We start from the raw sequence: 69,230 nt of genomic DNA on the forward strand, positions 1-69,230 counted from the left end.
GCCCACTCCTGTTCCTGTTATGAGAGTGTCACAGAGCCAGGAGTGTCCTGCTGGGGACAGGGAGCAACACTGCTGCTGGGAGCCATGGGTGGGGTGGCTCTGCAGGACTAGCTGTGGGGCTGCTGGCACATGGCTTCTAAGGGCTTTTGTCTTTGCAGAGCTTCCTGAGAGCTGGGCTGATATGCAGGAGCCACTGCTTGAGGGGATGTGCTTCACCCTCAAGTATCTGGGCATGACTCTGGTGGAAAAGCCAAAAGGAGAAGACATGGCTGCTGCTGCCATCCGCAGGATCGTGGCCACGGTGAGAGGCAGTCCTGGGGCCCTCGGGTGCTGGGGTCAGAGCCCAGCCCCTGCCCTCCAGGAAGTGCCTGTGTCCTAGCCCTGAGTTCCAGTGGGGCACTGTGCCCTTTCCAAGAGGAGGGTGGTGTGCAGGAGGCTACTGGTGTCTACCTGTGTGCTGTCTTCCTGCTGGACAGCCCCAGCCCCCTGCTCCCACACCTGAACCTGGCTGGGAGCAGAGCTGTGCCTGCCATAGCACGGAGAGGAGGGTGAAGTACTGGGAGGGGTGGGCTCTGCCCCTTCCTGTCTGTGGGACAGGAGTGTGAACAGATTTGAAGAGTGTTCTGTGCAGGGCATGCCTGATGGCCAGGCTTTGCTGTCCCATCCTCACAGCAGGAGCCTTTGCAGCAAGTATCCAAGTGGGTGATGCTGTACAGAGTCTGCAGGGCTCCTTCCAGCAGGGCGGTGAGGTGAAGACCCTTGCCAGGTTTGCAGAGAGATTGCTGGTGTTTTTCCACTGCCAGGCACGGGTTGGAGCTCGCAAGTTTCAGAAGGTGATTCTGACAGTGTCTCCAAGGGGCATCTCACTGCAGGATGCAGACACTAAGGAGATGGTGGAGAACATCTCCATCTACAGGTGGGCATGTTGTGGGTGTGGGCTGGGTGTTCCCCAGCAGCCAGCTGGACTGATGGGAATTTGAGCAGCCAGGGAGGGCGAGCCTTCTGTCAGCAGTACCTTCAAGCTTAGGTCTTTCCTGGGCTCCCTGAGGCCTGTGCCCTCTCTGCTGTGCTCCCAGCACTGCCTGAGGCTGAGTGTAGGCAGGGTCCTGGATGGCCTTAAGTTCATCAGCCCATCCATCACCTCCCTGTTCCCTGCTTGTCTCGTCTGACATTCAGCAGGATTTTGAGGCTCTGGAAAGCCCCAGAGTTAGGGCAGGAGTGCATGCCTGTCTCCACTGCCATGGGAACACCCTTCTGGCTGCAGGGTGCCAGAAACTGCAGCTTACTTGAGTGGGCTAAAGGCAGTTAGTGTGAGAGTTGATGTTGATTTCTCTTCCTGCCCCTTGTCCTTTGGTTGGATGTCTGTGGGTGCTGGGTATGAGGGCACTTAAGTGTGCAGTCTGGTGGCTGGATGGGAAGCAGAGAGAGGACATCTCTTTGCTGCAAAATGTAAGTCTAAGCACCAGAGCTGATGTGCCAGGTCACACTATCCCTCTGGCTGACCTCCAGCTGTGTCCTTGGAGGCAATCACCCACCCTTCTGTGCTCCTCTTGTCCCAGTGCTTGAGTTCACACACTGGGTTGAGCTGGCCATCAGAAAACTACAAGACTCTCTGGATGGCACAGGAGGGAGTGCCTATGGATGCAGTGATCTCTTAGTTACTGCAGGTACCAGGCAGCCTCTGGCCCTCGCTGGGGGTTTGGGCTGCCTGGTCAGCTCAGGCAGGTGAAAGCCTCAGGTTGTCAGCAGTGCTTGCTGATGTGCTGGGAGTCCAGCAGAAGTCCCATGCCGATATCCTGGATTGTGCTGACAGCTCCTCTCTGCCCACAGGATCTCCTACTGCACAACAGACAAGCTGCAGAACAAAGTCTTTGCTTACGTTGCCCAGAGCCAGGAGAGCGGGGCACTGGAGTGCCACGCCTTCCTCTCACCCAAGAAGAAGATTGTAAGCACTTGCCTTCTGCTCTTGGCTCTGCAAGGTATGGGTGGGAGCAAGGGCCTGCTTTCTTTCCCTTCAGTGAGAGAAGGCCATTACCTCTGTGAACCTCAGCTGGATTTGGAGCTGGGGAGCAAGTGTGCTGCACAGGCAGGGAGTGAGCAAAGGGGGGTTCCTCCCAGCTCCTGAGGATCTGCTCTTTGGGGTGGCTGGCCCCCAGAGGCAGACAGACACAGAACTCAGCTCTGGCCTTCCATCTGTGTGTTCTGCAGAGAAAGGCAGCAAGGGGTGCTGGGGAGGTCTCAGATTTCATGGCAGTGGGGTTATCCTGGATTGAGGGCTCAGGTAGAAGCAGACATTCCCTTTCTTTCATGTGCACAGGCCCAGGCTGTTACTCTGACTGTGGCCCAGGCCTTTCAGATGGCACTGGATCTCTGGGAAGCAGCACATGCAGGTAGGAGGAATTTTTTAGATGTATCTCTCTGCATAGCTCTGGAATCAGTGTCTCTGGAGTGGGACCCTGTCCTGGGCTGTGTGGAATCCCCTCTTGGGGGACTCATGGCTTGCTGCCTGGCTGGTGAAACACACCAGGCAGGGAGAGTGTTGTCCTCATGGTTGTGTTCTTTGCCACTCCCCCATCTCTGGCTGGGGCGGGAGGTGTACCTGCTTTCTCTGCTGAACTGCTGTGCATTGCCTGAGCTGTAGCCCAGCTCAGGGCCTGGTGGTACCTGCCCATGAGCACTGACCCCTCTCCCGTGTTTGCACCTTCCTGTCAGCATAGCAGAGATTCCCTGCTCCTCTCCCACAATCTTGCCTGTGCATTCCCAGCTGGGCTTTCTGCAGGTTGCAGGCACTAACTCTGCTGCTTTTGCCCTGTCCCAGGCTCTAGGCAGGATCAGCCCCTTCACCCTTCATGTGTCTTGGAGAGCAGTGAGCCCGGCAGAGCCCGTGAGCCAGCCCCCCCAGGGAGTGCTCCCTTCACACAGCAGTTTGGGGTACAGTATGAGCGAGTCAGGCCCATGCCCAGGGCTGTCTGGAATTAGGGCAGGGACAGAGTGACCTCTGCAGCTCCCTGCTGCTGTCCTCCCAGAGCCCAGCTAACCCTGCACAGCCCCATGGCAGCCTGGTGTGAGGAGATGCACCGTGCTGTGTGGCTCACACAGCGGGTGCAGTCCTTGGTGTCTGTGCTCCAGGAGCTCTGCTGTCAGGCCCAGCACTGCTGCAGCCTCAGCCCTGCTCTGCTGGCCCCGTCACTGAGGGACCTGGGCTGCACACCTGGTTTCATGCTGGGGTGAGAGCTGCCTCTGAAGGAGAGGACCTTGGGCCATCATCCTGCCAGCCAGCACTGAGGCTCAGCTCAGCCCATCTGCACTGCACCTCCTGCATGGCCACAGCACTCGGAGCATTGTCACACTGCTCTCACTGTGTCCCTGTCTGGGACACCTTCTGGGTGCTTGGTCCTTGGCCTCATGCTTCCAGTGTGAGTCCAGCCTGGCAGTGCTTGGGGTTGTACCTGTGTGCAGCGTGCTCCTGGTAGTCTCTGCCTCCCCTCCAGCTGCAGGGTGTGCCCACCCACCACTGTCCCAGGGCAGAGGTGCACTGGGTCATTATCTCTCTAAGTGTGCTCCATGCTCACAGCTTATGTTTGGGGCTTTGCACCTGCAGGGGACATGGGTCGAGCTGTGGCCTGTGTGCCAAGCTCAGAGGGATCTGGCAGCCCAGCACTCTAAATTTCCCCAATGCTTGTTGGAAACCTTTGTAAATGTCTTGTGAAGCCTTGCTCCTGGCAGAGGCCTGCCCACACGATTAGATGTCATGGTGGGTTTTTGTTTGTTTGCTTGCCAGGAGGAGGAGGAGGAGGAGGAGGAGGAAGATGATAATGTCAGTCAGACCTTATCTGGGTAGGTGGTGAGCTGCTGCTTGTACTCAGGGATCTCTCTGATGAACCCTGTCTTGTTTCCTTCTCTGTGCCCCATGCAAGGGAGTTGCTTGGGCCATGGGCATGGTGGGATCATGGAGGAGAGCTGCATGGAACCAAGGGGGAAACTTCCTGGTGTTTGTCTGCTTCCATCAGCTGAGAGCTCAAGTGGACAAAAGGTCAAGTGCTCAAGGAGCAGAGCATGCAGTCCAGCTTTTGCAGCAGAGATATGGGGGACAGATGCTGACTCCCAGGATGCACCTAGAAATGTTTCTTACTCTGTTTCTGCCAGTCTTTGCTGAGGCCAGCCTGTCCAGACATGCCTCTCACGTGGGACTCAGTTGTCTTGGATGGAGTGCCTGGTCATGCTGGTTTCTGCGTGGACTAGGGCTGTGGACTGAGCTTGATGGTGACTGTCACCACTTGTGTGCTGGGGAGGAGCTGATGGAACAGTTCAGCAGCAGAGGATCAACCTGCAGGTGTGCAGAAGTGCAGGTGGTGCAGTGGTTGCATCATGGCTGTTCTCCCTGGCATTGGGCACCCAGCTTGGGTTGAGCCTGTGTCACCTGGGAACCAGTGTGTGCTCAGGCTGGAGCCCAGTGAAGCACCCCCCTTTGGACATGGGGCTCCTGATAGGAAGGAGATGCAGCTTTGCAATCTGGGGACAGGCTGGCTTGGGAAGAGGATTTGGTAGCAAGGGAGCTTAGGGCCTTCTGCACTGCTGCTGCTGTGCCATTCCTGCACGACAGGGTCATGAGCATGCCGTGGCTCTCAGGAGGCCGTGCTTGGGGTGTGATGGATGCTGTGTTCTCTTCTAAAGCAGCATGGAGGAGCTGGGGAGGGGAGCCCACAGCCCAGCAGGTAAGTTTCTTCAGTGCTGCATTGGCTCATTCCCCAACATGTCCTCTGTAAGGCAAGGGGGGGCTGATGCACACCCGGGAACATCTGCTTCCCCTCAGAGGCTGTGCTGGGCTCCCAGCCATACACCTTATGGTCCATGTCTTCCCTTCTCTCACTTTTCAGAACTAATACCTCTTGTGCCCCCATCAAGCTCTCCTACAGCACAGCTACTGTGCTACCGCCTGGGGCCACCCCCGGACAGCTGGATGGTGCTGGGAGGGGCTGGGGACTCCCCCAGCACTGGCCCCAAGACTGCCCTGGGCTAAGCCAAATCTCTGCAACAATGGACCAGCCACTCAGGATTCACCCTGTGCCTGCACCTGGGCCAGCCAGTGCCCGCCGCTGCCCTGGCACTGCCACCCGGCACGGGGCTCAGGCTGCAGCACTGCTCCTGTGCTGCGCCCCTGCATGAGCCACCTGCAGCTGCAGCTGCTCCCAGCCCGGGCCGGGGTCCCGCGCTGCTCGCTCTGCTCCTGCCAGGCCGTGCAGGACCACCCTGCCTGCTCTGAGCCTGCCTGACACAGGCACTGTGACCCTCAGGGAGCAACAGCTCTTGGCCTGGAGCAGTGCCTGATGAAGGCCTTGCCCCTGCTCTTCAGCCCCATACCCTCTCACAAGTGGAATGGCCTGGTTTTTAAAGGAAAGCTCTGCCTTTATAGAGAAATAAACTGAGTTTTTTACTGTTGTCATTTGGGTTTGAGTGCTGCACGGGCACCATGCATAAGCGTGCAGGGTGCTGTGTCTCCTACACTGCCTGTTGTGCCCCAAGCTCATGGAGCCTGGAACTCCCGCTCTTCCTTGGCTGTGAGCCCCGAGGGAGCAGTTCCTCCTTGTGCTGGGGGCTGCCAGGGCCCAGGCTGCCTCTGTGGCTTGGGAGGAGCAGGTTCAGGCTGTGCTGTGCTGGTGTCTTGAGCACCTGTGGATGTCACCTGCACTGGCAGGAGCTGATGCTGACCACACTGGGGCCAGGGCAGGCACAAGCCCTTGTGTGCCAGCTGCTCTGAAGTGTCTGTATCCTGCTGCACCCCAGCTGTGCCCTACAGAGGCAAGCCATGCACTTGGTTTCCTTCCCTAGATGGACCAGGGGAGGCTGCAGCATGTCTGGTTTCTTTGGCAAGTTTCTGGCTGTGCTCTGGCCAATCCTCTCACTGCTGGGCTCCTGCCACATCTGTGCACAGCTGCCCTTCTCAGGCTGGTGGCACTGACTGCCCAGCTGAGCACTGCAGCTGAGGTGGCAGGGCCAGTCTCAGCAAGAGCCATAGGCACTGGGAGGCCTTGGGTGCCATGGATCAGTCAGGAGCTGGGCACGGTTGTTTTCACTTCAGGTTTTGCACATGGAATGTAGTGTCACACCTTTTCTCCCTCAGCTGGGAGTGCAGAATGACTGAGGGTGAGCAGGTCACTGTCAGGCCCTCAGCTTCAGCACTAATCTCTGCACTTCCCTGCCCTCCTGCACTGCCATAGTCTGAGAAGTGGTGACTTTGGGTTTGGTTTGGTTTGGTTTTTGTTCAGTTTTGGTTTGGTTTTTTGTTTGTTTGTTTGGTTTGGTTTAGTTTTTTTGGTTCTTTTTTTGTTTGGTTTTGGTTTCGGTTTGTGTGTGTGTGTTTCTTTGGTTTTGTTTTTTTTGGTTGCTTGGTTTTTGGTTTTGTTTTTTTTTTTTTTTTTTTCAGAAAGAGTTTTTTTCTCAACAACACAACCTGATTTTGCATTTACTGTCAGACTTGTGTTCCTTTTTTATATTTGGTCAAAACCTCTGTATTTTGACTTTTTCTTGTGTCTTCCCTAGTTCCTCACCTCTGCTACACAGTCTGATCGAGTCTTTGTGTGTGCCTCTGGTCTAGCTAAAAATCTCATGATAGCAGGCATGTCTGCTATGACATTCAAGACAGAACTTCTAAATATTTTCCAGGGCACTAGAACATCCTTAAAACTTTTGTATTTCCCTGACAGTCCTAGTTTTTCTAACGTACCTCGTTAAAAAGAGCTAGCAGGCAGAACAAGGTGTTTGTGTCTCTGGAGCGGTGGCCGTGCTCCTGCAGCCCAGGTGACAGCCCAGCAGCAGTTGCATCCTCTGCCGTGGGGCTGTTGCCCCTCAGGTGCCCCCTCCCCACCTGAGCAGGGCGGCACAGGCCCTCTGGCCAGCAGCCTGTCAGGGTCAGACCTGTCCCCCCTGCTGGCGCTGCTGCTGGGGTGTCAGTGCCATGGGGCCATCCCGAGTGGGACAGCCTGCAGCAGCAGCAGGTCTCCCTCAGCGGCCAGAGGGCTGTGAGGTGACCATGGGGGACCTGAAGCTCTGCACAGCACATCTCCTGTGGGCCAGGACACATTCAAGCACTGGACACATATGCAGGCATGGACACACAGAGACCTGCAGCTCTGATGCTGCCTTTGAGCCAGGATGCTTTTATTGAAAAGACCCTGCCACAGGAGTTGCTTATCCTGTCCCTCCCCCGCCTAGTCCTGCAGCAGGAGCTGAGCAGCACCTGGAAGGAAAAGTCCTGAAAGTGCTTTAACTGGGTGATGTATTCCTGGAAGACACTGGATCCTGTGGTGCTTGAGTCCAGGGCTGCAGAGCCTGTCCGTGGCAGGCTGCAGAGCAGAGATGGAGGAAGAGCAGCAGCCAGGGCAGCAGGGAGCCTCCCTGTGTCACCCCATTCCCTCCAGCTGAGACCCTGCAGGCCTCACCGCATTGTCTCCTCCAGGCACTGCACTCAAAAAGTGCTGGGCAGCTTCCCTCAGCCAGCCTGAATGTGCCAGCACTGAGCCCTGCTGGGGACACAGCACGGCCACAACCATGCCCTGACACTGCCCGCTGCCTGCTGCCCACTGCCCACTGCCCGCTGCCAGCTGCCCCCTGCCCTATGCCAGCTGCCCGCTGCCCACTGCCAGCTGCCCCCTGCCCTATGCCAGCTGCCCGCTGCCCACTGCCCACTGCCCACTGCCAGCTGCTCACTGCCTGCTGCCCCCTGCCCTCTGCCAGCTGCTCACTGCCTGCTGCCCCCTGCCCGCTGCCAGCTGCCCCCTGCCCACAGCCCTCTGCCCGCTGCCCACTGCCAGCTGCTCACTGCCTGCTGCCCCCTTCCCACAGCCCTCTGCCAGCTGCCCCCTGCCTGCTGCCCTCTGCCCAATGCCAGCTGCCCACTGCCTGCTGCTTACTGCCTGCTCTCCCCTGCCCTCTGCCCACTGCCTGCTGCCCACTGCCCTCTGCCCGCTGCCCCCTGCCAGCTGCCCTCTGTCTGCTGCCCACTGCCTGCTCTCCCCTGCCCACTGCCCTCTGCCCACTGCCTGCTGCCCCCTGCCAGCTGCCCTCTGTCTGCTGCCCACTGCCCGCTGTCCTCTGCCCACTGCCCTCTGTCTGCTACCCACTACCCACTGCCTGCTGCCCCCTGCCCTCTGCCTGCTGCCCCTGCCCACTTCTCAGCCCTATGGGGGTCCCACCAGCCCTCCCTGGCCCAGCTGCAGGCTCTGCAGGCTGGCCAGGCACTGTGACAGCACCAGCTCCTCATCATCCCTCATGTCTTTGTCCTCTGCTCTAGACAGAATTTGAAGCCCGTGCATGACCATGACAGGGTGCAGTGGAGCCCTGTTCTCCAGCAGCAATCCACTCATCCCCTGTGCTGGCTGGGGACAAGCCCTCCAACCACCTGGCCACATCTGTCCCGGCAGACCCGGGCAATGCCTGCACTGCCTTGTTCCCCCAGCCCTGGGACCCTGAGGGGAGCAGCTCCTGCTCTCTGCAAGCAACCCCAAGGCCAAACAGGCAGCTGAGAGCAAGGTCAGCCTCCCATGCTGGGCAGGCACAGTGGCACAGCTCACCAGGGCTTTGGCTGAGCTGGGCACAGGGACATGGCCTCCCCTCTGGCCCATTGGGACATGGCATCCCCACAGGGACAAGGCCCCCTCAGGCCCGGGGCTCCCGGCTCCCTCCCTGCCAGCCCCGCTGCAGCCCCAGGCCGTCCCCGGCTCCGTGCCCCGCGGGCAGGGCGGCGGCCGCGCTGGGGACGGGCAGGGCCCCGCTCCGCAGGCAGGGCTCGGGGGCTGGGCTGGCTCCGCGCTCATCCCGGCAGGGGCGCTCAGGAGAGCGGCAGTTCTGGTAACGTGGATCCTTGCATGCTGAGTTGCAGGCTGTGCGCCTGGTGCTGCCTCTTCTTCCAAGGCCTGCTTTGGCTCTGGCAGGACACCCAAGATCCCAGATGGCAGAGCCGGTGTTGCACTTACACCTCGATGATATTGACTGAGGGCGATTTCTTCTATGAGAGAAAAATCTGCTTTAAGGCCCTGCTTTGCTGCACCCCTGGGATCAGACCCGATGTCAGAGCCCCTCAGCCTGCGGCAGGCATCAAGAGCAGCAGAGCTCAGTGCAGCAGGGTCAGTTTGGAGCAGGGATCCAAGAGGAGGGATCTCTTTGGCAAGGAGTAATCAGCAAGCTGAAAAATCTGGAGGAGAACTGGGGACTTGAGGTCCAAACAAGAAGTTTTTGCTCCTGACATCTGCTGGAAATCAAGATGTGGAATCAGTGGGGCAGTCAGGCAGCAGAGTGAGGGGAGTTCCCAACCTTGACAGAGGCAGCAGATGAGACACAAGTAAAGCCCTAACATATGGCCCCATTAGAGCATCAGGACTATAAATCCCTGTCTTTGGCAGGTAACAAAGGGAGAAGTGTCAGGTGCTCAGGGAACAGCCAAATGAAGGTACTGCTCCCTCCCCATCCACAGCCTGACATAACACTTCCATCAGGCTGAGGAGGGGGCTCTGGAGTAACTTGCGTGGTGATGACCCAGAGCCAGCTGCAGTGAAGGCAGAAAGTGAGCAGTGACAGACCAGTGCAGGAACCATGAGAACAGTGCCTAGCATGTCCACTCCGGCCTGAACAGGCAGGAGCCAGACCTGTCCAGCAGTGCAGGAGAGGCACAGCCTTGGAGGGGCATGATGAAGGGTCTGTTGAAGTCAGAGGTCAGGTACCACCCTGCAATGCAAGGGCTATCCCAGCTGTTGTACCTCGTTGTCTCTTCCAGTGTTTCTCCTTAAATCACCCATGGGGCACATACACTGCCCCATGCTCACTGACCCCCAAAAGCCCTCAGAGAAGGCACAAAGCAGGGTGCTTCCATTCCTGAGCAAGCCAGGCGGTGTCCAGGCTGCGAGCCCCAGACAGCCATGCCATGCCATGCCTCCTGCGCCCTCCCCACTCACCTTGCTCCGCAGCAGCCCTCCACTGGGTCGTTCTGGTGTGCTATGCTCTGAGGACGGCTTTGTCTTCTCCTTGTTGTTGTTGGAGTCGTTATCCTTGATGATATCATATTGTCTGCAGAACAGGGCGATCACCGCTGCCCAAAGACAGACTGGATGAAGGACTCCCCCGCAGTGGCTGCCTCAGCATCCCAGCTGCAGGGCCCTTGTGCCCAGGGCTCCTTGGCGTGCTGCAAACCCACCTGCTGCACCACCCCAGCTACCTCTGCACGTGTGGCCAGTTTCCTTGGGCAGACAGGCATGGATCTGGCTAAGGCCACTGGACCACACTTGACGTGCTCAGCACTCACCAAAGGCAGAAGCTGAGGCACTCAAACAGGAACAGTGAGGTCAGTGAGCAGCTGTGTGGGTTTTGGAGTGGCCCTGGCAAGGCATTAAAGTTACTGAGCTGGTGCTTGTGACCCTCAGACAAGCCAGCCTTTGCCTAAGTCTGTACAAACTGGCTGTGGGATCAGTCACTCTGTCATGCTTTCACAGCATGCCTCTCATGAAGCATGTCCCACACCTGGGAACCCTGGACACAGGAGTCTGGAGCGATGCCCCCAGCTGTGACCACGCTGGACTCACTCAAGCCCCAGTATGTGTGAGATAACACACAGGCAGGCACACACAGACTGGGCCTGACTCCTCCCAGCTGACATCCTGACACATCAGCCTGTGCCAGGTGTAAACTACCAGCAGTCATCTTGTATTTTTTTTCCAGTGTCCTAGGGAAGTGTCAAGGTCAGGGCAAGGAGAAATTTCTGCAAGATGCCACTACAGAATCCACACTGACTGGGAAGGGAGCAAGGGATCAATGACTTCCCATTCACAGCAGCCGCATGTGCCACAGTCAGGAGCTGATTTTACCTCCTAGGCTCTCAAGCTCCCAGGGCAGCCTGCTGCCTGCATTAGCTTTAATTGCGCCGTACAGGAGCAAATCACCCACTTCACAGCTTTAGCAGACTGAGGCACAGCCTCTACCAGCCAGTGCAGTAGTGTTACCAGTCACAACATCTAAGGGCCAAGCAACACAATCACCACTGCCAGTTGCGATGCTCCCAGCCTGTAATTCCAGGTCCCATTCTGTCTCCTGCTTTCCAGCATACTCCAGACAATTACTGCTAAGCAGTGGCTGCTCCTTTTACCCCACTGGCTCCAGGACCTACAGAGACTCAATGGACTTACTAGAAAGGGTGCCAGACCCTCACCAGTGTGCCTCTGCACTGTCTTGAGCCACATACTCTTTGTGAAGCATGGACTGTACCTGTGCCTCAGAACACTGCTTGTGGCACTCACCTGCCCACATGAGCAGCACAGCCACAATGATAATAATCTCGCCTGTCTGCAGCTGCCGGTCTTTGTCCAGCCCTTCCATGGTGATGTCACCTGCAGAGAAGAGACCCCAAGCAGGGCTGACAGCAGACACCCTCTCGCTACAGCAACCCTGGAGGATTTGACAAACTCCAAAGAGAAGCCCACCTCCCCCAGACAAGGAAGGGTGTGGGGTGACATCCTATCTGTGGCTTTCCTGTGTCAGATAAATCATCCTTGCTAGAAAGGTAGTCAGGGATTCCAACAGCTTGTCTGGGTTTATGTAGGGACTGCACAATGCATGCAAGTAATCGCTAAGGTCTCTCTCTACACAGTGACCAGGGCAGGGCAGGTCAGTTTAACACAGAAGTTCTGAGGGAAGTCAGCCATCTGCTTGCCCTGCCACACTCAAGACCCTTCTCATGGTTAGTGCTGAAGACAGACTCCCGTGCCCTCTATGGGCATCATCTCTCTTGGGTTCCTGGATTCTCTCTCACAGACCAGCATGTAGGAAACTCAAGGCAACACAGAAATGAGCAGTAAGGGAGACCATGGCGCTCTGTCACTTGTCCTTTGGTAGCCTGCAGACTGGGAGATCTGAGAGTCTGTCCAGTACTGGCTTCCTACAGGCAGCAGCTGGGCAGGCCCCAGTGGCTGTCCTGGCCAGTCTACCTAGCTGAACAGGTGCCAAGACGTGGGATAGCAGGGCTGCAAACAATGGCTTGGGGACATTATTGTGGACACATAGTGGACACAACAGCAGCCTGTACAATCCTGTGTGTCCCCAGCAACGTGTTGCTCAGTGCAGCACCTTCCTCGCTGGTTGCTGAATCCCTGCCTGTCTGCTGTACAGGCCTTCAGGTGTGGCCCCACCAGCAGCACCTGGGCAAGCTGTCAGGAGGTGCCTCACCTTGGTTGGAGCTGTTGGAAGGCAGGCGGTCGGTCTCCTTCAGGGTGCGGAAGTGGACACGCTTGCTAGCCTGGCTCTCCCCATACAGGCCAATGCTCTGCACCTGGATGATGTAGTCAGCATCCTCTGCCAGGTCCCACAGCACACAGGCACGGTTGGTGGTGTTCACCTCACGGATGAAGCGCTGCATCTGCCCGTCCTGCCTCTGCCAGAGGAAAGAGCTGTCAGCCCCGGGAGGCTGCTTCCAGCTGCACCAGGCACAGGCCCCAGCTGCAGGGCTGTGCCTTCACTGCTCCCTTCCCAGGCAGCCACCCACCCCAGGGAGAGCCAGATTGGCCAGCACTCTCCACTCAGCATGCCTGCATGGCCTGAGAGCCAGACACCCCTCTGGAGAAGCTACCCTCATCCAGGGCTGCATAGGTGGAGCAAAGCAAGCAAAGAAGGGAGATATCATGGCTGACACACCATCCTTACTCAGAGAAATCCCAGGGAAGCGACTGGAGAGACTACCCCCAATGCACCCACAGCACCAGGATGGACAGCTCAGGTGGGGCACCCTGGCAAGGGCTGCTCAGCAGCAGAGATGTCCTTGGGCAGATGCCAGAGGAGCACCGGGACTGACAGAGCAGCATGCAGGTAATCAGTGTCCCCAGCCCCTGGGGACAGATCCGGGTACCTGCTGTAGAATGGCATAGCCGATGACCACGTCTCCTTCTGGTACATCCCAGGAGACCGTGGCAGAGTTTGCCTTCAGCTGCGTCACAGTCACGTTGACAGGGGACGGTGGCCTGTCTGGTGAGTCAGGCACGGACCGCAGGCAGGCACAGGAAAGAGGCAAAAGAAGGTGTCTCAGACAGGCACTCAGCCCTGCACATCACCATGGGGCCTCTCCAACACCTGCCAATGGCAGCACGTTGGCTAGGGCTACAGGGAGCACCTTCCCTGGTGAACCCGTCCCCAGGAGATGAGTGGCACGGCAGATGGAGAAGCCTGAGCCCTGCCAGCAGCAGGGTGCATAGCACGGTGCTTCCTGGGCTGGCAGGCAGCTGCCCACTCTGTGCACGAGGAGAGAGCAGGTGCAGAGTTTGGGGTTGCCCAATGGGTGGGCACGCCACAAACTGCACACCCAGAACTGCGTAGGAAGCAGCTTGGACACAGCAATGATATATTGATTGTGGCAGAAAAATAGGGCACCTTGGAATAAACACTCTACGACTCAATCTGGCCATCTCCTCTGCCTGGAATTACTCCTTGCTCCAGGGTATGGGGAAAGGCCAATGCCAAAGGCAGAGCTGGCTGTCCCAGTAACGCCTGGAAAATGGAATAGATCTCCCCTACAACATTAAGAGTGAATATATAAGCAAATATTTACTTGAAAGTTTTCAGGTACACAATATGGCAAAAATCGTATGTGGTGTAGAAATGCTACCACTTTTATAAGGCTAGTGGATTAGTATACTTATCTTATACAGTCCAGTTAAAAGGTTGGTTGGTTAAGTAATAATTCCTGGGGTCCTGCCCCACTGGGAGCAGTCCAGAAGTTTCTCTTGCCCCACTTTTGTTATGCCTGGTCCAGATTCTGATTGGAAAACAGAGTGTCCTTGTAGCTGGTTCTCTTTTGGAATAAGACTGAGCAATACTTTTAGAAATGTGTTTATAAAATTAGCTTATTGTTCCTAAATGTAGGGAAGAAAGGAAAAGTACTAGAAGCTATATCCATGAATTAACAATCTACATAGCTACAAATATATGAAAAATAAAAAAAGTTAAAAATCTTGGGCATCACCAGCAGTGCAGTGTCATTGGTTGCAAAGTTGTTAGCAATTAATTTATTATTAATATATAATTAATTAATTTATAAGAGGGAGGTAATCTGAGCCTTGTCTGCATACATACCCTGCTTACCTACAAGCCAACAGCAAAACAGGCTGAACAAAGCTGCAGACCCAGCCTTGTCCATTGCCTGGGGTGTATGTACTGTCAGCACAGGAGCTGAGCTTCCTGTAGATTAAATTATAGAATCATTGTGGTTGGAAAAAACCTGCAAAATCATCAACTCCAACCTTTGACCGTATAACCCCATGCCCTCCAAACCATATTGCAAAGTGTCATGTCCAGCCATTTCTTGAACACTCCCAAGGGTGGTGAATCCACCATGGTCCTGGGCAGCCTGTCCAATGCTTAACCACTCTTTCAGTGAAGAAATTGTTCCTAATACCCAACCAGAACCTCCACTGGCACAACTTGAGGCCACTTCCCCTCATCCTGTCCCCTGTTATCTGGAAGCAGAGACCAACCCTCACCTGGTTCCACCATCCCGTCAAGGTGTTGTGGAGAGTGAGAAGGTCCCCCCCGAGCCTCCCTTTATCCAGTCTGGATTCCTCCAGCTCTATCAGCCACCCACCAGACTTGTGCTCCAGTCCCTTCCCCAGCTCCATTCTCTTCCCTGGACATCTCCAGCCCCTCGATGTCTCTCTTGCTGTGAGCTCGAGGTGCCTCAGCAGTGTACATACAGCACAGAGGGAAATCTCTGCCCTGGTCCTGCTGCCACACTACTGCCAACACAAGCCAGGATGCTCTTAGCTTTCTTGGCCAGTTCATGTTTAATTACAGTCAGCCAGCACCCCCAGGTTCTTTTCCACAGGGCCATTTTCAATCCTGGTCTGGTTTTGTGCCCCAGCCATGGCTGGTGTCAGGTCAGCTGCTCAGCTAACAGCTGAGCTCAGGCAACACCCTCAGCCAGCAAACAACTGCTCCCTTGAGCTGTCCCAGACACAGGCATTTCAAAGCCTGGGTGTATGGGGGGCTGCACGTTTCTGCACAAGAACAAAGGTCCTAGGTGGTTACCCCTGCTTAGGCAGTTAGCTAGGCTTGTGCTAGCAGATATAACGGGGTCAGAACAGCCCAAGAATCCAGCGGTGGACATTGGTCCAACATCTGTTTTGGTCTGCACCAGCCAATATGTGCCCAAAGCGTGGGCATGGCTGGGAAGCTAGGACAAGGCCAGAAAACCATTGCTCACAGGCAGCCCTGATGTGCCTCCCTCTTTGGAACTCATGAGTTCAATACCATGGATATGACCAGACCCTGAGAGCTGGCCTCGGGACAAGAACAGGACACGGTGCTTCACAGGATACATCTGACAGAATTTAAAAAGTCCTCAATATGCGTGATAGGGGCAGTATGACTACCAACCTTTAAGGGTACATGAGGAAATTAAAGACAGGGTCTGACATCTCTGTGACACAGAAGTTTGTTGATGGAGTTTGTAGCAGCTGTCTAGCTCTGCTCAGGAATTTTTTAGGCTTCTGCAAGGCACCCAGCCTGTCCCAGCTCAGGTTTTCAGGCTGGGGATGCTGAGACACTGCCTTGGTACTGAGTTAGATGGGTTAGATAGTACAGGGCTAGATGGGATATTGTCAAGAAATTGTTTCCTGTGAGGCCCTGGCACAGGGTGCCCGGAGAAGCTGTGGCTGCCCCATCCCTGGAAGTGCTCAAGGCCAGGCTTGCACAGGGCTTAGAGCAATGTGGGATAGTGGAAGGTGTCATTGTCCGTACCAGGGGAGTGGAATGAGATGGGCTTTAAGGTCCTTTCCAAACCACACCATTCCAGGATTCTATGAAATTCAAGATGAGATCTCAGAGTTGTTACCAGACCTCCCAAGGACAAAGCTTGGTGTATAAACCCCACATTTCATCTAATACTGTCCAGCCTGCTCTGCACCTGAAATCAGAGCGGCTTTGTGCCAGAGCTGTTGCCATAAAGGTCTGTTGCCATAAAGGTCTGTGAATGCAAGGGCTCCAAAAAGCATGCTCTCTGAAGCCAACACATTCTGGCTATAAAGTCAAAATGCTGCTGGGCTCTCTGGGAAAAGTGTGCCACTGTTTAGCTCAATGCATTAACTGCTAATGATTCTACATCACTTAAAAACGATCCAGCTTCACTTTTTGTTAAACCCATATTACAAAAGGGGCACCCTTGCAGAAAGCACAGTCACTTACTTAGGGCCTGGCACAGGTTTTGTCCTGTCTGTACAGAAGCATGGTCCTTTTGGGTCTGATTAAGGGGTGGGAAGAGCTAGCAGCACTGCAGCCTGTGCCTGGACACTGGGAGGGTGGCCAGTGGGCAGCTGAAGGGATGGTCAGAGGGCAGTAGGAGGGATGGCTGGTGGGCAGCTGGACATGGGACCAGATATGCCATGCATCCTGGCTCCATGGCTCAGCAAGGGGGCCAGACACACACCCTTCACAAGGGATCATGCTGGCAACAGCACGTGTGGTGCTGCAGAGGGATGAGGGACGGGGCACGGCTTCACCGGTGCCCTCCCCATCGTGCTGTGATCCGGAGAGTGGACCACCCCTGCCCCCCGGCCCATGCCCTTGGGGCTACTGCTCAAGGGCACCCAGATGTTTGCCCAGCTTACTGCTGCAGCAGGGAGTAAGCACCAGACTGCACATCTAAAAATAAGTGGCCCCTTTCTAACACCCCTGACTGCATCTCTTCCTGAATCCGTCGGTACGTGTTTTGCAATACGGCAGAATGTAGCAGAACACGTCTGGTACTCGCAATTCGACTCGATATCGCAGTCGAGGGGCAAAGAGCGGGAAGCGGCTGCCGACTGTGGGCCATCCCGGCGAGTCAAAGGACACAAGGACAGCGGTGCCCCGGCCGCACTGAGCTCCCCGCTCCAGCGAACACCGGCAGGAAGGGGCAGGACCCCGACCCCGGAGTGTCCCTGCCCGGGGCAGCAGCTCCCTGGGGCAGACGGAGCCGCGCTCCGAGCAGCGCCCGCGCCCCGCCGCTCCCCGCCGCGCCCCGCAGCGCCGGCAGCCCGGCAGGGCGGCTCCGTGCCCCGGGCAAAGGCACGGGGGGCTCGGAGGCCGCGGCACCCCGGGGGTGCCCGAGCAGTCCTCGGGGATCGCGGCGAAGGCCACGCCGGGGACGCAGCGAGTATCGGGGGCACGCGGCCAGGACCGCAGCCCGCAGCAGGGAGAGCGCCCGGCCCGGCCGCACTTACTGGCTCGCACGAAACACAGGTCGCAGCCGAAGAGCACCAGGACCGGGCTGATCATCGCCGAGACTCGGGCCATGGCGGCGCGGGCTGCGGCCCGGCCGGGCGGCGGCCCTGGCACCGGCCCGGCTCCCTGCACCGCGGGACGGAGCGGGGCCGAGCCCCGGCCGCAGCGCGGGGGGGCGGAACGGCCGCCGGGCCCGGCCCGCCCCCGAGCGGCACCGCAGCGGCTCCGGCACCGCGGCGGCTCCGGCGCCGCCTCTCAGCCGTGCCCCGGAGCGCCCGGCGCCGCCCCCGGCCCCGAGCCTGTCCCCGGAGCCCACCCTTACCGGAGCCCCGGAGCCGCCGCGCCGCTCCCGGTAGAGTTCTCCAGTCGCCCCTAAGGCCCCGCCGCAGCTGCCCCCCGGGCAGGGTACCCTGACCCGCTGCGCCCCCAGCAGCTCCCAGCGCCGTTTCCCTCTGTACCCCCGGTAACGCCGGCGCCCCCTCCCCGCGCGGGAGGCTCGGCACGCGTCCCGTGCGCCCCCGGCCGCGCACACGGCAGCGAGCAGGAGCAGGAGCAGGAGCAGCGCTGGTGTCACGACTGGTCACCCACAGATGCCGGTATCCGGGCTGGAGCCCCCGGTACGGCCCCACAGCTCCTCTGCACCTGGGGGTTCTCTGACCCTCCAGCCTGCTCCTCCACGTGTGCCTGAAGACACAGCCATGGGGTCTACCCCATCCCCAGGAAAGGCAGCCCCGTGGGTATGCCTAATGAAGCGGTAGAGAAATAAGAAAAGGAACCCAAATCATCCTCCATTACATTACGGCAGTAACCTACTCCTTTCTGTGAGCGACGCCGACTGAAAGGAGGAGTCAAGCCAAGATGGAATGTATGGTTCTAAGGGGCTGCTAAGGTGGCTCAGCCTAGCTGTGGTTTTGGGCAGACTTGGGAACTCCTGAGACTTCTCTCCGTCCAGCTGATGTCCTTGGCTGCGGCTGTGTTTTCCTGCTGTGTGGCAGAGTGGGACCCAAATGGCAGCTTAGACCGTGCCCTTGGATGAGGTCAGCCCACAGCAGAAGTACATCAGTGCGTGCATGTGTGCAGACGTGGGCACAGACATCCATAGGGCCCCTAAAAGTCTTTACTTGGTCCCTTCAGAAGGCTTTTCCTGGTTATTGGGGAATTGGTCTGTGCTTTAGGAAGAGCTGTGGAAGACCAGGGTAGTCACGTTGCCATGTGAAGGATTTAACCTGCAGTGCCTGGATGTAAAAGGCAAGTTCCAGCTAAGTGCAAGCTGAGGCTTGTCAGAATTTGTGTTCACTCTTCAGCTGCATGGCAGGTGAGGTGATCAAAATGGTCCCATCTGGGTTGTTCAGTGCTGCTTTTCAGATGCTCTTGGCAGATCAGAACTGCCTCTTTCCTGTGCTGAGCTTCATTGCTGCTGCAGTCCGCAGGAGTGAGGGGGAGGGTGAGCCTGATACTGCTTTCCCAGCAGAGTCCTGTCTCAAAGCTCCTTCTCTATCTGCTTTATGGGGAAGGAACTCAGGAAAGCCAAGGGTAGAGCTGGCAACTGTAAAACTGTGACTGCAAGCGGTTTTGCAGGAACAGCTTGCCAGTTATATCTTCTCTGCAAGGTCCATTCTCACTTGGTTGCTGTGAAAACTGCTTGGTAATTGCAGAGCTAGCTGTTGGTGTCGATGTTGACTGCTCCACAACCTGTCTTTGCTGCCAGGCAAGGCTCCCTGGCTTGCCCTGCACTGCTTTGGCCTGCACAGGAGTGCTCAGACACATTCTTTGAAAAGCTCAGTGCTGTCAGTGTTAGGTATCAGTGAGTAATGCCTTTTTTTTATAGCAGAAACAGGTAACCATTAGCACTGTGGGACTGTTTATTCTGCATCCTTCCCCCAAACTACTTAAAAGTGGTTCAGGCTCTATGTCCTTGCCCTGTGCTCCAGAGTGCAGCCCTATTGCTTGTGCAGGATGTGAATTATGCTGTGACTGGGGAGTTTTGTGTCTGATCACCCTAGGCATCACTGTTGGCTGGCTGGCAGTCCCAGGCTTCACACACCTTCCAGATCAGTGCTGGACATGGGAAAGGACATGCTGTTCCACTTAGGACAATCCTGGGAATCCAGTGACTGTGCACAGGATGCACGGTGTGCTTTAGGAGCAGGTGATGGCATTTGCATTTATGGGTTCAGTCTATAAATAATAAATTCTGAGAGTGCAAACTCTCCACACACATTTCATTATCATTTGAGTATTTGGGATTTCGGCCAGGCAAAATTCAGTTTGCAATCACAAATCAGGAACTAATGCATCCAAATTGTATTATATGCCTTGCAGTGCCTTGTACTTAGAATTCAGTCGGGAGATCCAGTAGCAGCCTTGAGATCCCAGCCTCACCTCTACAGCCTGGCCTGAAGGCTCCAAAGTCTCAGCCTGCCCCTAGCAAATGTGAGTGGTGTTGGCAGCAAGAGAGTGTCCTGCCCATGATGCAGGAGTCTCCTGTACCTGCACCACATCACCCGGCAGTCATCTTCCTCTGCCCATCACAGGAAGACACCAGCAAGGACTCCCAGCACATCAGGAATTCACCTCTGTGACTGGAAAAGGTTTGGACTGATGACATGCCTGTGCAGAACCTTTATACAATACTTCATAGTGTATAAATGTGTATAACCTGCAATAGCTGAGTCCTGCCCTGGGGGTCCTGGACCTCTGTGACTGTTCTCCTCCTGGGACACAACACTCATCAGATTATTTCCCCCTTATTCTGGCTGCTCCCTTTCCTGCTCCAGAGCCTCCCATGGCCAGCTGTGACCCAGCTGTGCCTATGGAAGCAGCTGCAGCTGTGGCTCAGATGGCCTTTTGCTGGTGAGCACAGCCCTTCAGACAGTGGCTGGCTGGCCCAGAGGAGGGCTGGGCAGGCTGTGCATGCCAGAGCTGCCCCCCCAGACCCTGTCTGCCAACCAGCCCTATGCCTGCCCACCATGCCCCCTCCCCAGGGCTTCCTGCCTGTGATTCACATTAGCTGTCTCCATGTCCACTCAAGGAAATGTCCAAAGTTGTTGTGAGGGTTCATTTCCAGATACTTTGCCATGTCTTTGTGCTGGCTGCTGTATCCTCCATTTCTCTCCCATAGAAGTGGGAATTAACACACCGACTGTCTGTGGTAATAATAGTAATGGAGGGCAAAGGTACAGCAAACCACAGGTATTTTCTATGAAGCTGCTACAGGGAAGTCCCCTATTGTCCTCAGCCAAGGATCAGACTCAGACCTGTCACCAGTCTACGGATATCAGCACTTTATCAACACTTCATGAACTTTATTAAATGTGGAAAGTCAATCTGCTAATCGTTAATACACACTAATAATTAATAACTCCTCATTCTCCTTTTGTATTTGTTTATTTATTTTGTCATGGCATCTTTTTACCATCTGCTGCATAATTGGATTTGGGGAATTCAGTTGCCCAAGAACAGACATTTATACTTTCTATTATCACAGCGTATTGTGAAGTCAAGAGTTTTGCCATGTAATTATGTGCTTTGTGAAAAGTAATTTATTCTGTTGCATTTAGACCAGATGCCCAATTACTTCTGGCACTTCCTAGCTTCTATTGTAAGAAACAAGTAATAGCAGTTTGCTATCTATCTGCACTGCACCATCTGCAACACAGCAGGCCCTGCTCATCTTTCACAGCTGATCATTTCTTTTTTACCCTTTTAATAGGGGACAACTAGACAGCATATGGTGTTTGAGATGTGAGTTTCCTGTGTGTCAATATACTGATAACAGTGTTACCACTCAGCCCTTTCCAGATCGTTTACACAGAGCCACCAAAGCCAAGAGCCTGTAAAGCTGCTGTGATCTGGCAGGTCTGTCAACAGGGAAAGTATCCAGCACTGTCCTGGCCAGTGAACACACAACTGATGAGCGTTGATGAGCAGCTCCATCAAAACCCACCCCGGGAAAGAAGTTTATTTGTTACTGCTCAGATAAAAGCACAAAGCACTGGATGGGAGGCAGGAAAGCTTAACCCCCTTCATCAAGAGCAGGGGAGCACTGGGCAAACACTGCAATGGGGCTGTCATGGCCCTCTAATGGACCTACAGCCTGCCAGAAACCTGCTCTGGCTCTGATGCCCCAACTCCTGCCTGCTAGTACTGGAATCTCTTCTGGGTTCAGTGTCCCTTTTAGGGGCTTGGACTACAGGGAAGGACAAAACTCACCTGGGATGAGCTGGAAAACTCACTGGGATGACCCTGGCTGGATACCAGGTGCCCAGTATGATGAAACACTCATGGATTGGGATAAGAACAGGGAGAGCTCATTCACCAGTTACTGTCATGGGCAAAACAGACTCAATTTTTGGAAATTAGTTTCATTTATTACCAATCAAGTCAAAGTAGGGTAATGAGAAATAAAACTAAATCATACAACCATCTTCTCACCACCCCTCCTTTCTTCCCCACTTATTTTCACTCCCCAGTTCTCTCCCTCCTGCCCCTCAGCAGTGCAGTGGGACAGGGAATGGGATCAAGTCATCACAGCATGTCTCTGCCACCTCTTCCTTCTCAGGGGTGGGTCCTCACACTCTTCCTCTGTTCTCACATGGGCTACAGGTGGCTGTCTGTTCCTGTGTGGATCTGTTTTGGGCTATAGATGCTCCTGGCTATGCCTGGACCCCACAGGCTGCAGAAGAATCCCTGCTCCTACATTTGGAGCACCTCCTCTCATTCCTTCTGCATTGGGCTGGGGGACTGCAGGGATGTTGCTCTCACAAACCTCACTCCTCTCTCTGGCTGATGCTGCACAGTTTTTTTTCCTTCTGAAATCCCAGAGGCACTGTCACTGATGGGCATTGCTGATGGGCTCTGCCTTGGCCAGCAGCAGGTCTGTCGTGGGGTCAGCTGGCTTTGGCTCTGCTGGGCATGGGGGAAGCTTCTAGAAGCTTCTCACAGAAGTTATCCCTGTAGCCCCTTCCCCTGCCAAAGCCCTGTCATGCAAACCAAATACAATTCCCTTAAGAGGGAGTTTTGGGCAAAGCAGACTATGGCGAAAGCCTAAATTAGCCCGAGTTGTTTAGCCTAGAAAGTATGAAACTGAGGGGGATGTGCTGACAGCTTCTCTTTAGATGCCTGACAGCTGCCAAGCACATACATGGCTGCTGCAGAGTCTGGAATGGCCTGTTCTGTGTCTGGGATAGAGCTTCAGTCCATGCTGGCTTGGCCCACACGGAGACCAGGGCTGATTGTCCTCTCACTGTGAGACTCTGGAATGTTGATTTCGCTTCCAGCCACTCCTCCACCTCAAGGGCTGTCTTAGTGCCATTCTCCTGACACCCTCTCCCTGGCATTGCTTCTGACAGGGCTAGAGCCATTTGCCAGCTGCGTCACTGGGATCTGCTCCTTGTGTTTGCTTGTGCTGACTGTGTGACTGTTCCCATAGTGTGGGAGCAGAGATGAAGCTCCTGGAGGAAGGGGAGAGTCTGTGCCTGCCAGGCAGCCTGTCTGTGCTCAGGGCAGTGCTGAGCCCACCAGCACTGCTGTGGGAAGGAGGGAACCCGTGCGGTGCCTGTGTCCCCACGGCACGGGACAGTGAGACAGGGCTCTGGCTGGGCAGTGGGGTGACAGCCACGTGTGCAGCAGGCCTGGCAGGTGCCACACAACCTCCCTCTGCTGCTCAGGGGCTGCTCTGCCTCAGTCCTTGCATCCAAGTGGCTGGTGAGGAGAGGTGGCCAGGGACAGGAGACACCAGACTTTGGTGGAATGGGTGGCATTTGGGTGGCGTTTGGGTGGCATGGACCCAGCAGCCCCATCTGGAGGGACTCTGCAGGTTGGCCCCAGGCTCTGAGCCAGTGCTGTGTCAGGGCTGTGAGCTGTCCCTTCAGCAGCACCTGGAGCCAGTGCACGAGGGCTGGAAGGGCCCTGAGCTGCCTGAGCTCTGCACAGCAGCTGGGGCAGGGCCAGGGCCAGGGCGGTCGGAGTCTGTCTGAAAGAGGGTATTTGATGTAGCATGGCGAGGTGTTTTGGTGAGGAAAGAGTTCACCACTAAGATGTTATAAAGTAATTCTGTAGGCTTTCAGGAGATCCCCATTTTGAACACCAATGCAAATCATCTTTGAGGGGCTGCAAGGGCAATTTATAGATATTATTGGGGCCCTTTCATTTTATAATACTGAATTTTATCTCCCAACCACTCAGTATTCTAAGATGCTCTTTGTGGTTACCTTTTAATTTTCACTGCTCCATGTAATCCTCAGACCCAACCTTAGTCCCTGCCCGTTTACTTCCTGTATCATGAGGGAAACATTTTGAACAGTCCAATGTTAATGTGGATCCCTGCAGGATTCCCCCAGTGGCCTTACTCCCCTGAAAACGCCAAATGTCTCCTCCAATGCTTCCTCTAGCCCTCAACAAAACAATCACCTGGTTTGATGCACGGCACTCTTGCTTTTTAAAGAGGTCCAGGGCTTTGTCTTTTTTTTTGGAAATTCCAATTGCAGCGGAACCAAAATCTAATTGAAGATATTCAGCTCTGAGGTTCTCAGCACAGGAACTACATGGAGCTGCTGGGGTGAGACAGGAGGAGGCCACGAAGATGCTGCAGGGCTGGAGCCCCTCTGCTCTGGAGCTGGGGTGCTCAGTGGAGAGAAGGGTCCAGGGAGAGCTCAGAGCCTTAAGGAAGCCTACAAGAATGATGGGGATGGGCTATTTAGTGGGGCCTGGTGTGGTAGAACAAGGAGTGATGGTTTAGAACTGAAGGAGAGTCAGATTAGATGTAAGGAAGAAGTTTTTCACAATGAGTGGCCAGACACACGTACAGGCTGCCCTGAGAGGTGGGGAGTGTCCCTCCCTTAGAAGGATTCAAGACCAGCTTGGATGGGGCTCTGAGCAACCCGATCAAGTAGGAGACAACCTTGCTCCTGGCAGGGCCTTGGCCTCGTTGGTGTTTAGAGGTCCTTTCCAACCCATGATTCTACGTGTGGAAAAGTCTTCTTTTGAGGCTTAGGTCTTTCCCAAGTACTTGTATCAGATGAAGTTTGTCTCCTGTTCACATCTTTTCTCTGCATATGAGCCCTCCTCCTTCCTGTCACCCTTATTCCTGCATGGGCTGGTCTCTGGTTCCCATGAGAAGCATGGATGGAGCTGTCCATAAAAACAGCACTACAGGAACGACCTGTCCTGTCCTGGCAGCAGCCACTGCCTGTGGCAGTGCTGGGCTGTGGCCCAGGGGCAGCAGGGCCAGCCAAGGACCAGCCCACGCTGCAGTGGCAGAGGGCCAAGAGCCTCCCTGGCCACGAGGAAGAACTGGAAAAAAAGCTGAGAGTAGTGGCTGTGATTTTCCTAACCTTTAATATGGCTCTGTCTCCCCAGGCAGCCACTGGGCCATCCTATGGTTTAGTGCAGGTTATGTTTGAACAGCTACCTGGCTTTTGCTTCTAAAGACACAGGCTTGCTTCTGAAATGCAACTGCACTTTTTGAAAACAAAAGCCTGATTTAGAAGACCTTTGAGCATAATTCAGATGGGTTTTTGGACTTGATACAGCATGTATAAAAGAGGACACTACACTAATTAGTGTCTCTGCAGAGCTGTCCAATATAATCACCACCCCCTCCAATCTCACTCTCATTCCACTATATTTTAATGATAAAATTGACCTACTTAATTTTGAAGGCAGCTGGTTTTCACAGTCAAGCAACACTTCAATCAAGAAATAATGTCCTGCTTAGTGCTGGTTTCATTACTACCATCAGACTCACACAGAATCCCAGGATGACATTAACCCTCCACTTGCCATGGTCACCTAGGACCAGACTGCTCCAGAAGCTGGTCCCAAGCCATGGCTCTGCTCCCAAATACCTGTGGTGGCACAGGGAAACATTTGATTTACAGGTGATGTCACTCAAAGAGCTTGCCTGGCACAGGTGTGGTGTTTTCACCAACAGAGATATGATAAACTAATGGGATGTACCCCAGCCTGACACAGTGTCAGAGTTAAGTGTATAACTGCAATGATTTCATTTGCACATGGCACCAGACTGTTCCATGCAGGCAGGAATGACAAACTGCAGTGGATGTCTCTGTGTGAAGTGCACCCCGTGGCACAGTTTCCTCTCAACAGAACAGCTCCTTTTCTTTGGACAGTTTGGCATTATTAAAAGAGCTTGAACTTGAAAGTTACTGCATTGCATAACTTGCAAGGAGGAAGGATGGTAAGTGACCTCATGAAAATTACTGAATTATTAATGACTTTTAATAAATCTTGGAACAATGGAGAAATCCTTGAGGATTAAAAAAGAACAAAACAACTGAACAACTCCCAACCCAAAATATATTTTTTCTCCTTCTCCAAAAAAAACCTCTCCAGGCCCCCAAAACAAAACTCTAATGTGCCAGTACTTAAAAAAAGACAAGCTGCGTGATGAGTTTAAGCACAGCTTAGTCTGAAATCTCCCAGACACATCAACAATTGACATTAAAGGGCACCATAAGTAAAACCCAGCCAACATGGTTTCACAGAGCAGAGTTTTCTGTAAATGTTATTCTTTAATTAATTACAAGTTTCTTTTGGTAAGTGTGGCTGCATCTCCACCAGTGTGGATAGCAGGTGAGGGAGGTGATTCTGCCTCCCTGCTGAATCCTTGCCCTCAGAGCAGTGAAGCATGGCTGCCTTAGCTCCAGTACAGCAGGATGCAGGTGCTCCAGGACACATCTCTCCCACACAGGCAGTGGACTGGCAGCAGTGCCACCATCTCATACCAGCTTGAGCCAATCCAGCAAACAGTCTGCTGAAATGCTGATGGACAGGGATGGATTGTTGGAGAAGGCTTTTTTTCCAGGTGTCACATTATGTGGAGGAGGTAACTACAAAACCCAAGTGGTCACAAAATATCCATCTCTAGAGAGCAGGTCTAGTTAATAACTCATAAATGACAGGAAACAGGACTCTAGACTGAAAACCACTATGAAAAACCTTCTTTAATTCCCAGGTTTATTGTGGGGCGTGGGACAGTGAATGTTTGCTGCACGTGCAGCGCCGAGGAGAAGCCGCGCGCACGGAGCAGCACCGGCGAGCAGGAGGAGCCTGCAGGCAGGCTGTGCAGGAGGGTGCTGCCACAACCTCACACACAACACACATGGAAACACATTCCTGCACTGGTCACAGGTGGCTGTCTTTCCATCTTGCCCATCTCTCTGCAGGCTCTACACACTCTGCTCAGTGCACGTCTGCTTCCAGCACAGCACTTGCAAATGCAGCAGCACCAGGTTCCAAAGGCAGATCCTGACACCACCCTGGCCCTGCAGTATTCCTCACTGTCAAGAACGTGATCATGCTGGTACTAACACAAATGTACAAACCTGTCTGTTCCCCAGGCACTGCAATGGCTTCCCTGTGAATTTCAGCACCAGCAATTTTGTCAGACAGTGAAAATTCTGCAATTTTCTGGTACAGTGGGTCTTTGGATAACAGAGATTCTGGAAAACTCATTCTCTGAAAAATAGGACTGCCCGTGCTGCTGCTTCCTGCTAGCTTCTATGATACCAATGTAGCTGTTTTTAAGTTGTGTGCTTTCCAACCCCGGGGTCTGCAGCCCTGAGTCCAGATATCTCTGAACTCTGGACACAGACCCTCAGCTACTCACTAGCGAAGTGTAAAGGCTTGAGACCGTGCAGCAAAGGCTCCAAAGAGAACTTAACTGTCCTCAAAGGGAGATGCTAGCAATGGTCTAATTATATCAGATAACAAAGACTTTATATAGTTTCCAGAGGATTGAGTTTCTAACCAATAAAAACTACAACTTACAAACTAACCAATTATCTTAAAACTCTAAGTAAGAAAAGAACCAATTAACTTGTGACTTTAGAGCCAACAGAAATCCTAAGAGATAATGGGGTTTTCGATAAGGGAGGGGGGGGTTTGTTTGAAGGAATTTCTTTGTTTCATGGGATGGCATCCCAAGGGTATACTTTAGGGAAGGTAACATCTTCTACAATCTGCAGCATGTAAACACTGGAACAGGTTGCCCAGGAAGACTGTGAATGCCCCAACCCTGGCAGTGTTCAAAGCCAGGTTGGAAAAGGCCTTGAGCAACTTGGTCTAGTGGGATGCATCCCTACCTGTGGCAGCGGAGGGTGAGACTACATGATCTTTCAGGTCCATTCCAATTCCTTAACATTCTGTGATTTATGGAGCACAGGAAGATATTGTTCCTTATGATCCAGAGACAATGCCAACACGTGACTTAAAATAATGACCCCTCTTCCAACCTTTTCTGCACAGGAAGCCACTACTAATGCACCTGATTTGCACGGAGGTGATACTGAAAAGAAACAGGGTGAAGGTGGTATCTGCCAAGCAGGGAAAAAGGACACTGTGGGAGTGGCAAGGCAGCTTCATGAACGTGGTCCCAGCACTAGCAGGCTGCTCATGTAGGTATGCACTGTCTTGCAGCGTTTCCCAGGTGAGCATGAAACAATTGGGCTTCAGAGTGCACACAAAGGCCACCCCATACATCCTTTACTGGGGGCTCTCAAAGGCTGGTCAATCAACAAAGGGCTTGAGAGAACTCAGTCCTTGCAGCACTGGAAGACTTTCTACAAATCTTTAATGTCCAGCATTACAGGAGACAGGTGCCAGGGGAACAGTGGGTTCCTGACAAGGATAATAATGACCTTCTATCCCTTCCAAGTAGATGTGCTGCTGTCTGGTGCTGAGCCTAAACACTGGTGTATGAAAAAAAGCCTTGTGCAATACGATGCAGCAAACACTGAAGGTCTCTTTTGTGGCAGCCTTGCTGACAATAGACAGGAGAGTGACAGGGCAAGCTGGAATCTTTGCATTCTGCACAGAACTGTTTTCATGCTTAGTTTGTGTGCATTCTGTGCAAGAAAGGATTTCCCCCTTGAAGAGACCTAAACATTGCGCTAGTCAGTCCCTTATGAGAAGAACTGTAAAAAAAGGACCCTGATCTCACACATCAGAGGAAGATGACAAAACAGACACTTGCTGTACTGGAAACCACTAAACAAGCAACTAGTATGACCAAACTGAGACTGCAACCAGAGCAGGAATCACACTGTGTACACTGTCAGTGCCATTGTCCAATGGAACTACACCAGCAGAAGCAGCCTCTGCACCACAGCTTTGGTTTGTATTCCTCACAATTGACCAGACGCAGAAGTTTCAGTATCAAAGTCACCTGCAGAACTGAGTCACAGTCCCAAAGACATTCAACTGCTTAGATTAGTGCTGTGGGTCATGAGCCTGACAGAAGTGAGACTTGTAACTGAAAAGCTTTCAAATTACTCCTTCTCATCTTCTAGGGATTTACTTCGGCCTCGCTTGCGGCTGGTTTTTGGAACTTCAGCTCTCTGTGCAACTTGGGGTGCCCCTTCCTCACTGCTTGCACTCTCGTTGTCCACTCGTCGTGGACGACCTCTCTTATTTTTCCTCATTTTTTCAACTCCAGCAGTGGAGGGCTTCTTGGCAGCCAAGGTGCCAGCTCTCTTCTTTTTGCCTCTGGTCAAAGGACGTTTCTTCCGTTGCTTCTTCTGCTCTTCCCTTTGGCGAATTTTCATTAGCTTCTCAAAGCTTTTGGTGGTCGTTGTATTCACATCAAACCAGTCCTGCAGATTTAGAAGGCAATAGGTTGATACTAATGGTGGTGGAAATACCAAATAAAGCCTATCAGGACTATAATATGGCTGCCTTGTGGGACAAGGTTTCCTTGAAATGTAAGATCTGGAAAGGCAACTACCTAATAATGCTCTGATCTTTGATGTGTCTCCTCAGGTGTCACTCTGTCTCAGAGGATTCACATTTGATTTGATATTTGTCCAGTTAAAGGTACAGGAAATGCTGCAGAGCTGAACAGAGCAGCAGCAGCTTGGGACAAGGCATATGACATGACACAATACTTGCTCCCCAGACTAACACTTAAGACCAACTAAGTTTAAGGATCCTGTTACCAGCAGTGAGCAAGGAAGAAGTAAAACATGGCACACATCCAGCATTTTCTTCTTAAGACATTCTCTCCACCTCCCACAGCCTGGGATTTGTGGTTCCACTCTGCCTGCCTTACCTCAGCGTGCACAGAGTTGATGTGATACTTGACTCCACTCTCTGAGATGAACTCCTTCTCACATAAGAGACACTTGTATTTACCAGCCACAAAGTCTCCCTGGCATCAAAACAAACAAACAAAAAGTATTCCGTCAAGAGTTGCTGGAACAGGAGGCTGATATTTACCTACATATATAAAACCTATATATTTCATTTGAACATTTCTCAGATAGAACCCAGCAATAAAAACTAGAAACTCTCATCCATACCAGGCATATTTAGCTACAGGTGACGCCTTAAGTTTTAGCTTTCATATTTTCCAGATTCTGTACCGCATTAGTATGTAACTCTGAACTTCATATAAAGTGTTAGCAACCTCTCTTCATGGTTTAGTTAGACAAAAAACCCTTTTGCACCTGAGAACCAAGGACACTGCTGAAGCTTCAGGCCCAAAAAGTGCAAACACCAGTGAACTGAGGAGTGCAATCTGGGAGGATGGGACTGCAGAACCTGGAGCTGGAATTGGACAATTAACCCCAATATGGAAATGAACCAAAACTTATAAAGTGTGCAAACTCCTACCTCGGAGTCCATCCTGGGTGGAGCCACAGCCAGGCTCTTGCACTGCCCAAGGTGAATCTTTTAAAGGCCTTTTAATAAATGCCTACTTTATTCCTTTGACACTGTCTAGCCTCTTCTCTAGGTAGCCTCTGAGGCATCTCAGGAGCACTGACTTGAGTGATCAGTTGTGCCCACAAAGCATAGGACTGCTCTCTGAGATGCCATTAGATCTCCAGCAGTGCACCTGGAAAAACTGCTCTTGTAGCTCTGAATATACAGTAGAACTGCTGTGTCAATAAAAGGAATGCCATTAAGGTGCTTCCTCCTGGTCTCAAGTATTGTTTGTAATGGCAACCTCCTTAGCATGTAGGGGAACACCTAAATTGGGGGTTAGAATGAGATGATCTTTAAGACCTCCTTCAACCCAAACCACTATATGAATCCATGAACTTGTGAGAATCTCAGATTTGCAAATGGCAGGACAAGAGCTTGAACAAAGGGTTATCAGAGGGACAGGGACAGTGAGGCTATTAAGAGGAAGGCTACCAACCAAGGTACATGTGCCAAGGTGAGACTTGAGTCCTGAGACACTGCCATACACAGATTCACAACCCTGAAACAGTAAAAAAAAACCAAACAAATATGTGAACAACATGCTAGCAAGAAATCACCTCTTCCTGGACAATAGAGCATTATTATGTCTGGAGGGCAATCCCAAAAGCACAAAAGAGAAACAGAGGGAGGCAGATACCAATCCTCCAAAGCCAGAAAACTTCTGGTAAAAAGACCATTAGAAGACTTTAAGTTTTCATTAAGCTTAATATTTACATTTCCAGTTTCTGAGCACACTTGGACATCATAAAGAGACTCCTGTGACAATTGCACTCAGACTCTATCAACAACCTGACTAAAATGATAGTTTGCTTTCTGCCTGAAGTGCAACAGAGAAGAATTTCAAAGACAGCACACTGGGCAGGTACAAGACTTCTCCCTCCTGCACTGCTCATGTCCCTAGTGGCACAGAGCAGGAGCACAGTACCCAACATCCCAGGTCTCTGTTAAAGGGCAAGACACAGTTGGTGACACAGGACAGCTGTTCTCTGGAGACAGCTCCACATACAGCACGGTGCTGCATTTCTGATTATTAAGATGATGCTAGCCTGAACACTGGGGAGAGTGCTGGGGGTGGGGTGGGCCGAGGCAGGGGAAGACAATCTCTGCACCAAACCCAGAGGGCAGCTGCCCTGACCCTTGGCTCTCTGACAGCATGCATCACACAGAGATGTCCACCACCCTCACCAATGGGGCTGTTTGCTCTCACTGGACCTGACTGGTGATTGCTGCAAGGCATTGTAAGAAACTAAGATTTCCAGTGCCTAAAGGGGTCCAAGAGAGCTGGAGGGGGACTTTGGACAAGGACCTGGAATGACAGGACAAGGGGGAAAGGCCTCCCACTGCCAGAGGGCAGGACTATACAGGATACTGGGAAGGAATTCTTCCTTGTCAAGAGTGGTGAGGCCCTGGTAGAGGCTGCCCAGAGAAGCCGTGGCTGCCCCATCCCTCAAAATGCTCAAGGTCAGGTTGAAAAGGACCTAAAGCTGATCAAGTGCAATGAAGAAAACTTAAGTGCTGTTCCAGACAAAGTGTCTTTACTCTTGTATTTCAACCTCTATGATTAGATTTAGATAGAAAGGCAGGGGCCTGTCATTTTTCCACTATTTAACCTCCAAATGGATCAACTGCCCACCTGGATGAGAAAACTGTACCAGCCTGACACCAAGTTACTGGCTCTCAAGTGTTCACACACATTCCCAAAGGATCATCCCCAGGGCATTTTCATGCAAAGGACTAAGGGAGCATCCCCAGACATCCCCAAGACTAAACAGGGTCTTGATTACACTAAACAACCATACTGAGATGGAGCAGGGTTTGTCTCTCACAGAGAGACCAGCTGCACTTTCAAGGTTGTGGGAAACTGTTGGCTCACACAGACCTGAAACCTGTCCCCTCTGGGGCTTCAGAAACAGTTAAGGATTACCTGATTTGGGCAGTGGACTCTTCGGTACATCTTAATCTCTGTTTTCCATTTGCACAGCACATCTTGACTGAATGTGGGCAGTCCAGGACGAGTGTATTTCAGCTGAGACAAAGATGGAATCGAGAGCTGGAAGTAATGCTAGCTATGTACAATTTCCTCTTCTAGGCTGAGACAGAAGTGCTATCTCTTCTCCTACTCTAACAGGCAAACTCCCAATAATCAATGTTTTCCTGTCTCATCAACTCTCTAGAAACATAACTGAACCTGGAAAACCCCCACAGTATCAGAATCTGAAAATTCCTATTGCCTTGACTACAACAATTCCTCTAAATCTACCTACCCCACTGAAATCATAAAGCACCATTTTCCCTTGGGTTTCACTCACAGCCTAAAAGATGCCACTGGAAACTCTTGAAGTCTAAACCACAGTGAAATACCATAGCATGTATGAGAGACTGGAAGGATTGCTGGGACCTTGCAGCATGGCAGGAGTCATCTTGAGAGCAACATCATGCCCATAACTGCCATGTTCCTTGTGCCCACTGAGAACTACAGGAATAGTAATTTACAGTCACTACAGCTTGCCTGAACAAAACACTTGCACAGCAACTGCTGCTGCAGAAATAGTGCAATCTAAATGAGAGAGAGCAGAACCCAATTCCCCACGCAACAAACTGTATTCTATGTGCCATAAACACGAGGTAGGAGCCACTACAGGAGCCACCAGGTGCCGAGGTATAAACTTGAACCCTATAAAGCATTTTTAAGGCCTTGTACCTTCCGGTCATCTGGAATCAAGTCCTGCAGAACTTTTCTTTTGGGCCACTCTTTGGCCAGCTCTTCTCCTGCCAGCTCATGGAGATAGTAGATTGCCACCTTTGCAGATTTCCTTTGAACTCTGCCTGTGTTGTTTTGCTCCTGTTTAATTTCTTTCAGGTTCTCTGTTCTTCTCTCCTCATGGAGGAAAGTGACCTGCAATGAAGGCCCAAAAAGGTGAGCCTCTTCCACTACTTCCTATATCAGTTATACTAAATACTGGGAATAAATGTTTTGCCAAATCCCTCACAAACAGGCTGCAGCAGCTACGGTTTCCTGTCACAGACACAGGACAGGAGCGCATCCCGCCAGTCAGAAAGACCCCCAGATCTGCTCACAGGGATCACAGCAGTGAGGCTCAAGCAGAGAGCTTCATGCAGTTGCTAGTCTTGAAAGGTATTCCAAGGTATTCACTGTATCCAAAGGTATTCACTGTAAAACCCTCATGGACAATAAGACTGTCTGTTCTGCTCCAATGGTGAGTCTTTTAAGAAAGAATGAAAGCATCTCATGAGCTACGTTAGCATCACTCTTCCATAGAGCAAAAGTCAGGTCCTTTACTGCTGCCATGCTGATTTACTATTAAAAACTTCATTCTAGTCACAGAAAAGCAACAGCTGCTGCAAGAAGCAAACTAACAAGGACAAAATAATCCAGGTGCAGGAAAAATGCAAATATTTGTGATCTGTAATTAACCAACAAAGTAGCAGACAAAGCCTACAGGTGCCTCAAGTGTGAGTGGCTGAAGTCTCATCACAGCCCCGACAGTCACTGCAGGGTGCACTCACCGGCCCGTGCTTAGATCGGAGGTGGTAGACAAGTCCTGCCTTTGATCTGTATGCCTTCCCACAGTGATGGCACTTCATTGCCATTTTCTCCAGCTCAGAAGCAGCCTTCCCACATTTTTTAACATGATATAGGTATCCCATTATGCTGGTGAAGCTGCCTGTGCAGCCCTGTCAACACAGAAGAAAAATACATGGAAGAAAACTGTTCTTCAAGGGATTACACAACCAGTGTGAAGAGGATCCACACTTTGCTGACCAAAGTACTATTGGTTATCCTGACAGAGTAGAGACAGACAGGTAGAAAACTTTAATGTTAGCCTATTCAGACAGACAAAATCTCCAACAAAGAACTGGCACTGAAATGACTATTAAAGGTATTTTTAACCCAAACTATTCTATGACTCTATGCAACTCTGTCTTAAAAGCATAGGTGGGATCTTGAAATAAATCTTGCTTTGGCCAGCATCAGAACATACTCAGCAGCATTCTCATGTGTTATATTTATGCATCCACTGCTGTTTAATTCACACTTTGCACAATGCAGCTTACCTCCCTTGTACACTTTAGTTTTCCCATTCTCTTTAAAACCTTCCGAAGGCGGTCTCGCTCAAGCTGCTCATCCAATTCTTCTCCCTCCTTCACAACTGGCTAAAACACAGCAGAAAGATGAATGTAAAACACAGGATGCTCAGCCCTTACATTTCTTCTCACAGGGAATTTACTACTCAATACACTGGGGCAGGAAAGCTTCTAAAATAATTAAATCTCTCCAACTTATGATTTTACAGACATATACTTACTATAATGACCACTCTCTCTATCTGTGCTGGTTTTGGCTGGGGCAACAATTGGTACAGGACTGTGTTGGATCTGTGCTGAGACCTGGGTTGATAGAAGGGAGATGGTTTTGCTGTCACTGAGCAGCCCCTGCACAGCACTAAGGGCTTTTCTCGTACTGCTCCGCCCAGGAGTGGCCTGGGGGTGCACAAGCAGCTGGGAGGGGACACATCTGGGCCAGCCCACCCCCACTGATCACAAGGGTATTCCAGACCATCCAGTATCATGCTCAGCATATAAAGCAGGGGGAAGAAGGAGGAAAGAGGTAGACATTCAAAGTGATGGCATTTGCCAAGTCCCAAGCCACTATTATGCATGATGGAGTCCTGTGGTCCTGGAGATGCCTGGACCTTCCTGCCAAAGTGGTGAATTAATTTCTTGTTTTGCTTTGCTTGTGTGCTTTATCTTTTGAACTGTCTTTATCTCAACCCATGAGTTTTCTCACTTTGATTCCCTCCCCAGTCCTGTGGGTAGGGGAGAGAGTGAATGGCTGCATGGGGCTTGGCAACTGTCTGGGGTTAAACGAAAAAGTAATTATCTTTAAAAGGAGTAAACTGACAGAAAATGATGCATATTAAACATTTACTGGTCCTACTGTTTCCACTTAGCCTGACTAAAGTGAAGCAGACTGCTTGTAACAGTTATTCATCTGTGCTAAACTACAGCTCAAGTTCCTTATTCTCTCTCTGATGGCTATTGTCTATTATTTCCTACTTTACCTAATATTGCACCTAGACTGAGTAAAAACATAGAAGTCAGTGACAGACCTAATCCTCAGGGCCAGAACATGATCCCTGACCTGCATAATTTACTAATACAGTAGTTCAGGAACTGCTCTGGGAATTGTGGAAAAAAAAAAAGGGTGAATTATCTGAACTTTACGCAAACTTCCGAATTACCTTTTCAAAAGTTCTCAACTACAACAGAAGACATGGCCTTCTTTAAAGAAAGAGTGAAGAGGAAAAGCAGACTGTAATCTAATGTTAAATTAGTATTTTTACAGTAAAGAGATGATAGCTAATTGCTGCTTTTGCCATTTTATCTCAAATTGAGTCTACTCTGAATGTAGAAAAACCTCCTCCTTTCTAACAAAGAACTGAAAACTGCAGCCTAATCTTTTTCCTTCTGATTGGGAATGCCTTTTATATGTAACTTATTACCAGCCTAAACAGAAAGTCATCCCTCTTTCTATGATGTTGCATGTCTACCATCTCTGGTAACATTCTACTGTTTTTCAGATGTCAAATCTCACTGGAAAATAATAGTTAGACTAGACTTGAACAGCTACAACACCTGAAAAAAAACACCCCATCTTCTGTTTCTGTGTGTACGAGGAAAGGACCAAAGCCTTTTCTGCCTGTAGAAGTTTTAGATGCACAGCAGTTGTGTTACCTGATTGTTATGGTCTGCCATGACATGGTATTTCATCCCTGCTAAAGACTTCAGCTGCTTCCCGCAGTGATGACATGTGAACATTTCCTAGGAATAAACAAGGACATAGTGCATTTAACTGTAAATTTACCAAAGCAGTGGAAAACTCTTTGGGGAAAGGAGCAGAAGAGCAGAACAATTTATTTGGACTTGGTAACTGTCTTTTAAGAACAGATTTTATGGAGTCTAAAATTTAGTGGAACAATGAGCTAACTACATCCTTGTTTACTACCCCAAACCTTCAGCAAAAGGCTGGGCAAGAAGCACCAAGCACTATTCTCACATAAAGGACTCTTGCTTAGAGACATGACGATGAGCTGAAACTGATTTCAAACACAACACAAAACAGGCAGGCATTTCCATCAGTGAGCTGAAGAGCAGTAAAGAAACCATTGCTCTCTCTGGTGCTCTTACCTTCCGGCAATTCACCATATGTTTCTTCAGCCCTTCCACAGTCTTCCTCACCACAGCCCGGCATGTCGGACAGGTAACTCGGCCTTTGTCCTGAATCTCCAAAGACCACTGCTCTTCAATACTACCTGTCAAAACACAGTGTTTAGAATACAACTGCTAACATAACATCTCCTTTTTTTTTCTCCTTTGATGTCCACAGTGAACCCTGAAAAGAAACAGGTCATGTGCTACCAAACTTGTGTCCAGCTGCACCTCAACAGATGTAGCTCATTTACAGCCTTAGGTGTGTAATGTCACAAGGCACACATCACTCCTTTCCAAACAGCACTTTACAAACACCCTTCCATCTACCATTCCCTTGTAAGGAATGCTCTTCTACTTCACCAGTGGACATTTTGCCTTTATTCATTTCTGTTGCACAATTACTTTAACATGCTGAGCAGACTTTTCTTTTGGCAAAAGTGTTTTCATAGTAAATGCAGTCACAGACCATCAGGTCAAATTACTCAACAGACAGGGAAAAGCAACCTGGCATGGTTTCCAGTTTCTAGCCTCTTTGTGAAATCCCAAGCAAAAGTTTGGCATAATCCACAAGGATTATGAATTACTGGGTTCTGGGAAGAAAGTGATTTAGCAGCCAACTGCCTGAATTCTTACCATAACAAGGTCCAAAGCCTTTCCTCTTCTCCCAACAATAACAGGCCCAGGCTGTCCCTCTCCAGTAGGCTGGGAGGAAAGTCTGTGAATCAAACAGCACTTGGCAGAAAACTGGGGTGTTTAATGAGTGCTGTGATCTACAAATATCAAGTCATTCCACTCACTGAATCAAGGCTTATTTTATTTTTCTAGGACAGATTGCTTGGGTCTCCAACTCCCAGAAAAGATGATCTGGCAGCAACAGCTATCACAGTTTTCCTGCAAACATATTCTGCTGAGTAAAAACTACAAATATTTTTATGAATTTAGTAATGCAACTATTTTAACGGGCTTTTGTTCATTCAAAAAGTGATCTCCCCTTCACTATTACATTATGCAATGGGAAGAGCAGGCAGTGTGCAGTCCTTTCAGTCTTGCTCTGCAGTACTGACACAGTGCCAGGACAGCAGTCAGCTCCTTTTTGTGAACAGTAAAACGAACTGAATGGAAACACCAGAAACACAGCTGCTGCTCAGATTCAAATCCTAGAATCACATTTATCTTTTATCTGTTTCATAAACACTCCTTAGTTACTGCCTCTTCTTACCTGTGTCATAGGTTTCGGGCTCTTTCTGAACACGGCGGCCTTTCCTCCTGGAGTTTTGTTTTGTTTCAGTTTGCTGTTTTTTGCCTGTTATAACACAAACAAGACAAACCAGAAGACTCAGTTCTGCTAGCTTTTTAACAATAAAAAGCAGATTTTTTTGCTAGAAGGCAGCTGCTATTTAGTCTCCTGTCTCAAAGTTACTCAGAAATGTTCAATGTTGTTTGCTCTATCTCCCTGTCCTCTTCAGCTGTCCCACACATGTCCTGAACAGCAGTGCCTACTGGAAACAGTACTGCATGGAGACCCTGCATTACAGCAAAAGAATTACTTCACATGGCAATTTACTTCACAAAGTCTACATTCCTGCTCAAATCTCTCAGTCTAACACCTGCCTTCTTAAAAACAGCTATGACATTGCTGGTCTCTAGTCAGCTTTTGATCTGTCAGAGATCTTGAATCTTCTTCTGAAGCACTGACTCATGGAGGTTGTTCTTTGTTTTTCAGCTGTGACAGTATTTCTTTCCAAACTATTATCATCTTTAATTTTACAATGTTCTCTGCTCTATTTTTAAATTATTTCTCTGTTGTCAAGACCACTTTCACTTTTAGCCTTTTTTCCAATACACTTGCTGTCACTTTCAGCTCTGTGCTGTCTACATACTTCCAAGTCCTTGGTGACAAAAACAACAGAATTGAATACAGGGACAGACAGTGAACCATCTTTCTGTACTCCTATTTCACCAACCCAGTGACCTCATTGTAGAAGGCTATCAGGTTGATTTAAGCATGATTTGCCCTGTATGAATCCATGCTGACTACTCCAAAACCCCATCTTGACCTTCATGTGTTTGGAATGACACTTTCCATCAGCTTCCCAGGGACTGAGGTGAGGTTGACTGTAGTTCCCCAGATCTTTCTTTTTTCTGTCCTTTAAGATACAAGTGATATTTTCTCTTTTCCAGCCTCCAGGAACCTCGCAAGTCACCATGACCTTTCAAAGATAATCAAGAGTGGCCTCACAATGACATCAGCCAGCTTTCAGCACTCAGTGCAACCTGTCAGGCCCCACAGGACTTAGAGAATCATAAACTGTTCAGGCTGGAAAAGCCCTCTAAGATTATCAAGTCCAACAGCTCCCCCAGCACTGCCAAGGCCTCTGCTAACCCCTGTCCCTGAGTGTCACATCCACATGCCTTTCAAATCCCTCCAGGGATGGGGACTCCAACACTGCTCTGGGCAGCTGTGCCAAGGTTGGACAGCCCTTCTGGGGTTAAAACTTGCTCCCAGTATCACATCTAAACCTGGTGCAACCTGTGGCCATTTCCCCTTGTCCTGTCACTTGTTCTGTGGAAGCAGAGCCTGAAGCCCCCCTGGCTGTCCCCTCCTGGCAGGGAGTTGTGCAGAGCCACAAGGTGCCCCTGAGGCTCCTTTTCTCCAGGCTGAGCCCCTTTCCAGCTCCCTCAGCCTCTGCTGGGGCTCAGCCCCTTCCCCAGCTCCGTTCCCTTCCCTGGACACGCTGCAGCCCCTCCAGGGCTCTCCTGTCAGGAGGGGCCCAGAGCTGCCCCAGCACTGGAGGTGCCCCAGCAGTGCCAGCACAGGGGACAGGCACTGCCCTGGCCCTGCTGCCACCCCAGAGCTGGCACAGCCCAGGGGCCTCTGGCCTCTTGCCCACCTGGGCACACCTGGGCTGAGCCACTCTTGACCAACATTTGGAGGGGCTTTTCCAGCTCCTCTGTCCCAGCCCGGAGTTCTTAATGGTGTGACAGTGACCCAAGGGCAGGACCTGGCACTTGGCCTTGTTGACCCTCACACTGTTGGCCTCGGCCCATCATTCCAGTCTGTCCTGCTTCCTTTGCAGATCATTGCTGCTCTCCAGCAGATCCACATCCCACCTCACTAGGTGTCATCTGTGAACTTACTGAAGGTGCACTCAATCCCCTCATCTAGGTAATCAATAAAGATATTAAACTGGACTGACCAAATACTGGGCCCTGGGGAAGACAATGGGTGACCAGCCCCAGGTGGATGTCACTCCATTTTCCATGAGTCTCTAGGCCCAGCCATGAAGCCAATTTTCTACCCAGCAAAGAGTGCACCTCCCCAAGCCATGAGCATACAGTTTCTCCAGAAGAAGGATGTGGGACATGGTGCCAGAAGGCTTCACTGAAGTCCAGATAAATAACATTGACAGCCTTTCTCTCATCTGTTAGGTGCATTACCTTGTCATAGAAGGACATCAGGTTAGTCAAGCAGTACCTGCCATCCCTAAACTCATCCCTAAACATCACCATGTTGTCCTACAGATGCCACATGATAGTACCCAAGATAATCTTCTTCAAGACCTTCCCTGGCACTAAGGCCAGAGCAACATGTCTGTAGTTTCCTGGATCCTCCTCCTGACCCTTCCTGCAGATGGGGATCACACAGGCTAACCTCCCATCCCCTCATATCTTCCCACTCAACTAATACTACTGGAAAATGATTTGGTAAAACCAGTTTGTTTAAGTGCTTAACCTTGACCCCTTTCTCTGAGTGTAGGACTTCCTTGTTCCAGACTGTCACTCTGTCTGGTCTCAGGCTCCTGGGATTCCTGAAGAATTCCTTTAACTGATAAAGACTGAGGCACAAAAAGCACTGAGTACCTCAGCCTTTTCTGTGTCATTTGTCACCAGCTCCCCTGCTCTGAGGAGCAGTACACTCACACCTTCCTTGGTGCTCCTTTTGCTGTTCATGTACTTGTAGAATCATTTCTTGCTGTTGTTCACATCCTTTGCTAGATTCAACTCCAGGTTGGCTTTGGCATTCCTAACCTCATACTTGTAACTGTACACTTCTGTGTCACCTGCTCCTACTTTCACCACTTGTACACCTTCTTTTGCACCTAACCACTGATTGACAAACCTTTTAAAGGAATGAAAGACCTCTGGTGTCAAGCATTTCTCCCTTTGGTCTTTGTGGCAAAAAAATAGTGTTTGGGTTTCACTTCTTTTTAACAAACCCATATTGCTGTTATCAGTTACTCAATCCCCATATATTTACAAGTAATGTGTCTTATAATTTAGTCTGCAATCTTTTGGGAAACTGAAATGATGCAAACTGGCCTTTACTTCCCAAAATTCCCTTCCTCCCTCCCTTTGTTGAACTTCTAAGACAGACTGAAATTAGATCACCTCCCACTGATTAAGCAGACACTAATCAGTGGTCTCCTAGAACAAAATATTCAGAATCAGAAATAGAGATTGAAGACTCCAGAAGATGTCATGTGGGCAGAGAAGTCTGAAGTACCTGGAGGCTTGTAATTAGGAATTGCAAGTTATTTGTATTACCTGAAATCTTCTGCTTCTTCCTGGGAGAGTCTTTAACATCTTTGCCTTCCCTTTGCTCAGATTTCCTCTTGCCTTTCAATAGTACTTCTCCTGATAAGTAAGAACAGATATGCTTCAGTCTCAGTATTCAGTCTGCATAACAGCTTTAAGTCTACTGCTGCCTCATCTTATCTTTGTATTCAATAGTTAGTAAAAAAAATAGTAGTTCTTGTGAGGCACCTAGACACCAGTGAACTGAACACAGCCTTCTCACTCAGTAACATTTAGGCTCCCCATGGCCCACAATACACTGATACAGCAGGTATGGAAGAAAGTGCCACAGCATGGCCTGGAAAAATAATCCTCAGTAACAGAGACAGAAAGTGCTAGGTTACATCATAAAAACCTCACCTGCACTAACACAAAAAGGAACATACAGAAACCCAAATAATATCATGCCTGCCCTGAGTATTTCCAAGCCTATCAAAGTGTTATCTCCATGAATACAGATAAGCACAGAAGCACAATAGTCAGGGAACACCAATTATAGGCCTTAAAACCAGACAGCTTCCTCCTGGGCCTGTTCCAGGAAAACCACAAGGGTAAGTTAGCAGGAACCTCTCTCTGAAACACCCTTTGGAACAGGGAAGGGGGGAAGAGTGAGAAGGGAAAGCATGGTGCTACTGCCTAGGGTTATGTAGCACCTGGGATCTGAGTAGAGACAATTCAGGACTACAGAAGCTTAGGATGTTTAAGAGTGGTATCAAAGACGGGCAAAGGGAGAGAATTACCCAATCTGGGGCTGATCAAGTGTGGGAAAATAGAGGTGTAAGAGGATAGCAAAGAACACTTGCTTGTAAATAGGTGACTGGTCAGTATACAAATCTTGTCATGTCTGACACCAAGCAGGGTCTGTGAGGATGAGCCTGCCTGCAAGGAGGTGCTCACCCACTGCAGGCACAGCTCTGTGAGCCTCAGGGGCCAGTACATTCTCAGACCAGCAACTGAGGAGACTGGGATCCAAAGAACAGAAACTGAGCAGATTGAGTATTTAAGGATGGAGGCTGTTTGTGTGAATGCTGGTCTGGGTGGCTCCTGTTTATGTCTGTTGTATGTCTGTGTGTGTGTTTCTACAGGAACAGTCAGTCTTGCTACTGACTGGACCTGGGGGTGTGGAGCTACAGTAATTTCACTTCTATCAAGCTACAGAATTTGCCTCTCCCCAGAATAGGATGGAATGTGGATCCTGACTTAGAGGTAAGAAGTGCATTAAAGAACATTGAAGTTTTTGACTCTGCCACAGGTTTGGAAAACAGCTCCTAGGCCAGGAAATCTGAATGCTCCTACAACAACCTAAGACCCAAAGCATTCAAAAACAGAAAATTATAACTGAAAAATGTGGAAAAAGAAAAGACATCCTTAAAAAATAATAATCTAGCAATCACAAAAGCTGTGTCTAATCCAAAATACTGCTGAACGGTCCCCTTTGCTACATTTTTAGTGTTGATGTTTCTATTTTTAAAGCTCTTGAATTTTATTCCTGATATGGTTGGTGTAATTCTTATACTTACCTCTTCTACAGACAGAACTGAGTTTAGTCACAGAACGATTAATAGACAAGTCACTCAAAAGGAACTGTGTAATATCAGAGAACTGTGCCCACATTTGTGCAGAGGCAGAAGTTCATTTCTCCCGATACATGAGCAGCACTACCGAGCCTGTCATTTTTGTGTGACCTGCAGCAGGTCTTTCAGGAGCAGAGTGAGAGGAATGTTACATTTGTCTTTACAAACAAATTGTAGATCTGTTGGTAGGTAAAGTTAGCACCTAGAGATAACAGAAACAATGGGAGGGATTACACTGATTGATGAATGGAAAAAGAGATTTGCCTTTACAAACAAACTGTAGGTTTGCTGGTAAATAAAATTGGGTAACAGAAGATGAAAGAAGCAACGGGGAGGGGGAAAACTGAATTCTACAAGAATTAAAAATTAAAAGGGAGGGTTATACATTAGAGGGGAATGTCAGGTGTCAGGCGTTCCGGGAAGTCTGTGCCTCTCGAGTACCTCAGCCAATGGGGAAAGAGAGAGGGAAAAAGCGGCCGGGAAAATAGGATAAAAAGGGAGGCTGCGTCCTCCAAAAATTCGAGAGATCCCAGGGGAATGCCCCATGGCCTCTCCCTTTATTCGAATAAAGCAAAAAGGACTCCTCTGTCTCCTTTTTGGACATAAACCTCTGGTGTTTGTGGGTTAATTTCCCTTACAAGAGTAACGTGTGGCTGACAAAGCAGAGGGCAGTCGGCGTTCCCCGAGCAGCCGCGGTGAGTACCTGGTTTGGCGGCGGTGCCGACGCCCCTCATCTGCAGCCAGTAGGCGGGCCTGCGGATGGCGCGGCTGCGGCCGGGCTGCGCGCTGCCCTTGCCGGGGCCCTGCGGCGCCGCGGGAGCGCCGCTGCTGCCGGTGCCATCGCAGCCACTGCTGCCGGTGCCATCACAGCCACTGCTGCCGGTGCCATCGCAGCCACTGCTGCCGGTGCCATCACAGCCACCGCCGCCGCTGCCGGTGCCATCACAGCCGCCGCTCTCCTCCACAGCCGCGCCTGCCTCCCCAGCCGGCTCGCTCCTGCAAAACATCCGCTCCTGGGCTGTGCATGCATGAGCTGGGCAGCATGCACGCACTCGCAGCCGCAGCAAACTCCACACACACCGTCCCTTTCATCTCCCCAGTATTCTGAAAATTAATCTCACTGAATCTCCTGCGTTTTGGGAACTGTAAAGTGGCAGCAAGATAAAACATTCCCAGTGCTGTTTTTCAGTACGTCTTTTAGATAATGACAGTAGTAAGCTCTCAAAAGGAACAGAAAAAAATTTATTTCTGCCTCAAACGTACAACTTTAGAGGGAGGCACAAGTGAATCTTAATTTAGAAATGTGCATTTATCCTTGGAATATAAGAAGACTTCTGCAGCTCATCATTACAAAAGAGACATTTTCCATTCCACAAAGGGCAAGATCTCCTTCAGTCTCTATTCCCAGAGTCAGGGCTGGCGCTACACAATTTGAGATTTTAATTTTACAAATTTTACCTAGCAAGGCTTTCAGCAATGAAGACAACCTTCCAGTATATCCTACAAATCACACTACATTAAGACTACTTAAGACTAATCAGCAGCACTGAATTTTTTTCCTAGAGATCAGAGGGAACTTTGCTTCAGTGTTCCAAAGTATTTCTCTCAGGCTTTGAAATGCCTGGACATCAACACTCCTGTACATGGCAGCAACCTGAATGAGGTGTCAAAGGAACACAGAATATTTATTCTCTGGACAAACACCATTTATGTAAAGAGGAAAGAAAGGGAACAGAAAGATTTTGCAATGTATCCCCTTTCTACTACAATTACTAACTGAAGCAACTAGATCACTCCAGTGATGGCCATTCCATTAATACTCTGTGAGCTGTGGAGCTCATCTTTTAACAAATCAATCCAGTAACTAATAAGGGGGGGATACTGACGGCACCACGGCAGGTCATTACATACTGTTTCAGGAGGTACTCCAGAAGCATGGGGAGAGGATTTCTCAAATTCAAGTCTTTACGTTGCAATCACACCCAAAATACATAGATTTCAGAGCACCATTTGGTCTTGAACTTAAAATATTTATCTTCACAATGTTGAAAAACCCTTTTAAAAATAAATGAAAGCTAATACACACTGAAGAGTCAGAAAAGCACTTTTCCTGCAAACCAACAAGTGAAGTCAGCTGAGACTCTCGACACGCTAATTAAAACTGCTGCAGCTCTTAAAATTCAAAGTATTATATAAAGACCAGATATGGTCTTCCACGAGGATTCTCTCAGCTTTTTTCTTGCTCTCAATTAAACTAGACAAAAAAATGTACATACTTCTTATTTCCCAAGGACTTCTTGAGCTTCTGCTGTCTGTGATGTCCAGTCCCGGCGTCCTAACAAGGCAGAACAATTCTCATTAGCAGCATCATTTGTTTTCTTTTAACATGTTTCACTATGCAGCCAAGCACAATTGCCTCCACTCTGAGGATGTGCACGCACCACTCTTTGAAAAACAAACCACTGTTTTCTGCAACTGGAAGTGCTTAACCTTTCCAACTCCAGCTGAACTGGAGCTGAAATCAAAACAGGGATGAGTCCCTCCACACTCCCCATATGAAAGCCAATCTTTCCCCTTGCAACAGGACACGATGGAGTGTTCTTTGTCTCCAGTAAATTCACCCCTATGTTTTCTGCCTATACTTTACCACTTAATACTAATATTTTAAACACTAATTTGTTAGTTTTTACACAGTACTTATTTTTCCTTAATGAAATAATTCTTGCATTTACCCTGCCCAAAATGTTGTTTCTAGTCTCCTTCATGCCCTCGTTTTTATCTCACTTTATCATACTCTATCATCTGCCCAGAAGTTTACCTTATCCACATCACAGAATCCTTTTTCTTATTCAACAAAAGTTTTTGGTCACTTATCACTTGCTATGCTCCCATTAAGACATACAATTTAACATATCTTTGTGAAAGTACATTTACAAATTGGTATGAACAACTCATTTGCTGTACATTGCTCCTAGCGTGTGGACAATCACATACCACCACCTTCTTCTAAACACTAATCATGACTGAATGCCATTCTTAGTTAGAAAACTCAGGACAAAAATAGTAGAAATTACCCATCTTCATAGAAAAACATGATGCACACTGTCAACGGTGAGAGACACCCCAACCACCAGCTAAGAAGCTGAGCAGCAGGCACTGATACCAATACAGGAATGATTAAACTGTGCCTATGGAGTGTCAGGCTCTCCTTTGGCCTCCAGCCCCAGAATCTCCTCAAGGAGTTGTCAGAGAAGCAGAAGGAGGGAATTCATAACTGCTTGATCAATGACCTCACAATCAAATCTCGTCTCCTTTGGAAGTGAAGTCAACTGAATGTTTGTATTTTCATTATTTACACCCAAACAGTAGTGTCAACAGCATTGTCTAGGAAACCCTCACACCAGGAATGTGTAGAAACCTCATTGAGAAGCAGATAGAAAAAATCAGGGCTATGAGGTTACAATGATAAAAATGAATAAACAGGCAGGCCGAGTCATCTGCAATTCACTGGCTTAATCTACGATTAGAAGAACCGAAATGACTGACAAACATGGCATGTGTTTCAAGATTCACAGGGGTTTCATAACTAAAAATCTGTGCATAAGAGTAAAGACCAGTGTGCCACGATTTTGGTGGCAGTTAAGGAACTGCAACAAAGGCGAGTGAAAACGACCTGTGAGGCTTTCCTTTCCGAGAAGTTAATAACAGCAATTATGAAGGAAACATCTACAGAAGCTGGTGTTTTAAGTTCTGTGTGTATTTTCATTTATACAGTTTACTTCCTGCTTAAAGAACAGACCTAACGTATGCAGGAATGCCCAACGGTTGGGCATAAGGAAAACAAAAAAAAGTCAGCTTCCTTGCACAGGTGAGAAAAAGGGAAAGAGCGGCTCAGAGCCTGAAAAGATGGGGAGTGGTGAATTCTGTCTGCCCACGGACTGTGGGCCATTCTGGAGAGCGGGACACGGCTGCCGCTGGAGACGGGCTGCTCCACAGCATCCGCCCAGGGCGCTGCAGAGGCACAGCAGCAGCTCCCGAGCTGGCGGCCGGGACGGGCCCGAGGTGAAGGCAGGGCCCCGTGCGGGCCCCGCCAGGGCTCAGTGTCCTCTGGGGAATTCCCTGCTCCAGCCGCTCGCTCCCTCCCTACCCGCGCGCTCCACGAACCACCTCCTCCGCAAGGAAGGCCTTTGGGACAAAGCGCCACAGCAGCGCCCTGCTCCGCGTTCCTGCCCGCCTCCGGGCCGAACCACACCGGGCCCAGCCCCAGGCCTCGGGGGCCGCTCCCGCCGCCTCTCCCCGCCCGTGCGGGGCCGCTCATCCCCACCGCGGTCCCGGGGAAGCCGGATCGCTCCCGCGATCCCGACGCGGGAGCCCATCTCGCCGTGACCCGCGGAGCGGCCGGGCTCCCCGGGGCAGCCGCCAGCGGCACTGGCGGGAAGACTGCGGACACTCACCGAGCCGCCGCCGCCCCGCATGGTGCCGGTGCCGCCGCCACGTCAGCGCCACGCGGCCCGCGGGCCCGCCCGCCGCTTCCGGCCGGCCCGGCAGCGCGGCGCCTGTGGCGCGCCGGGGCCGCGCCAGGCCGTGCAGCGCCTGGAGGCCGCGCGGGCCCGCGGAGCGTCCGGCGGCGGCGGGGCCACAGCCGGGCCCGTGTGCGTCACCCGGGGCCGCGGCCGCCCCTCGCCCCGGAAGGACAAGCGCGCTCTGGGAAGATGGCAGCGGCGGCGGGAGCGGCGGCGGCGGCGGCGCCGGTGTGCGTGCTGGTGCTGGGCATGGCCGGCTCCGGAAAGACCACCTTCGTGCAGGTGAGAGGCTGCGGCAGTCGCGAGGGGAGCCCTGCCCCTGCCCCCGTGCCGGCGGGGCTGACGCCTCCCCGTCTCTCCGCAGCGCCTGACCGCCCACTTGCACGGGCAGCGCTGCCCTCCGTACGTGATCAACCTGGACCCCGCCGTGCACAGCCTGCCCTTCCCCGCCAACATCGGTGAGTGCCGCGCGGGCCCCGGGAGCGGCCGCGCCGCCAGGGGCAGCGGGTGCGCAGGGCCGGAGACGGAGCCGAACGCGTGAGGGAACGCGAGCTGCGCCGCGTGTGCTCCCCGACGGGAGCCCAAGTAGTAATGACAGAAGGACTTGGAGAATAATAGTTTGAATTGTAACTCTAAATATGGGTGTTTTTAGAACCAACGACGTTCTTCCAATGCTGTCGTACATTTTTTATATCATCTGGTGTGATTGGAGATGTTTGGGTTCTGGAGGCTATTTTTTGCCAGTGAAGAAAGGATTAGCAGATTTGATCTGATTCCCTACACACACATACACTATCGACAAAGAGCTTTAAAGCACTTTAAAAGACACGAATTTTAGAGAAAATATTTTAGCACTAGAACAGATCTTGTGTTTAGCTGTTCCAAAGAGCATACCAGTCCCTAGTTTTGTGACAATCCTGTCTCTTCCACTGCAAAGTGTGCTAGCCAGCCTCTCCAAACGATGAGAAAGACAGGGTGGTTGCACGGGTTATTTTGCTGCTGTCAGAGGAATGACGAGTATCTGTTCCAGTGCTGGATCTCTGGTAACACACAGATAGGTAGGAATGCTTTGTTAGCTGATGGTGGCCAGTTGGGGCTTGGAAAACTGCTTATATGTCTTTCTTCCCTAGATATCAGGGACACTGTGAAGTACAAAGAAGTCATGAAACAGTATCCTTTTTTTCGTCTAAATAACGATATTTGAAATGTCAAGTTTTTGAAAATAATCTGTTTTGTGCACACTGTGGTGAAGGTGCCAGGAGGTAAGGGGATCACAGTAATGCAGTGTTTGAAGATCAAGAGGTTTTGACTGTGTATTGCTTGCATATGATAGTAGGATATTAGGGATGTGTGTTCTACAAGATTTGGTACTTCTTAGGTAATTTTTTCCTGTGCTAAAATTTTTTCTGCCTAACAGTAAGTTTTTACAAGTAATAGGGACTCAGCCCATGTAGAGTTTTTCTTTTTTCTTTTTTTTTTTTTTTTAGTTGTTCTTTCAAAAAACTTGTATCTTCTGTTTGTTTTTTGTTTGTTTGTTTGTTTTTGTTTGTTTGTGGGGTGGTGGGTTTTTTTGTTTTCTTGGGATTTTTTTTGTGGAATTTTTGGGGTTTTTTTTGTCTCTTATGCAAAAGCTTGTGCAGATGGAGGTGATACACAGTCTTTGGTTTTGACTTGTAAGTATGTCTCTTATATTTAATATTTTAGACAAGACTAAAGGTGGTGGGGGAGAGGATTCTTGATTTTGGCTGTTGTTTGATTTGGGGTTACCAGCAAAGCATCCTAAATATAGGTTTCAGATTAATATGTAAGTGCATTATTTGCTTCACTGGATCTGTTAGCCATTACTGGAGCTCCTGTTTCTTGTTAATAAGGGCCTAAAGAGGATGTTTGGCCTCATGTTTGGCTATTGAGAGTAGTCATAGAGGAGACAGAATGTTACACGTGCTGGTTCTTTGCAGTTAAAACAGAAATGGCAAGGAGAAGCCACATAACCCCTCTTCCTTCTGTCAATGGCATGTGTTTAGGTAAGAGAGTGTTCTTACCCTGCTGAATGACTTAGAAGTCACAATCATACCTTGGGATTATTGTCCCTTGATCTCAAGGGATCCAGTGTGCATCTGTTGTCACAGTTGACAAAGACAACCGCTGGGGTCTGCATAATCTTCTGCTTTCCTAAATGAAGCATCAGATATGGGCTGGGCCCAAATGGAGGAATAGTGACCTCTCTCAATCTCTTTGCTACAAGATTTGACCAGGTACCAGGTTGTTTCTCTGTGCTGTTCCTATGATGCTGTGCTGGAGGTGGAGGGTTTTGTGTCGAGTCTCAGAGGGCACTGTGTTTGGTTAGTGTTGTAGTGTCTCTGGGGAATTACTCTCCATACAGAAGCATGTATTTTACTGTGCTGTCAGAGCACATTAGCTTTCATACGAGAGATTTCAGTTTTTCAGCTTTTTTTAAAGTAAAATTGAGAAGCCATATGTGTGGAGCATTCTTCAGTCTTCGTATGGGACTGTTGCACCATGTTTCCTATTAAATCTTTCATCTGAATGCTCTGGTTTTGAAATAGGGAAGCTCACTTCTAGAAACCTGCTAAATTTCCCCGGTGTTATTTAATAATTGATAGCCCTCCTAAATCACAGTATTAAATCAGCTCTGGGTTGGGGACTGATGTCAGATATTGAGACAATCTCTTGGTGAAAAGGCAGGGAACAACTGCCTTTAGTCAGGTACTAATTTCTCTAGCCAGGTACTAGAACACACACAAAATCAAGATTGTCTTTGACCTATGCAGTGTCTGAGCATTTTTCACCACTCCTTAGTAGGGCATTTTCACCCTCTGAAAAGCATAAAGATTTTAACTTTTTGATAGTCACCTGCAGCTGTGCAATGCAGTTTCTGTTAAGGTAATTTCTGCTATGAAATTAAGCTGAAAGTTTCCTGTTGTGAACCTAAATACAAAATCTACTTTTGCCTTTTCAATCAGGTGATGAAGTTTATTGAAAAAAGACAAAATGCATCCAAGTGAGTACATTCTACTGAGTTGTGCTTTGCTGGGATCATTGTGGGAAAATTGCAAAGTTCTAAAAAGGTTCTCTGAATGTTTTCTAGTTGTTTTTTTTTAGCCTTGGTATAAATTTGGAATGTGAAAAATGGCATGGAATGGATAAACTAGATTTTCTTTGAACACATCAAAGGAAAGCCTGCTTATTACAGTCCTGCTTTTCTTGTATTCCACCAAACTGTCATTTTCTTACACACTGTTCAAATAGGCAGCAATTAATTCTTTTTCTGAAGATTTTGCACAACTAGCTGTCTGTCAAATTGATGCCTTCAACTCATGAGAGTACATGCTTCTTAGCTACCAAATTCACACAGGAGATTTTCAGGCATGCCCATAAATATCATTAGTGTTTGGGAGAAGCTTTTCTCATTTGTTATAGAATTATAATGTCATTTTCCATTGTATGCTGGTAGTAATCTAGTCAGAACAGAACCTTGTGCTTAACTAATTTTCTCTTATTGTTGTTTGGGGGTAACTTCTTACTAGGTATGTCATTATTGACACACCAGGGCAAATCGAGGTATTTACTTGGTCAGCATCAGGAACCATCATAACTGAGGCCTTGGTAAGTGCTTTTGACGTGACTGGACAGTGAAGTTGTGTGAATGACCTGGCTGTGGAGCAATGTGCTTCTAATTAAACTTTTGCTTTGTGTTCCCAGGCTTCCTCTTTTCCTTCAGTTGTTGTCTATGTGATGGACACCTCTCGCAGTACTAACCCTATCACTTTTATGTCCAACATGCTGTATGCCTGCAGGTAAGAAAAACTGTAAATGTAGCCCATCTGCTTCAATTGCTGTGTCTCTTTAATAGTTATTTTTAAAGAGAATAATGGAATAGTTTGGGTTTAAAGTGACCTTTAAAGGCCATCTAGTCTATGCTCTCTTCCATAGGCAGGGACACCTCCTGCTACGCCAGCTTGATTCAAGCCCCATCCAGCCTGGCCTTGAACACTTCCAGGGATGGGGCAGCCACAGCTTCCAATATCTCTCTGCTTTCATTATGAAAAAATTTGTCAGCATGTCCCTTTCAGCTGAAAACCATTATCCCTTATCCTGTCACTGCAAGCCTTGGAAAAAAGTTGTAGCAGTGGTGGGAGTTTTGCACCACTTAATTAGTGCTTTGGCTCAGTCTCTTCTGCCTTCACTCAGAGCCAGGATTAAAAAATACATGAAGGAAACGGATTTTTTGTTTTCAGTCTTGGTTGTTTATTAAATCTTATCAAAACTACAGAGTGTTTAGCAGCACTTCTAACTACCAGCTAGAAGCGAGGAAAAAATGGAAGAAGATCCAGCTGCTACAAGGTCTCTTGAAGCTAAACAGTCCAATAGAGAATTAACACCTATATTATTTATCCTTTTTTAACCCAATAACTAAATTCCCATGACCCTCAGTGTGACACTGACTGACCAACCAGAAACTGCTACCTGAAACCCATGAAGAAGGAAGATGGGCACCAAAAAAGAAATTCTCCATCTTATCCCATACCTATTACTATACTATAAAACTTCAAATTTAAAACCCTTTGCCATGTGAAAGCACACATTTCTATTTAAGTACACACCCATGATTTTAACTCCATCACTCAAGTTTAGAAGCCTTCTCCAAGGCCTCAGGTCAAAAGTAGTGTTCTCCAGGGGGTCAGTGCCAGAAAGGCAGTCGAAAGGAAGCTTGAAAAGCCCGGGAGTGACAAAAAGTCACTCTCCATTTTTCTTATAAATCTCTTTATACTGAAAAGCTGCAATAACAATGCCAGCTCTCTGGCCTGTCTCTATAAGAAAGATTCCCAGTCCTCTAATGGTTTACATGGCCTCCCGTGGGCCCGTTTCTCAGGTCCCTGTCTTTCTTGTATCACGGTTTCCAGAGCTGGATGCAGTGCTCCAGGTGGGATGAGAACAGAGCAGAAAGGGAGAATCACCTTCCTTACCCTGCTGCCCATGCTGCATTGGATGCAGCCCAGGGTGTGGTTAGTTTTGCACTTGGGTGTCTCATATCCACTTAACCTACTGGCTTGGTTATTCTCTTAGTTATTTTCTCATTGAAAAAGCAGAATAATTTAGGTGCCAGTGGACATCTGGAGGTCATTGGCTCAAAACTCCCACTGAAAGCATTAAATAACCTATGAGACCTTGGCATGATGACTGCTGCTTAAAACAGATTTAACACTGCCTATTGCTTATAAAGCCATTTATCTAAGGTATATCAAGATAGTCTAGTTTAAGTTTATTCTTGTAAACATGTAGTTTCTTATTCTGTTTTTCAATGTTACTGATGCTTTAAGAGATTCACAAAAGATTTGAGTTCAGCATAACAAGGAGTTCTTGATTTATTGTATTCTTTTTCATACATGAATTTACCTGTTTTCTTTCATGTTAAATCAGGGACTGAGTACCTATAGAATGATCAGCATAGCTTGAGCTGTCATAATTCATGGTAAATGTTGGTAAAAGGTTTTCAAAAACCCTTGCAATCCTTATATCAAGATCAGGAGTTTATAACAGTGTGCAAAATGTATCTTACTGCATGCTGCATTTTCTGACATTAGTTTGAGCAACAGCTGATAGCACATACACAGTGAAATGAAAGTGTGAGCTCTTGTGTCAAGGTAGTTTTTCTTTATAGATGTTCTGTGTTATTTGAATTCTTTGCTCAGTTCACAATCTCTCAGAACCCGAAGTCTGAGTCAAATGCAAAGGGAATTAAAAACTAGGATCTGAGAGTCATAGAAAATGGTAAACAAAATCAACTGAGTGTGTCAGAAATTTTCTGTCTCACAGATGTGTGCTTACATCTTGGGGAGGCATATTTTATTCAACAATTTTAACCAGGACCTGGATGAAAATTCTAAATGGTGCAGAGGAAAATCTTTTGATGTCAAATGTATTCAGTTCTGTGCAAGTCTAGTCTGCCTTATGCTTCCTTTATATGCTAGTGAGTTTTAAATGAATATTAAACTTTCATTTTGTGTCTCCCTGCCCAGTATCCTGTACAAGACAAAGCTACCTTTCATCGTAGTTATGAACAAAGTAAGTTAAAACTCTGGTTTCCATTTCCTAGTGGGACATTGTTCTGCTTAGCTTCTTTGGTGTGGTGTCTTTGTTTCACCACAATAACAGGTTTTTTAGAAAGGAGAGACTGGGAGAGGGCTACAAGCTGACAACCAAATCTAAAAGGGGTCTTTAATTATTCATAAGCATAATCAGGGATGGGCAGTTCCACCCAAACTCTCAAATCAGAGAGGATACCAACACTTTGAAACACGTCTGGGACCTTAAGCCTGGCCTGTAGGGAAACTTAACCCTGTAATGTAAGAGGGAGGTTGTTGTGGAATCTGCTCTTACATGCCCTGTTCCCACTTAACATTTGTCTTTGTTACTGTTTCTGCTCAGCAGCAGGCAAATGACCCACAGTGGGAATGGTGTAACACCTGCATGTTTTGAAGAAGGAGTCCATCATATCATACCAGGCAAAACTTAGCAAAAGATGTTTGATCCAGTATTTACTGGGAGGCAGATGCTGGTCTCAAGATACACATCCACTGTCGTGTAATGCACTTAAAGGAATGCTTTGAGTTTAACAGCTGTCTCTTTAAACATAATCATTTCAGATATTAAAAGAATCCCAGAAAAAGAAAGGTTTTTAGTGTGAGTGCTGCTCCCCACAGACATAATTTGTATTTGTATCCCCAGCACAGCAAGCTCTCTGCACACACATACTTTTCCATAGGCCATGCCTTGGTTGTGCCATTACACCAGCCAAGCAATGCTGGTGCCCCAACTCCACCCATCTGCCAGTGACCCAAACCATGTTCTGATGCCTGCTTGCTTACTGAGCAGGGGGTTGTATGCTGTTTTCTCTCTAACTCTAGACAATAATTTTAGAATAACCTACTAAGCTTTTTTCTCCCTTAGAAAAAGGCATGAGGTAGGAAAATCATTCTCTCTTAAGAAAATACACCTTTTAAAAGACTAAAAGTGGGACTTGATCAGTATATGTAAAGAAAGGTAGGCCCAAGGCTTTGGAGTCATAACCTCAAACCTCATTTTAATTTAATGTTGCCATTGCTAAAGAGTAAAAGCAACAGAATTTTAAGAAGTTTTAGCAATATGTAATTAAATTTATTTCTTAAAAATTGACTAGTGATAAGAATGGAAGAATCCTGGGAAATTGATAAATGTGCAGTGACAAAAATGTAGAATTTTAAGATTTGCAGAGGGGAAAAAAGAAATTAGTAGAGGTGATTTGATTTTATTTATAGAATTCTAAGTACTCAGGGCTTCGGCCCTTGGCGGATTCAGTTCTGTCTCAAATATTGTGAGTAATGCTAGGCAATACTTCATATTTCTCCTTCCCACTGGTGCAGGAAAATGAAATATATCAGAGTTTTAGGCACCTCATATTGTGCTAAGAGTGGATATGCCTGTGGTGAGATGTTTATGAAACTTTTTAATAGACTGTTTGCATATGAATCCATGTAAAACCGTGGGACCATGTCACCTGTTTGTGTCCATTGTCTTGAGTTTGGGTTGTAATTCCTCTGGGTCAGAGCAGAGCTCACGTTTATAGAGACCCCATCCATGGGCTGCTGCCAACCCCTAAGCAATCAGGAAAGCTTGGGATTTCAGTGAGGGCTGCTCTTGTGTGGCCTCAATCATGTGATCTGCTATTTACACTGCAAACTTTATTGTACATTATGCAATTTTTGAATGCTCCTTTGCAGTAAATCATAGAAGGCTTTAGACCTGCAATTGTTTCCTTAAACAGCTGTTGCCTTCTTCAGCCTGAGTGGTTGCTTGTCATCTTTTCAGGTATTCATGCAGTTGGTTTGACAAAAACAGAACTTGCAAAACTTCAGACTTTTCAATATTTTGAAACGATTAACATTTTGAAAATAACATAGATTATAATAGATTTTTTTTATTTGTCCACTTATCAGCCTATGGCTAAGATTATTACTTCTGAATAAGTTTCTGAATGTTTTCCCTTCTCCTTCCAGACTGACATAATCGACCACAGTTTTGCAGTGGAATGGATGCAGGACTTTGAAACTTTTCAGGATGCACTGAATCAAGAGACTTCCTATGTCAGTAACCTGACTCGTTCTATGAGTTTAGTGTTGGATGAATTTTACAGTTCACTTAAGGTAAGAATCTTCTTTTTGTTTATTATCTCTCATAAAAACCAAGAGAAGAGAAGAGAAAACTCAAGAATAATGGTTTTGATGTAGGGTGGGAATAGAGTGTAAGGGAGGCAAAAGGCAGACTCTGCACTGGTGCTCAGGGAAAGAGAAAGAGGCAATAGACACAATGTGAAATTCAGGAAATTATATTTAAACAGAAGAGGAAAAAATTACTTCATTTTAACTGACTGAGCACTGAAACAGGTGGCCAAGAGAAATTGTGAAGTCTCCATCCTTGGACACAAAGTCATGAACCACCTATTCTAGTTAATTCTGCTTTTTGACTAAATGATCTCCAGAGGTATCATCCAGTCCTAATCATTCTGTCCTTCCATAAAGGGTCTTTTCACCTCCCTTTTGAACTGTAATCTGTTGATGAGCCATGTTGAGGATTTGCTAATTTGAACACAGTAACTTTAGTAATTTGTCATGCTCAGTGACAGCCCTGAATAATTTAATACTGAATTTCTTCTCATGATTAATCATGAGAAGAAGGCTAATATAGGCTGGTAAGAAGAAGCATTCTTTGCAGCATTTCCTGTCTGAGGTAATTTTACTTGTTCAGAAAGTGTCTAGCACAGTTATGCAATTTAGTACACAGGAAGAATGGAAAGAATCTCAAACCCAAACAAACACCTTCTCCCCCTAACCACCCTATATTTGCTTGGGCAAGAAGAAGTTGTTGGCTTTTTTTCCTCACTTAACCAGGTTTGGAAAGGACAGAGTAATCCTGTTCCTCAGGAAATCCTATGCATTGGAGGCTGTTCCTGCTCCCATAGTCTGTACTAAAGGTTTCAGCTAATTCTGTTTGTCATCAGCTTTTACTAAAGAAAAAGCAAGCCTTCTTAGCTTTATGACTATTAAAAGAAAGACAATGAAAATAAGCTATTCCATTCAGATAGATAATGATAATGTAGCCAGAACAAAAATATTTTAAGTGCTCTATGTGGAACAATATACAGAATTTCAAAAGTGATTGTAGTGGTGCCATATACAGAATGCAAAGAGTCTTTCATTTGCAAGTGAATAGTTGAGATTGTCTTGCTTTTGAAAAAGAGGAAGAATTTTTGTTAGAAGATGATCGATTCTGGCTGGTAATAGTCCTAATTAAATGTATTTTTAGGTAATTGATTTTATACAGGCAGAACAAATGGCCAGAAGTGTAATGATAGATAAGTTCAAATTAAGAAGGAGATGTGCATGTTGAATGTATTGCCATAGTAACTGATTAAGTTCTCCACCTCTTGCTGTTTTGGGGTTGGACCGCAGACTTTTTAAAATGATGTGGCTAAATACAAAGTATTAGATGTAGTTTCAGAGCCAGAAAGTCAGTTGTCTATTTTGCTGTCTAATTCTACTACCCTGATACATACTAATTACTTATAACCCTAGGTGCAGATTGGATTATTAACAGTAAACAAGTAAGCAACAGAAAGATCTGACTCTCTTGAAATGCCCAACTTGTTTCAAAAACCCAAATCCCTTCCCCAAAGAAACACTCCCCCAAAATACTGCAACAACTCACCAAATAGAAAACCAGCAGCAACCAAAAACCAGAGGTAACAAATATGAACAGCAAGTGGAGAGTTTGAAAGCAGGATGGATAGAAGCAGAAGTATTACTGCATATTCCTATTCCATTGTGCTGATTAAATGGCTATTGTTAGGCTTAGACTAGTAATTAGTTGTTGTTTTTTTTGTTAGAAACTGGTTCAGTTACTCTCCAGTTCTGGTGTGTGGTTTCTTTTGCAGGTGGTTGGTGTTTCTGCAGTGCTTGGCACAGGACTGGATGAGTTTTTTATCCAGCTTTCCAAAGCTGTAGATGAATATGAGAGGTAAGGGGATAGTTAACCCAGTGAACACCTCCTGAAGGTATTGATTTATAACTCTTTTGATTTGAAGGACTCTACACTTTCCTTAGCCAAGGTTGTTTAGGGTTTCTAATAAACTTCAAGCATCAGCATAAAAAGTGGCAGTGTAAAGGAACTATTGAGAGGTGAATTTTTGTGTTCACTGTTCAGTGAAAAAGCAAAAGTTATCTGTACCATCAAATATGTGAAGTAGTATTTCTTTCTCTAATTCCATACAGTGATCAAGGTTTGAACTCTTGCTATTTCAATGAAGTATGTTCACTTATTTTGCGTCCATTGGTTTCATAATCCAAATCTGGGAAAAAGTACCATTAGTTCCTTCTGAAATGTCTCTCAAATATTAAAGCCTAGAGAAATTTTTTTTTTTTTTTTTGGTAGAAGGAAGCCTCTGAGATTATCCTTACTTAATATGAATCTTGTTGATTCAGACTGAATGCACTCTGTCTTTTCAGAGAGTATCGTCCAGAATACGAGCGCCTGAGAAAAACACTAGTAAGTGTTTTTAGCTACTGTACACAGATGGTGGATCTTGAGGTCACTTTTATGCACACAATTGCCTTTATGTTGAGAGGGTCTAACATTTCATTTACTAGTCATACTCAGTATGGGAAAATCATCCTGAAGAAATCTGCTATCTGCCTTTTATTCCTAGATATGGTGGAGCGTATATTTACAAGAATAAAGATGTTTAATAAAACACATATTGTTTGCTGCTTTAGTGCTAGTATTTGAGCTCACTGCAAGAAAATGCTTGGGAAATAGTTTTGTATCTTCCCTTCAGAAGGATAGAGAGCTCTTGAAAATAAATTGAGTGATTTGTTGAGGCCCATCCTTGTATCTTTCTGTACCAGTGAAGTGTACTGGTTTGATTTAGACAGTAACAGAGATTGATTTGCAGTGCCAGTAGCTCTGCTCACCTTGAGTCCTGGCTGTCCAAAGGACAGTTCTCTGCAGGCACACTGAGTTTGGCTTCTGAAAATGTGCTAGCAGTCTGTCATACTGGAGGTTGCTGTCCATGTTTGGTCAACAGTTCTGTGTCACTTTAGTTGTAATGTAAGATCTGCTTAGTGACTTGCACTCTGGCTGGGGGACAGACTGCTGGGTTTGGGTGAGGTTACTTTTCTATGGATATTTTTAAATGTTCTCAGAATCCACATGTAACTCTTGATCTCCAGGAGGAAGCTCAAGAGAAACAAAAGAGAGAGCAGCTGGAACACTTGTGGAAGGACATGGGCAGTGTGTGTGTGCAGGGCAGCACACTGGCAGGTACTTCACTGGAAGATTAAGTTCATTGCAGAAGTTTTCTGAAGAGTTTGCATTGAGAAATGCTTCTCTGTTCCCACAGCAAAAGTGTGAAAGCAGCTCCAGGTTAGAGGAGTGGAGCTTTAGTTCCTGTGGGCTTGGCCACACTTAGCTCTTCCTGTATCAGTGACAGGCGTGGAAGAAACCCTGCTGTGTAGCTAAAGCAGCAGACCTACTAAAAATAATGAAGTACTTTAGAAAAGGTGAAACCGATTAGAAAAAAGAATTTAGAAAGCTGTGCTGTTGGCAGCACTGTTCCTTACCTGAGGTATGTGCTGATGAAGTCTGTCCTGTGTCTTTGGGATTCACAAGCAGTTTTCTGTCCTTTCAGAGCAGCTGTTAATTGTTGTGTTTATGTGCAGATAAAAGTTGTCAGTGTTAACAATACCTTCAGCAAGCTTTGTTTTGTGTACAACCATTTCTTTTCCCTTCAAGGAACTGATGATGCTTCTGCAATGGGTCCCTCTGAGCTAATCCTAACACGAGGAACTCTCAATGACGAGGAAGAAGAGAGGGAGAGTGATACTGACGACATTGACCATGAAGGTAAGGGAATGAGGCCTGAAAGCTGCCCATCTGGTCTTGAAATCCCCTCTGTATTTCATTGCCTGGATGGACTGTAGAGAGAGCCTAGAAAACAAGCAAACATTCAGTCACCTAAACACGTGTCAGGATCCATAGCAGAAGCCCAGCTGCAGTGTTTGGTCCAGGGCTATCACTTTCCAACCTTTGTGAGAGTTCAGTTTTAAAATTTCTATTTAAGTAATTAATAGGTGTATAACACATAAACTGAAGAACTTGTTAGGCTTGAGGCACACAGTAACCTCTGAACCTGACTGATGCACAGCTGTTTTATCATCTTTTTGACCTTACAGTTTCTGCCCCTGGCTCTATATTCGTTTTTGCTGTGACTATCATCTTGGAGCAATCTTCTAAGTTCTTAGAGGGTGATTTTTTTTCCTTCTGTAGCTCATAGACTTAATCTTAATTCTTTTCCTGTTCCATTAATGTTTAGGATCACTTACTTCCTTTGCCCTGTAATGTAGTTGAAGAGCCAACAGATGCTGTATGTTGTTCTGACTATCCTGACTCTAGCTTTTGTCAGTAACAAAAGCAGAATAGTGCTGAATTGCTGTTTCTCCCCGCAGTGACTGAGGAGAGTCATGAAGAACCAGCCTTCAGAAACTTCATGCAAGACATGCGGATGAAATGCCAGAGAAAAAGCAACTCGAGTGAATGAGACCCTCACAAACAGAAGGTTTGGAAGGAACAGCATAAAGAAACTTGCATGGAACCATGCATCAAGATTTTTATTTGTGAACTGCTTCCTCTGATAGATTTTTATTTCCCTTTCTGCAGTAACTGTTGGTTGTGTGAGTTAAATAGCCAACTCACTGCATGTTTTGCTATCTGCCATTGTGGCTTCCTGAAGCTGAAGGAATCAGAGAGTTTCTTTTCCTCCAGATTCTTGAGATCTGTCTGATGAGAGCTTAGATTTTGAGTTCTGACAGCATTAGTATCTACAGCTCTAACTGGTCCCCAGAGACACGTTCCATTTGTGTGTGCTGTCAGGTGTCTGCTGCAGCCTGAGCAGAAGTGATGCTGTATTGAACTTTTTCAATCTACTTTTTGTTTGATGGTTTGATTTTAATTAAATATATTTTATGTACTAACAAATGTGTGATAATAATAGAAGTAAATTTCATTTTATGCACTGTTCTGAAGTGAGAGATTTTTCCTTGTGCTTGCAGCCCATCTGTATGGATGCACAGCAAATGCATCTTCATTACATTATACAGACATGGTACAGATGCCTCCCAGGAAAATCTGGAGTAAAGAAAGTTTCCAGGAGGGAAAGTAATAAAAATAATAAAAATAGCTTGATTTGGCTGAGAACAGAAATACACATGGTTATATACTGGATGCATATATCCCTAGGTGACTTAAAGCAAAGGCATTTCCATAGATGAGTGCCTACCTGGAGTACAGACCAGTGCTTGGAGACTGGCTAATACTTATTTTCCTGGTAGGCACCACAGGCACAGCTGTTCACTTGCAGTAGAGCAGTCTGGACCCTGGAATCTTTGGGGTTTTTTCCTCCACGTGAAGTGGTGTCCCCACTGGATAGGTCTCCAAGTGGAAATCTGGCACAAGGACTTCTAGCACCAACCCCAAATCACTAGTGTGGAATACCACTGTGCTTTAATTTTTAAATTACTAGTTATGTTAGTGGATAAACCCTTCAACTTTACTTCAAATTCACCAAGTTCCAAACTAGCCACCAGGATTTTAGAGCACCATGTCCATGGTGGAATTCTGAAAAACACAAAGTCTATAGTCCTATGGGAATGTTCACAAGGAACCACGCTGACCTGACCTGTGACTACAGCCCAGAGGGAGATCTCTTCCCAACACCTCTGGCTGTGCTATGTGTCCTGACAGTTCCCTCTGCCTGCTGCCTTGGGAAGTATCCCTTCTTGCAGACAGTGCCTTGGGATTCAGGGGGAAAAGGAGTTTTCAGCCTTTAGCACGTCCCGCTCAGTCAGCATTTATAACAAACAGCGTCAGCCATGGTCAGTCAGATTTTACAGATCCTTGTCTCACCTCGGCCTTGTGCAGGTACTGTCTGACAGGGAGAGGGAAGCAAACAGGTTTGCATGGACAGCCTGCTTCTAGAAAATCATCATAACCCTTAAAGCATTAAATAGATCTGTAAGAACTTCCCAAATTATTAATTTCCCTGCAGACTGAGGGCTTGGAGTGGCACAAAGTTGAAGCACAGGCTGGACCTGCCATGAACAGACTATGTAAATGTAACTAAAAGCTACTCAGACAATTCCATAAAACATTCCAAAATCAGGCTCCTGGAATATGATCATCTCTGTTTTTTGGGTTTTTTTTAAATAATGTCAATTCTAAATTTTCTTCCCAGGTTTTTGTCTTTCCCTTGGATTCTTTTAACTGTTTCAATTTGTCATTTTTGGTATTGTAGCGACAATTCTACAATACCAATTCAATTTCTTTCCTTTATTTAATTTCTCAAATTACCATTTTATCATCTGTTCCCTCTATTGACATGGAGATTTTAAACACAGTGACAGTGCATTACAAATAATACTTTGTCTTTTTTTATCTTTTTTTATTGTGATCCCCATTTTTCGTCTTTCTCCTACATATTTTTCCACTCATAACAGTTATCTACTGGCCAAAGATCGCCAGTTTCAATAAGAAAACTGTGCCTTCATAGGTAATATGCTAAGCCTTTTGTCTCTTTCTCTAAATTGTTTGCCATCCTGTCTTCAACTATGCCAAAAATGTCATGAAACAAGTGGGAGCTTCAGGTAAGCCCTGCCTTAGCCTCAGATTTTTGGCAACAGCTTAAATTTAAGAAAGCACTCTGGCCTACAAGTTCTAAGGATAGCAAAGCAGGTCAATTTATAAAATCAGTTATTTATTGAACAGACAGGACATAACAGACAAAAGGTCTTAATCAGAGTTACTACCCAGTATAAGCGAAGAACTACTAATAGATTACTAGAAATGCATGATATCAAGGTACCTATTTGAAAGCTAGCAAAAGAGTATTGATTAGGAGTCAAATGGAACTTAGCACCACAATGACAGCAGTGTGCTGTCCTTTCATTCAAGGTCTAGAGGAGATGCCTGCAAAGCAGGCATCTCTGCTCTGGAGAGAAACTCCACACATGTACAGGGAATGAGCAGAAGACTTCTGCTTTGTGGAAGTTTGGTGTAGCTTTTATACTTTGTAAAGTGAGGTGTCTGCCAGTCAGAAATCCAGCTTATCTTTCCAGATCTCACTTCTACAGTAAGGTGATCATTGTCAGCCTGGCAAACTAGCTTGCTACAAGACAGCTTGTCCTGTTTGAGCTCTTTCACCAGTTAGCAAGCTGCAGATAAGCTCTTCTGAAGGCGAGATGCCCTGCTACAGGTGCATCTGCCTGGCACAGAGCTTCTCCCTTCCCCAGCAATCCATCAGCACAGGGCTGGGGCACTGGCCACCCCTGGCACTGCCAGCCCAGGAAAGGGCAGTCAGGCTCAGCAGCATTCCCAGCTTGGCTAACACCTCCGCAGGAGTGTGCCAGTGCCTGCAGAGGTGGGGTGCTGCTCCAGGTGGGATGGTAGCTCCTCTCCACCTGTCAGTCAGCACTGTCAGGATTTTTAATGCCCCTGCCTTGACCTTTCATTACGTTCGAATTACTTGCGACCTAAGAAAACCCATCAAATCCCAAGAAATTCCTGCGTGATAGAAGGTCAGATTTAGTGTGGTGTTACAATCTTCCTGTTTGGACACCACAGGTGTCTGTCCACAGGTTGCTACACACCTTTTGCCACCATCACCAGCCCCTAGTGATCTCCAGTTGCCCAGAGAAGCTGCCCCAGTGCCAGTCTGCAGCAACAGCTGCAGAACACATTGAGCTGGACAGGTAAGAGCCCTCACCTGGCTGCTTGCACTGGAGTGAGATCAGCTGCAAATTGAACTCGAAACAGCCTCAAAATGTTCTACAATCAGACCTTCAAAATGGCTCTGAAAGGGAGCAGCTCCAGTGCCAGCTCTGTACCTGCCCCAGCCCTGGTCCACTGACACACACACAATAAATAAATTACATAGGCCTTGCTTGTAGAATTCCTAACCCAAACTCTTGCCTTTCCTGCCCGCAGCTGAGGAAAATTTGACATAATATTAATAACCTTTGCTGAGAGCAGTCACCACTCCAATCCTTCAGGATTTGCAAGACTTTGTAGTGAATGGATCCAAATTCAAATCCTAAATTTATCTTTCTAACAAGTTTAGTTAGAAACATACAAGACAGTAAATGATACAGATTTATAAGTCTGCACAAGGACTACAGCATAACTAAGAGGAATGAAATTGTTTTAGCTGCCAGGAATCTAAACTGCACTTTCCAAGGTTTCAGACTCTGTGACTGTCAGTTGCCACCTCTGCAATGTGTCCTTCATATGTCCTTTATTCCCCATGGGAAACTGAAGAGCTACTCCCAGTTTGCTTTGTAGAATCAGAACTGAATCAGTTACAGTCATGAATAACCTGAGAGATGCTGTCCATGGTTAGATCCACCCCTCGGTCTCGTGCCCAATTATAGGTGGCGTCTCTGCCCTGATGGCCTGAGGTATCGTGGGCCCATCGAGCCAGGAACAGTTCTCCCTTGTGTTCCCAATCTAAGTCTATCTTTGAGACCTCTATCTGTGCAGCCTGATCTACCTGCTTGTTGTGCCTGTGTTCTCATTAGCCCGACTCTTGGGAACATGGGCATCCACATGACGGACTTTCACGGGGAGCTTCTCTACCCGAGTGGCGATGTCTTTCCACTCATCAGCAGCCCAGATTGGTTTTCCTCTACGTTGCCAGTCAGCCTTTTTCCACCTTTCCAGCCAACCCCACAGAGCATTGGCTACCATCCACGAATCAGTGTAAAGGTAGAGCTTTGGCCATTTCTCTCTCTCAGCAATGTCCAAGGCCAGCTGAACAGCATTGAGTTCAGCAAGTTGACTCGATCCACCTTCTCCTTCGGTAGCTTGTGCAACCTGTCGTGTGGGGCTCCATACGGCAGCTTTCCACTTCCGGTTCATCCCCACAATGCGGCAGGAACCGTCGGTGAAAAGGGCGTAGCGTGTTTCATCTGCTGGCAGCTGGTTGTACGGTGGAGCTTCTTCAGCCCGGGTCACTTGCTTCTGCTCCTCTTCATCAGCGAGACCAAAATCTTCACCTTCTGGCTAGTTTGTAATTATCTCCAAAATCCCAGGGCGATTCGGGTTACCAATACGGGCGCGCTGCGTGATGAGGGCAATCCACTTGCTCCGTGTGGCGTCGGTGGCATGGTGAGTAGAGGGAACCTTTCCTTTGAGCATCCACCCCAGCACTGGCAGTCGGGGTGCCAGGAGAAGTTGTGCTTCCGTGCCAATCACCTCTGAGGCAGCTTGAACTCCTTCATAGGCAGCCAAGATTTCCTTCTCTGTGAGAGTGTAATTGGCTTCAGATCCTTTGTAGCTTCTGCTCCAGAATCCCAGGGGTCGGCCTCGGGTCTCACCAGGCACCTTCTGCCAAAGGCTCCAGGACAGACCATGGTTCCCAGCTGCAGAGTAGAGCACATTCTTTACCTCTGGTCCCGTCCTGACTGTGCCAAGGGCCACTGCATGAGCGATCTCCTGTTTGATCTGGGCAAAGGCATGCTGTTGTTCGGGGCCCCAGTGGAAATCGTTCTTCTTGCGAGTGACCTGGTAGAGAGGGCTCACAATCTGGCTGTACTCAGGGATGTGCATTCTCCAAAAGCCTATGGCACCTAGGAAAGCTTGTGTCTTCTTCTTGCTTGTTGGTGGAGACATTGCAGTGATCTTATTGATGACCTCAGTGGGGACCTGGCACCGTCCATCCTGCCACTTCACTCTCAGGAACTGGATCTCTTGGGCAGGTCCTTTGACTTTGCTCTTTTTAATGGCCAAACCAGCTCCCAGCAAAATCTGGATGATCTTCTCTCCTTTCTCAAATACCTCCATTGCTGTGTTCCCCCACACAATGATGTCATCGATGTACTTCAAATGTTCTGGAGCCTCACCCTTCTCCAGTGCAGCCTGGATCAGTCCGTGGCAGATGGTGGGGCTGTGCTTCCACCCCTGGGGCAGTCGGTTCCAGGTGTATTGCACGCCTCTCCGGGTAAAAGCAAACTGAGGCCTGCACTCTGCTGCCAAAGGAATGGAGAAGAATGCATTTGCTATGTCAATGGTGGCATACCACCTTGCTGCCTTGGACTCTAGCTCGTACTGGAGTTCCAGCATGTCCGGCACGGCAGCGCTCAGCAGTGGAGTCGCTTCATTCAATGCCCGATAGTCCACAGTCAGTTTCCATTCTCCATCAGATTTCTGCACAGGCCAGATGGGACTGTTGAAAGGCGAGTGGCTCTTGCTGACCACCCCTCGGCTCTCTAGATCACGGATCATTTTGTGGATGGGGATCACAGCATCTCGATTTGTCCGGTACTGCCGGCGGTGCACTGTCATGGTAGCAATTGGCACCTGTTGCTCTGTCACTTTCAGGAGTCCTACTGCAGAGGGGTTTTCTGACAGTCCAGGCAAGGTGTTCAACTGCTTAATGCTCTCTGTCGCTACAGTAGCTATTCCAAAAGCCCACCTGAACCCCTTTGGGTCTTTGCAGTAGCCGTTCCTGAGGAAGTCTATGCCTAGAATGCACGGTGCCCCTGGGCCAGTTACAATTGGATGTTTCTGCCACCCCTTCCCTGTCAGGCTAATCTCGGCTTCCAGCAAAGTGAATTCCTGTGATACCCCGTCACCCCAACAATGGAAACAGGTACCTTCCCCACATGTTCTGATGGTATCAGGGTGCATTGTGAACCAGTATCAACTAACACTTTATGTTTCTGTGGCTTTGACGTGCCAGGCCATCGCACCCACACTATCCAATAGATCCTGTCATCCCATGCCTCTCCCTGGCTAGAGGCAGGGCCCCTCTAGCCCTGGTTATTACTTCTTTCCTGGGCATACATAGTGGAGGCTCCTTCCAGGGGATCTGACAGAACATCCTCCTTGCTGTAATACCCTGCAGCTTGCTTGTGGGAGGTTGAGGCTACCTTCATTTTAGTGCAGTTCCCTCGGTTAGCATTTCCCTCCCTGAGCTGATGCACCTGTTCTGCCAGGACAGAAGTGGGTTTCCTATCCCATTTTCCCATGTCTTCCCCATGGTCTCGCAGGAAAAACCACAGGTCAGCTCGTGCTATGATTACTGTGTCTTTTTCCTAATTACTTAGGATCAGACAAAGTATCCGCATGGGTTAGAAAAGGATACAAAAGAGGCTCTTTCAGGTCCCAGGTTTATTTCATGGCGATGGTGTGGCAGGAAAGAGGCAGATCCTCTCTGGGAGCGGGGTATTCAGGAGAAGGTAATGGGAGTGGCCTTGGATGGCAGCCAATGGGGTAAGGACACAGGGGGTAATACAGGAACTCCAGGTGGGCTACAAGGTCACAGGGGAAGGTCACAGGACAGGAAGAGGGGCAGGGAGCCAGGGACCAACCGGAAGAGACGAACAGAGGTATGCTGAATCATTCTTTATACCTCATTACAACACGCGCTCACTGACATTTGTTGTTTGATAAAATTGACTTTGTCACGTCTGCTGTCAGAGTTTTTTACTCCCATGGGTTTTTCCTCTCAAGAGGTCGTTTAGAGCGTCCATGATCTCAGGAGGAATCAGGATAATGTTGCAGAGCCATTGTAGAGATCCCACCAGCTGCATGTCATGGAGCATCTTGGTATCTCAGTGAATTTTTATCTGGGGAGGGGTTATGTAGGAGTTCGAAATTCCCACTCACAGAAAGGTTATACAGGGTGTGTCACGATCCGCCCAACCCGAGCAGGAGTTGTGATCGGTTCTTTTATGGATCTCAGAGCACAAAAGACACAGCAGAGGACAAAACCAGTTTACTTCTACAGAAATGCACTTTATTTAGTGCCAACTAAAATGTGATAGTGGGACAGAGAGAGAAAGGGGGGTTGGGATTACAGCTACCAAGACAGGCAGATGAATCCTGGTGGAGCAGCCAATAGATGTCTGTTGTCATCTGGGGAGATCTCAGGGGTCTCCTCTGAGAAAGTCACTTTTATAGTCCTTTCCCAAAGCCAGTGGCTTCTGGCCAAAAGGTGGGAAGATTTATGGACTATTGTATGTGGAGCTCATTACCCTGAAGAACAGGTGGAAACAGGACGTTTCAAGGCACACCAAACCATCTTTGCTGTTATGAACACACGCAGGGCAGCCCATACTGACCAGTCCATTGTTCTTCCATCTGTGGGAGCTTTGTTGAGTCAGCGCCCCGTGACTAGTTGTCATGAGAAACCAGTCCTGGTGGGCATCACCTGTGGAACAGTCCCTCGGCGTTCCTCCATCCCTGGCCTCAGGTGAGGGTCGTGGGGCACAAACAGAGAGGCTCAGATGGAGTTTCACACAGTGCTCTGTCCACCATGATCTGACAGATGCTCGGGGAGCTGACCATTCCTTGGGGCAATACTGGAAGCACAGGTGAGGCCGGTGGCTTTTTGAGAAGACGATGGAAAAAGCAAAGTGCTCTTCGTCCTCGTCACACAGAGGAATGGAGAAGAAGCAGTCTTTAATGTCAAGCACTGCACAGGGCTGCCCTCTGGGTATCTTCATGGGCAGTGAGGTTTGTACTGGGCCCATTGGTTGAATTTTTTTGTTCATTCCCACAGGTCGTGCAGGAGGTGGAATCCCTCACCAGACGGATTACAAAGACCAGAGCGTTCCATGGGCTTCTGGAGGGTTCTGTGTGATTCTGCTGTAGCTCGTGGCCAATTATCTCAAGGAGGGTGGTCACTCGAGGCTTGGACAAGGGCCACTGCTCAATCCACACCTGGGTCAACCATTTCCATGTTGGTTTGATGGGTAACGGCGGGTACATGGTAGTGACCCTTAGAATAAATTTGTCACCCCCAACAAGGGTGGACAATCTGATATAAGATATGGGAAAAATGTGATAGTTCTCCCTGGTCCTCTTTTGGTTGCAGAGTGGTTATTCCTACCTGTTGTGTGCTTTTTGGGGCCTGGCTTTGCCCTCCAACTCTGCTCACCATGGGGGCCTCCTCCAGTTTCCACTGTAAAGGTCAGGATATCTCTGGGGTGAGAGCAACATCTGACCCAGTGTCAACCCAGCAGGGGAGACAAACAGCAGAGTCATCAGACTTGTCATGGAGATGCAAACTGCCCATTTTATCAGAAGGTGTCTGCCCACCCTCACTGCCATGCCCACCCAGGGGTCTCATTCCTGCACCTTCATGGCCATGGCCACCCAGGGGTCTCATTCCTGCACGTTCATGGCCAGGGTCACCCAGGGGTCTCGTTCCTGCACCTTCATGGCCATGGCCACCCAGGGGTCTCATTCCTGCACCTTCATGGCCATGGCCACACAGGGGTCTCATTCCTGCACCTTCATGGCCAGGGTCACCCAGGGGTCTCGTTCCTGCACCTTCATGGCCATGGCCACCCAGGGGTCTCATTCCTGCACCTTCATAGCCAGGGTCACCCAGGGGTCTCGTTCCTACCCCTTCATAGCCAGGGTCACCCAGGGGTCTTGTTCCTGCACGTTCATGGCCATGGCCACCCAGGGGTCTCATTCCTGCACGTTCATGGCCATGGCCACCCAGGGGTCTCATTCCTGCACGTTCATGGCCATGGCCACCCAGGGGTCTCATTCCTGCACCTTCATGGCCATGGCCACCCAGGGGTCTCGCCCCCAGGGGGTCATTTCTGGTAGTCCTGAGGGGTAGATGGGCTCAGCTGAATTATTGGTTGGGTTCCAAAATTGGTAATTTCTCGAGGGGGCAGTGGCCCATTGAGGATTGGCATAAGTGGGTTGTTTCATGCCCCAAGTGGGAAGGAGGGTGTGCAGCCCTGATGCCCCCTCCCCTCCTGTTTCCCTGCAGCTCAGATCTGCACTCTTTGGCAGAATGCCCCTTTTCTCCACTGGCCCACCATGGCCCCCAGGCCATGGTTGATAGATGCCCTGACTGGGGCAATTTCTAGCAATAACCACGTTCTGGTATAACCATGGTAGTTTCCTGACCTCGTGGGTCTGCAGGCCCTCAGCCTGTGCCTGGGGGGTGACCAGGGTTGGGTCTGTGCCCATTAACTGCTGCAATTGTGTAGTGGGTGGTTTGCCCTGGTTACTGAGGCCAGTTGCTTTGTGCAACTTGTTTGAAGACAATCATCCCCACCCCATCAAAAATCAGTCTGCAGGTTTGATGTCAAATGGGAGCATTCATCCCCTCCAAAAACAGTCAATGAGAGACCATAGCTGAATTAATCCCTCTGTCCACAATTGCTTTAACAATTGTACATCCTTAGGATTGACTGGTGAGTAAATCCTCTGATTTCCTCCTTCCCCTCCTACTGGGACC

General features: G+C 48.6%; 4 protein-coding genes across 6 annotated transcripts in view; 2 read left to right on the forward strand and 2 right to left on the reverse strand.

Moving 5' to 3' along the window:
• The window catches only part of LOC306798818 (low density lipoprotein receptor adapter protein 1-like), a 6,929-nt gene extending 1,490 nt beyond the window's left edge, over positions 1-5,439 (forward strand). Inside the window, exons 2-9 of one of the 2 annotated variants that reach the window (XM_079299094.1) lie at positions 159-301; positions 804-916; positions 1,831-1,945; positions 2,318-2,390; positions 2,819-2,931; positions 3,782-3,837; positions 4,675-4,715; positions 4,878-5,439. In XM_079299094.1, coding sequence (XP_079155220.1) covers positions 159-301; positions 804-916; positions 1,831-1,945; positions 2,318-2,390; positions 2,819-2,931; positions 3,782-3,837; positions 4,675-4,715; positions 4,878-5,020 — 797 coding nt within the window. In that variant the 3' untranslated portion in view covers positions 5,021-5,439. The remainder of the gene's footprint in view (positions 1-158; positions 302-803; positions 917-1,830; positions 1,946-2,317; positions 2,391-2,818; positions 2,932-3,781; positions 3,838-4,674; positions 4,716-4,877) is intronic. The other variant, XM_079299095.1, reaches the window with a different exon arrangement.
• A 3,222-nt stretch (positions 5,440-8,661) lies between these two features.
• On the reverse strand, positions 8,662-17,461 carry FNDC4 (fibronectin type III domain containing 4). Of its 2 annotated transcripts, none has more exons than XM_079298158.1 (6): positions 17,226-17,461; positions 12,884-12,999; positions 12,208-12,412; positions 11,283-11,372; positions 9,948-10,081; positions 8,662-9,004 (listed from the first exon to the last, which is right to left on the reverse strand). In XM_079298158.1, the coding sequence occupies exons 1-6, from the start codon at positions 17,296-17,298 to the stop codon at positions 8,969-8,971; spliced, it is 654 nt and encodes a 217-aa protein (XP_079154284.1). In that variant the 5' UTR covers positions 17,299-17,461; the 3' UTR covers positions 8,662-8,968. The 2 variants fall into 2 exon arrangements, with proteins under 2 accessions (XP_079154284.1, XP_079154283.1); XM_079298157.1 differs by having other exon boundaries at positions 8,847-9,001; positions 17,226-17,431.
• Positions 17,462-27,993: 10,532 nt separating this feature from the next.
• ZNF512 (zinc finger protein 512) lies at positions 27,994-46,873 on the reverse strand. Its single transcript, XM_079298278.1, has 15 exons — positions 46,790-46,873; positions 44,612-44,670; positions 43,039-43,331; positions 42,282-42,286; positions 40,732-40,843; positions 37,406-37,489; positions 36,163-36,287; positions 35,710-35,796; positions 34,030-34,128; positions 33,481-33,648; positions 32,654-32,848; positions 31,877-31,978; positions 30,389-30,451; positions 29,297-29,395; positions 27,994-28,841 (listed from the first exon to the last, which is right to left on the reverse strand). Exons 1-15 carry the CDS (start codon positions 46,808-46,810, stop codon positions 28,518-28,520), a joined length of 1,836 nt encoding a protein of 611 aa, XP_079154404.1. The 5' UTR covers positions 46,811-46,873; the 3' UTR covers positions 27,994-28,517.
• A 114-nt stretch (positions 46,874-46,987) lies between these two features.
• On the forward strand, positions 46,988-59,947 carry GPN1 (GPN-loop GTPase 1). Its single transcript, XM_079298240.1, has 14 exons — positions 46,988-47,140; positions 47,223-47,316; positions 47,989-48,028; positions 49,047-49,113; positions 49,843-49,880; positions 50,407-50,485; positions 50,582-50,676; positions 52,900-52,945; positions 54,916-55,062; positions 56,850-56,932; positions 57,421-57,460; positions 58,144-58,234; positions 58,706-58,816; positions 59,419-59,947. The coding sequence occupies exons 1-14, from the start codon at positions 47,048-47,050 to the stop codon at positions 59,508-59,510; spliced, it is 1,116 nt and encodes a 371-aa protein (XP_079154366.1). The 5' UTR covers positions 46,988-47,047; the 3' UTR covers positions 59,511-59,947.
• Positions 59,948-69,230: the final 9,283 nt, after the last annotated feature.

This window comes from Erithacus rubecula (genome assembly GCF_903797595.1).
Source record: "Erithacus rubecula genome assembly, chromosome: 2".
In the NCBI taxonomy this organism is placed as follows: domain Eukaryota; kingdom Metazoa; phylum Chordata; class Aves; order Passeriformes; family Muscicapidae; genus Erithacus; species Erithacus rubecula.

Bases quoted from the DNA above. Each gene is read 5' to 3' on its own strand.
- GPN1 (XM_079298240.1), top strand. From the start codon at position 47,048: ATGGCAGCGGCGGCGGGAGCGGCGGCGGCGGCGGCGCCGGTGTGCGTG. The intron at 57,461-58,143 runs GTAAGTGTTTTT...CTTGATCTCCAG, and splicing joins AGCGCCTGAGAAAAACACTA to GAGGAAGCTCAAGAGAAACA. The intron at 58,235-58,705 runs GTACTTCACTGG...TTTCCCTTCAAG, and splicing joins GCAGGGCAGCACACTGGCAG to GAACTGATGATGCTTCTGCA.
- FNDC4 (XM_079298158.1), bottom strand. From the start codon at position 17,298: ATGGCCCGAGTCTCGGCGATGATCAGCCCGGTCCTGGTGCTCTTCGGC. The intron at 13,000-17,225 runs GTAAGTGCGGCC...CTGACTCACCAG, and splicing joins CCTGTGTTTCGTGCGAGCCA to ACAGGCCACCGTCCCCTGTC. The intron at 12,413-12,883 runs GTACCCGGATCT...TTCCTCTGGCAG, and splicing joins GCTATGCCATTCTACAGCAG to AGGCAGGACGGGCAGATGCA.
- ZNF512 (XM_079298278.1), bottom strand. From the start codon at position 46,810: ATGCGGGGCGGCGGCGGCTCG. The intron at 37,490-40,731 runs GTAATACAAATA...GTGTTATAACAG, and splicing joins GAAGAAGCAGAAGATTTCAG to GCAAAAAACAGCAAACTGAA. The intron at 33,649-34,029 runs GTAAGCTGCATT...CTGTGTTGACAG, and splicing joins AACTAAAGTGTACAAGGGAG to GGCTGCACAGGCAGCTTCAC.